This window comes from Cornus florida, unplaced genomic scaffold (assembly GCF_030987335.1).
Source record: "Cornus florida cultivar Cherokee Brave unplaced genomic scaffold, ASM3098733v1 CherokeeBrave_3.0.0_Hap2_Chr09, whole genome shotgun sequence".
Lineage (NCBI taxonomy): Eukaryota > Viridiplantae > Streptophyta > Magnoliopsida > Cornales > Cornaceae > Cornus > Cornus florida.
In genome coordinates this window covers 71,719,560-71,773,727 of record NW_026775579.1, presented here as the reverse complement: position 1 = coordinate 71,773,727, position 54,168 = coordinate 71,719,560, and the positions used below count along the sequence as shown (strand labels likewise).

The window sequence follows — 54,168 nt, the reverse complement described above, 5'->3', positions numbered from 1 at the left end:
TCAAATGGACCACTCGAATTGGGCTTGATTTACTACATACTTTTTTCAATAAAATAAAGCATATATATATTTAACAGGCCTGAGACTTACCCTATGTCGAAGCAACTCTTTTGTAGGGCCGGTCTGGGCTAAGCCCATTACTTACTTGGCAAAACGAAAACTCTGCGAGCTCGGGCTGGACTTCGGGCCTCAGGCTCATTTTTTGTACCCTTAGGTGCATGCCTTCGGCCTATTGATGAGAAACTAATAAAGTGACTTGATTTGCAATGCTACAATTGGACAAATTTTTTTTTTTTTTTTTTTTTTTAAGTGACATCTAACATTAAATAACTACATCATTGTATAAATTTGTGTATAAAATTATAAAATACTCCCTCCATCTTAAAAATAAGTCTCTTTCGAAAATTTAATTTTGTTAAAAAAAACAACTTTTATTATTATTTTTTATCGTACTTATGTTAAATTAGTAATATTACAAAAAAAATAATACATTGACTTTTTAAATGTGACACTTATTTTGAGATAATTAAAAAAAATAGACACTTAATTTGAAATGGAAGGAGTACTTACAAAGTTACAATACATAAGAGTACTAATTTTTAAAATTTAAAAATTCGACCACATGTACATTATTTTTCTCCTCTTATATTTAGTATATTGGCATTTTAATAATATAAAAGATTAAAAATAATAAGTGATTGAACAAGATTTCACTAGGGTAGAAATATATAGATATTTTAGGTGAATGATTTTACACCGAATCTATTAAAGAGAAGATGCTTTTATATATTTATATACAGAATATAAAATAATTTATCTGAGAAAGATTTCAAATATATAGAGTGTTTTTTTTATAAAGAGTACCAGTATTTACACTGAACACTTATAATAAATTGTCTAGCCTTCTCCACTTCTTTATTTATTACATAATTGATTAATTAAAAAAAAAAAAATTTGCATGTAAAAATTATTTTCCTTTTATGAATTATTGAAAAAGAAAATACACATACATTATCCTTATCCATTTTAACATCAATTATAACCAGTATGAGTGCATGATGGACACGTAGCCAAAATAATAAATAAACGTGTTTCCTCATAATAGTGCCATGTGTGAGAATTAACGCGACGTGTGGCATTTTAGAGTAAACAATAGTGATTGAGACTTTTTTTTTTTTTTTTTTTGGAAGACAATAGTGATTGAGACTTGGAGAGGAAACAAAAAGAGTGACAAAGAGGAGGAAATCAATCAATAGCAAAAGATCATGTCAGGAGCACAGGGAGCGTTACCAAAGGAGTCGTTTACAGCAACGACATATGAGTCGGTGAAAGATGGAGAGAACAAGACGAGGACCGATATTCGGTCCGTGGAGGACGAGGGTGGCATCCAGGTTGAGAAACTCCAAGATAAGGTGGAGGATCCTGCTGGTCAAGGCGGACCTGTTTTTGGTGCCGGTGCTGATGCTGGTCAAGATGGTGACAAACCAGACTTGGGTGTCACCGGAACCGCCTAAGCTTAGCTTTAATAATAAATTGGCTTTTATATATATATATATATATATATGGTATGGGTGTGTGTGAATATATGTATATCGCTGGTAGTATGTGTTTCTTTCTATGTATAAGGTGCATCAATATGTGACCAATGTTTCTTTCTATATATGTATAAAAAATTCTAATGTATGTGTTTCTTTTTCAATCTCTTACGTGATGAACCAAATTTATACTTGTGGTGGTTTGTTAGTTCTTACATTTTAGACTTATAAAAATTAAAATTAATAAAGACATCAATTTTAGTCGAGATTATTTCACGAGAAATACAAATTGGCATATAATAATATATGATTTTGTGTGTGTGTTTTTGTCTCAGCAATTCTGAAAAATGAGTTACAAATCACAACATGCAGGGTTCCCAAGCATATTGATTCTTCACAAGAAGAGCCCACTGTAGGTTAAAAATGGTTGGAACTATAAATTATAAGAAGTCTAACCCAATAGATCGAGATAGATATAAAGGTTCAGTCTGGCCCGAAGTTGTGCTTATATGGGCTACGTTAAGACAAAAACACGAATTGGGTCAAGTTGGCAAATCATTAGCTTGTTTAAATTTCTTTAAAGTGCATACACAATTACATTCAATGATAGTTTCAGTAATCAAAGAAGAATATTTGCCCGCAAAAATATAATGACATGTATCCACTTAGGGTCTGTCTGGTTGGACAAACTTACCAAAACTACCCTTACTTAGAATGCAGTTTTGTTACATTTTTCATAACACATTCATGTTCTTTCTGAAAGTAATAAATATAGTATGTTTTACTATATCATTTTTTTCAATTTGTTACAATACTCTTGGTTAAAATTTGTCATACAAAAATAACACATTGTATTCAGGGGCGAAGCCAATTAAGGCCTAGAGAGGGCACGTGCCCCCCCTCACTTTACTCCAACCTACTGTACATAGGTATATATTTTTGGTATATATATAAACTTACATGGTAATTTTAAATAGTGCCCCCCTCAAATTTTCAAATTCTTTTAATTTTCTTTTGAAAAAAAAAATTACATATATCCCTTCTTCAAATATACAATATATTTTTCCTTTTCTAATTTTTGTTTCCTTTGTCAAAAAAATTCTTTTTTTCACTTATGTATAATTATGTATTTTTCTATTTTTTTAAAATTATTTCTTTTTATCGATGACATTTGTGATTGTATTTAATTAAAATATTATTAATTAATATTTTGATTCTTATATTTGTAACTATATTTTTTTTTACGGTATTTATTTAGTATATTATTTTACAACTATTTTTTTCTTATTTGTCTTTTTGATTTAAAAACATTATATTGTCATATTTATTAAAAATAAAAAATAAAAATTTAACAAGTGCATTGTGCCCCTTCTGAAATAAAATCCTGGCTCCACCCCTGATTGTATTGTTCATTCTTAATTTGCCTTTTATATTTTTTAACTTTAAACTATTTGTATGCAAATTTTACTTTGGAATAATCACACTTGGTTCAAGCATAAAAGGGTAGTTGAGCCATTAATGCATCCAGATTGATCTTAGATCAAAATTCTATCTAATTTCAAAGCTATATACAACATACACTCACTTGTTTAGAATAGGAAAGTAAAATATTACTCCCAAGGTTTTTTTTAGAAATTTTTAAAAGTGAAAGTTTGTTTGTTTATTTGTTTTTTTTTTTTTTTTTTTTTTTTTAATTCAAAAGCAACACTTGTCATTCTATCGTTACGTTAGAGATATTAATATATAAAATATTACTTAAAATTATGTTAATATATGCAGTACGGACCTACCACTGAACCTTAATAAAATATATCTATTTAAATAAATAAAAGTGACCACTGTAGGATTTGTATGCCCTCTAAAGCTATCATTGACATTAAATAAAATGTGATTTATTTATCTTCATATAATATTGATGAATTATTGTATTGAGTAGTTCAAATAGTTTTTGATCTAATTGTATATCCTACAAAGCCACACCTCGCACTGCCTGTCAATTTCTTACTCGGAGATAAGAGTGAAGATCTGGAGGCACGTAATATAGTTCTTTGAAAATCAAAGATTATGGACCTCCATCTAGCAATCAAATCAATTATTGGTGACAGAAAATTATTTAATTGTATAATAAGTAAAGTAATCTAACCTTCTATGGTAATTGAAGATTAATAATGATACATTAAAGTTTATTGAGACAATCCTGTTCCATTCTGAAAAAATTATTTTTATCAAATATTATTTTCATTTTATATTTATTTTCGGGCTACCCAACTACCATCTTACCATCTCAATGGTAGAGAATGTTTGACCTCACTCAACTTTTCTGTGCCCCTACAAAATAATAAAAATATGTGGATGTTAAAACTCAGCACAAAGACGATGAGATAGAGAAAGTCAAGGAGAAAGAAACATGTTTACAGAACTTGTGCTTTCAAAACATGAAACCTCAACTAATAGTATTGAATGAAATATTATCCACCAACATTTATATCGTTGTATTTATTATTTTGGTTCAAAAAATTTTAATTTTATTATTATTCCAGGTCTCCCCACTAAAAAAAATTTATGGACCCATCACTGAATCTCAAAAGATTAAATCCATAGTCCAAATTTTCATCATTGAACTAACATTATATTAGGCCTTACAATTGTTTCAGTAACCCAAACGGGATAGTCTTACTGTGATTTTTGGCTTCAACTTGAAAACTTGATTCATTATTTAGACAACACGCAATATGACCATTTGATATTGGTCAGAGATTCAAAAAGGGGCTACACAACTTCTGGTTCCATAATTTTCATTTTCTTGGTATAAAGGAACTGTAAAATTCTTTCCTTTTGCTCTTATGTATGATGGTGTGCGCTATAACTTTTTCTTTTTTTACCAAAGGGTCTTTGGCCCAATAGTATAATCTCCCCATCTTCAAGGGAAGAGTTTCGAGCCCCAGCATAGACAATAAAAGTGTGTGTGTATTTGCTTTACCATCCAAAAAAAAAAAAAACTTTTTCTTTTACTTTTTCTTATTTGAATTTATTACTTAATTTTATAAACTTAATATGTGCATTTTATATTATAAAAATGTTCAGTACGGTATTTTTTTGCGAATAATAAAATATTATAACTTACCTAATTATGCCCAGTATTTCTAGAAAGCGAAGAGGATTAAAGCAGTAAGGTTATGTTTGGTTCAATGAAAAAGAAAATAAACGGTAAGAATAGTTTTAAGAGAAAAGAAATGAAAAGATATTATTAACCATTTATCGTGTTTGGCTTATTGATAAAGTAAAAGAAAAGAAATAATCATGTTTGGAAGAGGAAATGAAATGAAACTATTTTAGTGAATTTACTAACATGCACTTTTCCAATTTTGTCTTTTATAAAAATAAGGACAAATTTGATATTTATAAAGTTTTATTAAACATGCTAACATTTATTACTCTTTCCTTCCATTTCATAATTTGTATCCTTCGAAATTCCGCCACTACCTTTCACTTCCTTCGAAAATTTATACAAACATAAAATATCATTTCCCTCCGTTGTCTTTCTTTTCTTTTCCTTTCATTACCATCCAACCAGACCAGGCAGATCTAGGCTTAGCTTTTGTCCAGTTTTTAGGACACTCAATGTTAATGCACCCTAACAGCTATGGTTTTCTCAACTTGAAAGTTTTACTTTTTATTTATAGTTTGTCAACACAATGCTCTATCAACAGTATAGAGAGATAGAGGGGATAATTAAAAGAACAAGTGGGTATATTTAGAAACAATATTAATGGTGGATAGAACTATAAGGGGAAAAGAATATGCCAGTATATAAGATACATAGTTAGTGTTAATATATATATATATATATATATTTAGAATAATAGGGAGAGAAAGATAAAGGAGAACTGCTTACATTAAAGATGAGTAGGTACTGAAATGCCCATCCATTATTGCCATTTAAAAATGAATAGCCAAATGGCCAAGTTTGGTGAGTGAGGCAACTACTCTCTCTCTCTGAACTTGAGAGGAAATGAGGAATAGATCTGTGATATTTAGGCTAGGAGTACCATTTGGACCTTAGTGACCATTCACATTGATGGAATGTCACATGTGTGTGAAAGAACATGGGCCATTTGAGGGCCACCTCATTTTGATGAAAACATTAGGTTCATTTAATCTTTAAATTGAAGGACAATTGAATGACAAAACATGTCCATGTTAGCTAGTGATGAACATTCAATATGACAGTTTCATATTCTTTCATGGGACAATGCTGGCTTGCCCTACGTGAGAGATTTAATTATTTTTCAATTCCTTTTTATTTTTTGAAGCTCTAGAACAAGACTGTATATTTACGGTAAGTTATCTATTCGTTGATATGATCTAATTACAAATGCACAAATAGTATGTAATTACAAAATTAGGAAAATGATAAATAAGTAAATCTGGAAATGTGTGAATTTATTCTAAAAAAATTATCGTCTTTATTTACCAATTTCCTCATTTAGTAATTACAGACTATTTGTGCATTTGCGATTGGACCATATCAGCGGTGAGTATTCAAGTCTTGTTCATTCCAATAATAATTACCTACTCATCCGTGAGTGAGTAGATACTCCCTATTGATCTTTGATCTCTAATATAGGGAGTACAATTGATCTATAATTTCAAATATATTGTTCAGTCATAAAGGCATACACTTTTTAATTATAAAATTATAAAAGTGATAAATAAGGAAAATGAATGTTATTTTACCTGGTTTCTTTATTTATTTTTTTCAACTTTTTAAACTAATAATTAAAAATGATGGTATAAGATTGGATCACATCAAATGTAAGTAGAAAATGTGAATATAAGAAAGTATTGTTCCAAAATTCATATCACAAACAGAAAATAGCATTGATTGAGATTCTATGCGTTTGTCCAAAGTGTATATATATATATATATATATATATATATATAGCCCTTCATATGGTTATTATATAGGTTATGAATTTGAGAAAATTCAGATATACACTATATAAAATACAAAATAATACTTATGTAAAATTTATTTGAAATCTAATGATTTTGTACCGGGTCAACCATTGATCATCTTTTAACACATTATTTTCTAAATTCAAACTCTCTCTCCCCATAAAGTCAACAACTAACCTAATGCATAAGAATACATCATAGTGGGGTCATCTAACCTTCATAAATAGTACAGAAAATAATTCTAGGAGTTTCATTTCATTATATTTAATCCCTGTCTCAATCTAGTTGGAGGCTTGGAGCATCTACACTTGGCCTGTATTCATTGCAGATCACTTCAAGTTTCTGGCCAAAATTCATTGACTTCCTAGTTGTTTTACACGTTATTCGTCTGAGTACAGTGGTTTTGTAGCAAAACACGATGTTGTTATAAAAAATGATGAGCGACTATAATCGTTTTCGTTGTATGGTACGATGCTCTTAGAGTAGAAAATTTATGCTCTTATTAATATTACCTAATAATTTATTGTATATAATTTGAAAAATATCAGATAAATGGGATGTTAGCCTTTGGATTCTCAAGCACAACATCATTAGTCCTCATTAATTTAAGTTTGCATATAATGGATAAGATCTTCCATATCTAATAGCTTACCTACCAAGAAAAATAAAATAGGAAGTTATAATAAATTAAAAATAATACTAAAAGATCTAGTGTTCTACAAGTTGGGCAGTGAGGATACTAACTAAAGTGAGAAGTACACGAAATTATATATATATATATATATATATATAAAGCTTATGGTGGATCCTCAATTTTTCATTAAAATGGAACATATCAAAACCAAATCATCCCATTTTATTACCTTTTCGTCTTTGATTAATTTGACCAAATTCACCCCTATGAAGAGAGTCATTAATTTCATATTGTCAAATTATAGTTTAATATTCAGTTGTGCTCTCAATATCCCAACTAAGTTACAACATGTGGAATAAAGTGGTATGAGATAAGAAAGCTTTCTTTGAATCAGTCCATCATTAAGCATCAACTAATGTGTAGTAATATAAAATTATATATATATATATATATATATATATATATATATATATATATGTGTGACATCAAGGTTACATGGGTACCTCGATCTGGCCTTGTATTGAAAAATATTAGTGTGTCCAAAAAAAAGTGTCATTATCACCATAGTCTTCCTTAATTTCATACCGTGAAAGGTAAAGTAGTTATATTGAAAAAGAAGTCATCACTTTATTTCTCTTACTACTCAACCAAACAAACTCTTTCCCGGAAGCATACAAGGATGGGAAGAAAATGACCTAACCATCCAGTCCCATCATCTTTGGGATAGTTTTGGGGTGCCTAATAAGGTTTGGGCGGGAATGAGTGGCAAATACAACTACAAATGAATTTAGATAGTTATAAACAGTTACAAATGAATTTAGATAGTTATAAACAGTTTGGAATTTACTAATTTAAGACTCGTTTGTTAAATTCACTCTCAGAATACTTGGCATGGTTAGCTGGAGCATAAAATTTTAGAATACCTTAATTATTTCGAGCATTTTAATTATTGAATGCACTGATAAAACTTACCTAATGAATGATCTAAGAGTAAAAAACTTTAAGAAACAATAGCTCAATTTGCTATAAAACTTGTCGGAACTTAAAATTCTAGAATGCCCATGGGTCCATGTGGAGCTCACCCGTTGTGTAGTGGCCCTATTCTTTATACTGAGCCAATTACAAAGGGCGAAGCAACAAAACAATACGAGGGTAAATCTGTAATTTAATATGGTCTAATTATTTTTTATTTGGAATTTAATTAAACTAATTAATTGTAATTAAAGAAACGACGTAGGACCTTTTCAAATTTGTCCGTGGAACTTACTGCGGAAGTGATTTAATAATACAAGATAGACGACACTGTGAATTGAAAGAGGCGGAAGACTTCAGAACTTAGAGAGAGAGAGAGAGAGAGAGTGCGCGCCTTTAGAGAGAGAAACCGCGTGGTAAAGCGAAGGATCTGACCATAATCTAGAGCCAAAGAGAAGGTGCGCTTACCTCCGATCTCTCTCAAGACCTCTCTCTTTTCCACTGAATTTTTATGCTTACTTTCTGTATATGTATGCGTATATAGGTATATATATATATATATAATTTTTTTTTTTTATTTGTACGTTTTAACGGTTGAATCTCTACGGAGCTTCCCAACATCTTCACTTTATCCCTCTAATTGCCTGAATTCATATTTTGTCCTTAAAATTCTCAACAGCTCACCCAGAAATTTTTAAAAATTAGAGGCTTTTTAGTTCTTTCTTGGTTTCGTTCAGCTGATTTAGAGGGATAGAAGCATTCACATTTAGCTACTATATATGTATATATATATTTTTTCTCATTTGATTTTGTATGGTTTAGTCAAACCTGGTGAAAATAATATGTGTTTCTTTCGTTTTGTCCTCTAAAATTCTCAACAGCTCACCCAGAAATTTTTAAAAAATTACAGGCTTTTTAGTTATTCCTTAGTTTTTTCCAGTTGATTTGTTGGGTTAGAAGCATTCACATTTAGCATTTTTAATTTCATTTGGTTTTATATGGTTTAGTCAAACATGTGAAGAATAATCTGGGTTTCTTTCCTTCTTTCATTTTCTTGTGATTATAGAGAAAAAAGTGACTGTTAATTTTAGCTTGATCATGGATACGCCGTATGGTCTAATTGAGAAAGACATGGACTTTTGGGTTGTTTTATGAGGTTAGACTATGTCTTGTTTTGACAATCCTGTGGAAAGTTTATTATTTGGGTATTCTCTCGTGTTTTTTGTTGTATGGTTTGCTTGTGAATCATGGACATTTGGTTGTTTTGTGAGGTTAGGCTAGTTGTTGTTGATTAATGTTCTTGTGGGAAGTTTCTATATTTTTGTATGTTTCACTGATCTTCAGTCACATACATTTCGCTTTAATTTGGTGCACATGAAACCTCAATTGGGTATCCTTATTATTTGATTTATATAAATCCTAATGTTGTTTTCCTGATCTATCTTTGTCTTGTGGATGTGTTGCTTGCTAGATTTGTAATCTATTTATTTATTTATGTTTCTGTGGATGCTCTTGGCTCTAACAAAATTTGACGCAGTTAGTCTTTTTAGTTTTTACTAGCAGTGATTCATGGTTTGTTCTATCTTTTACTTTTGTTTTGTGTCATGTTAGTTGTCTCTTTTACTTTTGTTTTGTGTCATTTTGGTTGTCTATTTTATTTTTGTTTTGTGTAATGTTAGTTGTCTTTTCCATTTTTAGTATTTTTTGTGAAAGATGAAGTATTATTAAATTAATAGCATTTATGGTTTCAAAATGAAGTTTAAGTGTGTTTTTCTGATTCAAGTCTGGTTTTTCAGGCTGCTTTAAGTCCATGTGAGGCTTCCTAGGAATATTCTTTTCTTGCTTTGTGCTGTCTCTATTATTGTTTTTTCTTTCTTGGTTAATAAGCTTTATAGAAATTCTAAAAAAACATTCATTGCTTTGCAGTTGTATGTGTGCCCAAATGTCGCCGATTTGTGTCTACCATTCAGACTAAGTGGAAACTTTGGAATATAATTTTTCCAACCCTAGTAGGAAAAGATTTACATAGACATTCCGGTGGGTGTCGACATATTGGTGTAAATGTCATTCCGCAGTATAGTTCGCGATGTAAGGGATGGTTTTGGGAGCCTATCAAGACGGAACTTTGAGGTGAGGCTGCCTGGTCATCACAGGGGGAAATCTCATAGTGCAGTCCATGAGTTGCATGACCAGCCTTTGGTCATCCAGAATAGCCCTTGGGCTAGCCTCCCACCGGAGCTACTTTGTGATGTAATTAAGAGGTTGGAGGCAAGTGAGATTACCTGGCCTGCCCGCAAGCATGTTGTTGCATGTGCTTCCGTTTGCAGGTCTTGGAGGGAAATGTGCAAAGAAATTGTCAAAAGTCCAGAGTTTTCGGGGAAGCTTACCTTTCCAGTCTCCCTAAAGCAGGTGGGTCTTTTGGCTCTTCTGTCTTGCGTTAATTATTGCCCAGACTTTACTTCCCATATTCTCCCAACAAATTACAGATCTCAGTGTCATTCTTGCAATTATTTACATCAAATACACAGTTTTCAGCAAAATGAAGTGATTCTTTATGATAGCTGTGGCAGTTGACATTTCTTTGATTTATTTGTCTTCTACAGCCGGGGCCTCGGGATGGAACCATTCAGTGCTACATTAAGAGAGACAAGGCTAATTTAACTTACCGTCTTTTCCTTTGCCTCAGCCCTGGTAAGCATTCTTACAGTTGCAACCACTCTAATTTCTACTAATATTTTTGTCTTTATCAAGTTCTATATGAGCTTCCATGCAGGGATGATAGTGATCATAAATTGAGTGTAACTAGCTACTCCAATGCCTTTTAATTTTACTGATAGTTTTGATTTGGCAAACAGCACAATCGTTTGCTTTAATGATGCTGTTATATTTTCTTTACTTATATAATTATATTGGATCTTTTAAGTAAATTTTCTAATACAATACTGGCACAGTATGTATGTAATGTCATAGTGTCATGCATCTTTATGGCCTCAAGTATTAAATCTAAAACATAGACAAATTTTACCCTCCTTGATTTACCCCAAGACTAGGAGTTCCTTTCTCTAATATGTATGACAAGCTAGGTCTGCTAGGAGACATGATGCTTGCTGAATCTCTAGTGGGACTTGTTCGTGCACTTTTTGCTCCCTGTATTGGACATGATCCCAACATTTTTGTTCTTGTCCACTATAAAGGAATCCTGAAATAACTTGCTCATGCACTCTTCTCTCCCTGTTGTTTTTTTTTTTTTTTTTTGGTCCAGGTATTTACTTTCCAGTTTAGATTATTAATTTACTACACAAATGCTAGCCAAGATCAAAGTTTTGTGGTCTGTATTGAGTATTGACCTTAAAATCACAACTCTTTGTGCTCAATGAGTTGCAATGATCCCATCCGTTTGGCATTTGGTTCAATTTATAGATAGTCTGCAACTCCATCTGAATGCTAGTAAAACCAGTGCCTTTGTAGTAGTACTAAGACGCTGAATACCTACTTCTAATGTGCATGGTTATGATGAAACCTATGTTACATGGCTTGGGTACGTGTGTCGGATGCGGTTATGTATCCACGCGTCGGACATATCAAATCCCCAAATAGAATGATACAAGGACACTGCTAATTATTCATATTATTTATTTTATTTTCTAGAGTAACGTAATGCCTTTTTGTAACATAGTGGTCAATATAGGCATTTCACTCATTTTGAAGTAATAATATAATAAAATTGAATTATAGGATATGATTTGTAGGTGCATGTCCAACCAAAAGTGTGGGACACATATTCCATACCGATGTCCAAGTATTATGTGTCCAACATAGGTACTTCACCTACTTTGAAGAGTCAATGTTACATAGGATAAAACCACATCGCTTCTGGATTTATTTGAAACCTTGTTCCTGGAGGCCAATATCGGTGGCTGTGTGAGAAGTTGGGATTCCAGCTAGCTGGATGTATATACTGAAGACAATTCTGTGGAAATGCTTAGGTGAACATAGACCACTCTATTGTAGTTATTGTTAAGTACGTTCAGCAAACTCCACCTAGTTTGCTTTGCAAAACCAACTTTAGTTGTGTCACCCATGCTGGCCCGCTGGGATTGCGTATATATTGCTCTGTATTAGTTTACGGTTTTCCCAACAGTTCCCTGTGAATTAACTTACTCTTAACATACTTTAGTTGCACCACCAATACTTTAGTTGAGCTATTTTATTAACTGCTTTAATCAGCGAATGTCTCTTCTGCAATCGACCTTTGGGCTGGTTGTAGTATTAATGTGGCTGATATCTTATACAAATGATAATTTCCTTTATTAATTCAATTCATGTAAATTATCTTTAAACAATTGAAAAGCTAGTAAATTGACCAAGTAATCTGAACCCAACCTTCAAATCGACTAAATAAACAGACACTGCAGCTAGGGTGACAGTTTAAAAACCTTGAATCCTCGTTAGTTCAAGCAAAGTGATAAAATTAATCCAATGATTTCAGATCAATATTACAAAAACTCAATAGGTTCAGTATTCTTGCTGTCAATGTGCTACCTTGTTTAACTTACTCTAAACAGATTTTTCTAATATCTGTTGTGGTTTATACTTTTTGCTTTGTGCAGCCTTGCTTGTTGAAAATGGTAAATTTCTTCTTTCTGCAAAACGGATTCGGAGAAGTACTTGCACAGAATATGTGATTTCCATGGATGCAGATAACATATCAAGATCAAGCAGCACTTACATTGGAAAACTGAGGTAGGAGAATGCATTAAGAACTTCACTTTAATATTTTGCTGTGGCCCTATCATTATTTCTGTGAATATCTTTAGTAGTAACAACTTAAGAATACAGAAATTACTCTCTCTCGAAGTCTTCCTTGGATTTGGAGCTGGTATTGGAATTCTTCAGGTCGAAGAATTTGTCACTTGAGATGCCAAGCTCTCTCTATCTATACAGACTGTAAAAGCTATAAAGTTTAGCTCTGATTTTGTAGCTTAGGACATAACCTTAATGATATATCGAGTATAATCTGATTATGCAAACCATTATCATTTACATATTGAATTTGGGGTCTCATGTTTAAATATTTTGAAGAAAGAATTTAATAAAGTTACTGCATTTTATCAAAGAGCATGCAATTTTTTTTAACAATTTTTTTTTTTTTTCATTTTTTTTATATGCTCTTTGATTGTTCTGCATACTATATGATTCAGGAAAACAATTGTATTGAGTACTTATTATATTCTCTAAAAATTATCAAACAGTATTGATCATTATAGATAATATTATATTATAAAAATTTGTCTTGTGGCACAACCGCACAAGGAATCCTCAAAATTATCTTCAGCACGATTTTAATCCTGTTACAACTTATCCAAGGGAAAAACATTGATTTAATTATGTTTTATTGTTCATTGTACATCTGTTTCATATATTGCACTGAGATCCATTCTTCATTCTTTTTTCAGGTCGAATTTCCTTGGTACAAAATTCGTGATTTATGACACACAGCCTCCATACAATCATGCTAATCTTTCCCCACCAGCCTGTACAAGCCGTAGGTTCCACTCGAGAAAAGTTTCACCAAAGGTCCCTACTGGCAGCTACAACGTTGCCCAGGTAACATATGAGCTTAATGTGCTAGGCACTAGGGGACCCCGCAGGATGAACTGTGTCATGCACTCAATCCCTGTCTCTGCCCTTGAGCCAGGTGGCACTGTTCCTGGCCAGCCCGAGTTACTGTCTCGCTCCCTTGAAGATTCATTCAGGAGTATCTCCTTCTCGAAATCAATTGACAACTCTATCGAGTTCAGTAGCTCTCGGTTTTCCGACATTATTGGCCTGCGTGATGAAGATGATGAAGGAAAAAGCAGACCTCTAGTTCTCCGGAATAAGGCGCCAAGATGGCACGAGCAGTTGCAATGCTGGTGCCTTAACTTCCGGGGGAGGGTTACTGTGGCCTCTGTGAAGAATTTCCAGCTGATTGCTGCTACACAGCCTGCTGCCGGTGCACCAACACCACTGCAGCCTGCCCAATCTGACCATGACAAGATCATCTTGCAGTTTGGTAAGGTTGGCAAGGATATGTTTACCATGGACTATCGATATCCTCTTTCTGCATTTCAAGCTTTCGCCATCTGTTTGAGCAGCTTCGACACTAAATTGGCGTGTGAATAGAGGAATCAGGGGGGCAAAAAGATCGGTAGCGAATAGAGATTTCCTTTTTCTAGAGTTGCACAGGCTGGGATTGTATGCGTTTGTGTAGAACTCATTGTGGGCAGTGTATAACAGTTGCCAGTCTGGTAAGTACAGGATGATGTCCATGTTCGGAGGGGGATTGTCTTCTTCTTTCACTTTCCTGCCAACACCAATTGTACCATTTTTTCTGTTGTTGATCTTTAATTGTTGTTCTTTATGCTCTGAAAGGAACAGTTTAAACTTCAGACAAAGGAGGTTGTGTAACAGCTTTATTTGCCTTTAATGTAAACAGTGTAACATAATGAAGATGTGATTTTAAACATATTCTAGCAATAGGGAGGTGAAGAAATAACTTTTCTAGATATGATATAGCATATCCAAGAGTAACTGCAGTTTTTATTTAGAGTAGTGATAGGAGTTCGACAGTCGGACAAATTCGACTAATTGTATGTAAGTAGAGGTTGATATATATATATCATCATGATGTTAGGGATATTAATGGCATTATGACACGTCGACTCCTACTCATATAAATTAGTTGACTCTTACTCATATAAATCAGTCAAAGTTGTCCGACTTTCAGATTCCAAACTTCTATTCATCGTTGATCGTTGCAACAACAAAAAGAAGAGTGAAATCCTAACAATATATTCTCTTGAAACATTAGGAATTTCATGATTTAGATTTTAGAACCTAAATGGCACATTATAAGTTGTTGTAGCTATAAATTGGTAGGGCTGCATATTTATACTAAGATGTTATTACATCTTGAGTCTAGTTACCCACAAATTAATAGCAAACTAACCAGATGCACAGAAATGAGATGGAAGTTGAATATTAGGGTTCCACATTTCCACATAATGCATACCACAATAGACATAATTACTACATACACACATACATATAGACACACACATGGTAGAGAGTGTGTTAATCACAGTGCTTATACGTTATGGATGACCAGAAAAACAGTACAATTGCCCACCAATCACATGACCAAAAAGGGAAAAGAATTCAATACACTTGAGAACCCCTGCATTACATATCTTCATTCTTTGGAAGACAAGGACCTTGAACAAAACTTTATTTGTGGAACACTTCAATCCATGAGCTATAAATGAAAATGACCAAAAAAACTTCACACAAAAAGGTTTCCAAGGTATCTAAATTGTGTTTGCACAATATAGAACAAAAGTAATGCCATGTGAAGTTTCAAATCAAACTTTCCAAAGCAATTCAACACTCCTCCATACGTTTGCTGAAATAAGGACCAACAAAATCAAAGTAATTGCACATATTCGGAATTTACCTTACATCCAACTAAAAATCGTCATCAGGTTGGAACTCCGTTATATTAAAAGAAAAAGGAAGATCGATGAAACCCCAAGCCAACCTTAACCTCAGCAATGCTAGCTACCATTTCGCAGTTGTCTTACGAGCTGCATCAGTGGCAGGTAGAGAAGTGCCAACGGTGGATGCAGGGGGGTTAAAACCGAAATGACAGACTTCGAGAAGTGAGCACAGGTAGCCATCCTCAACTGAAGTGCATGCAAAGCTCCACTTCAGTTGAAAGCTCTTCTTGGATTTTCATGGCGGCATATAGTCATACCAACCCTCTCTCTTTAGGTAGCTAAACATAGGGTAAAATCTGCGAACCCCAATGATATAGTGCACCATAGTAGTATATGATGCAAAATTTACACTTCTCTTCTGTTTTTCAAAGTACTCATCTCAATCCACTAGATGTTGTACTAAATGAAGCATTTATTGTCCATTTTGCTTCTTGATCAACTAGAAAGGCAGGGACGAGAGGGACAAGTAATATATACACACAGTTACACACACATACATATATATATATTTGTTCCAAATATGATTTGTTAATTTAGTTGTTAATTAACATCATTGCTTAGATCATCCATGAATCAACTCTGCATTAATTTATAAACCAATGCTAACCTTCTCTCTACCTAGCTTAACTATGATTGGTGGGCAAATGATAAGAATGGCCAAACTTGATAGGAATTAATTATAAACTAGACTGGCATTTCAAAAATCTTTTACCACTGTTTTCACTTTGAATGCATAAAAAAGAACACACACACACATATAACAATGTGTGTATACATTAAGATTAAACATGGTAAACCATAAAATAAGTGAATATAATAATAAATCCTTAATAAATCTACTTGGTCACTTGTCTCCACATGGGACAACCAAGTGAGCATGAACCCACCTTGTGAGTGGTTGCAAAGTGGCTTTTAGAGACTTAATCTAAGAAGATTTTCCAAAGATAGAGGCAGATGTAAAAACCTGAATGTGGTACATTGAGATACTACTATAGTGGGGCACTAGACATTAAAAAATGATGCTGGAGTAATTAAATAGTTTGTACAAGAATGCTGGAGCAATTGAACTAGCATAGTGGCCACTAAATCAGCTTTTGTGGAGATAACAATAATAATGCTGGAGGATCTGCAGACCTAATCCAAGAAGATTTCCAAAGATGATTCATACCATGGACTGCCAAAGTGGCTTAGGATTTCATGTTTTATATAGAAATCATACATCTGATCAATGCAATCTTGATCAATTTTTCTTTTTAAAATATATGTTTAAGGTTTAGGAAGGATATTGACTTTTGTATATGAATAAATAAATACTTGTTCACATGAAGAACTGAGAATTAAAATGAATAAAATGCTTGTGATGATGGGATCAGTTTTGTTATTATTTCTTTGGATTCCTTTGTTTGATGGTGCATTGGTGGTGTTATCCTATTTTGAGATGTTGAGTCTTATGCTCGGTTTGGTTGGAGGGATAGAAAAATGAATGGAAGCAGATAAAAAAAATGAATTGGAAGGGAGAGAAGGAGAAATTGATCGATAAGGCATCCCTAGAGAAGGAAAGATGTTTCTCTTGCTTTTTGTTTGGTTGAATAGAATGTATAATAGAAAATATGAACTCATGACTCTTTTTTTTCTGTTTGGTTGGAAGCAAGGGAATGATAGTTTTTATATTTTTTTACCAATATATCATCCCCTTTTGTTTGTTGTTAATGTACCAGAGAATCTCAGTAAGATTGAACAAGTATTTTTTAAATAATTGGAGGTTAAAATTGATATTACATATTTATAAAGTAGTTATTTTTTCTTTCCCTTCCTCTCTTCCGCCAAACTTTGGAAGGATAAGAAAACATGGGATAGGAATAGGAATGGCCCGTTTGGCATAGTTTTTGCTTCTGCTGAGCGGTCACATTTATCTAGTTTGTGTGGTATTGTTTGAAAATTGTATTTTGAAAGAGCTTTTAATGCCAGAAGAGTTTTTTTATCTGATAAAATATTTGTGGAAAGCTCTTATACTACTCAAATAATAATTTTGTCCTTGCAGTTGTATTTTTTTCATTTTTTTCCAAATTTAATTCAACACGTGATATATAAAAAACAATATATTATGCTTAGAAAAAAACTCACTAATTTGATCTCATCATTAATACAATAAAAGAAAATGTTTATCAAAGTATCAACTCCGTAGCAATTCTATCCATCAAATAAATTGTTTTCACTGTAGGCTTAAAATTTGAAGTCACAATAGCTTCATGAATGAAATTTGTAATGGAACAAAATTGGACACACATTTATCCTGAATCTCATGCATGAATGATAGACATATAATTTGTGATGAACAAAATCTGTGACACATTTACCACGAATCTCATGATTATTATTATTATTATTATTATTATTATTATTTTTCCACATTGTTAAGGTATATAAAATGAGCTAAATAACAAACTGAATTCTATTATAAAGAAAGAAGCCATTCCTACTATCAATTATTTCTTTTGGTTGTATGATAATTTAAGATGTTGGAGGAAATTAAATACAAATGTTTAAATACAACTGCTTTTATATACAAGTTTACTATCGCTGGAGAAAATAGAAATCTTGTATAGGGTTTGGTTTGATTAAATAAAGGAGAAAACAATCTGAGATGATAGATGATTTTTTTAGTCTAGCTCTGAATCTCTGATACTAAACTCCTCTTGCTTGGATTATGCCTATTAAATGATTTTTATATATATACCCAATTATTACACGTGAAATATGCCTATTAAATAATGTAATGACTTGGGGTATGCCTATTAAAATAAATGTGTACTTTTATGCTTTGACAATACAAAAATCAAACTATTCATATAACTAAACCCTTAATTAATAAAAAAAATTGTTTTTTTAAAACATATATTTTTTTCCACCAAATAATTCACACAATTACTTTGTGTTTGGGGACACTTGAACCCTATATGCCGTGGCAGAATCTTTTCACTTTTCCCTATAAAGAAAATCACTTTTATGAGACAAATTGAAAACAACAATTAGAATACATTCGGCAAATTAACAATAACAGTAATTCTTTAATTGAAATCTTCAGACAAAATGAATAGCAAACTGAATTTTTTTATGTTTTTTGTAGGGAAAATTTATGAGAAAGTTAAGTGGATATGAAAAATAAATTTCTCTAAAAAATTTTCTTTTTCCTACTAACCCATTAACCAAACATCCAAAATTTGAAAAAAAATAAAAAATAAAAAATTATTTTTTGTTTGTTTTTAGAGGCCCATGATCGTAAAATGTTTTCATGGACCTTGGCCCAACAAAAGCCCAACACATTATCATCTCAACATATACTCCTCTCATCTTCGTTGCCATTGCCCTAGTTACTCTCTCTCACACATCTGCCGAAGTGTCGATCTGTGAACTGTGACGTCACTCATCGTCTAATTCTACTAGCTGTTCTCATCACTCAGAGAGTCAGAGCTCTTCCAATCACATTATGTATCCTCCTAAACTTCATTCTATGCATTTACACACACACTCACACACACACATATATAAATAAACACATGTATATGAGATCTGTAATCGCCCGATGATGGAAAATTTCAATATTGAGCGGTTTCATGGTTTATTTGTCACTTGCCTTTATGCATCACCAGAGAAATATCTAACATCCACGACCACCATCTGTTTTTTTCCCTCTTTCTCTCTCTCTCTATATATATACACACGCACACACACATACGGGTATTTCTTTATGGTGATGTGTAAAGGCTTTTGATTTATGCCACTAGTTTACCGTCAATGATTTGTATGAAGCTATGAGATCTGAGGGCTTCTTTTTATTTATTTATTATTTATTTGTGTTTATATCTTTATATTGTAATTGTATTTCTCCATGTGAAGTTCAAATGTTAGTGTTTAATGTGTAGGCATATGAAAATTTTGTATTGTGACTAGCGGTATTAGTCTCTTACTTCCCAGAGGGGTCAGGTTTAAGTCTCATAAGAGATCAGAAGAGACAAATGTGCGTGAGTACCAACTATGAAAAAAAAAAAAAAAAAAAAAAAAAAAAAAATTCTTGTATGGTTTATGCTTTGGTTGTTTTGCAAGAATTTGGGTGCTAGTGTATTCATTCCACATCAAATACATAAATCTGAAAAAAGAAGGTTGTTATTGAAATTTTGGTACTGTTAAAAAATACATGTTTGAAGTTCCGCAATTGCATGAAGTTTTTGGAGCAAGTTTGTTACTTTATTGATTATAAGTGGCTCAAATTTTCAAAATGTGCTCTTTGTAATCCTTGATGAGTATGAGTGCAAAATGGACAGGACCAACCCGGCCCGAAATTTTTCAGGCTTGGGTATTGTTAGGGGTGCAATACAAGATTCATACATTTGATCTCAAATAATAGGGAGAAGGTTCAATTGAGTTGTTGAATTGCGTTAATGATAGGTTTAAACTAGAAATTTGTATCTAGCAATTGAATTCATCCGACTGGTTATAAATCTCAAACCCTGTAATTATAATTCCACTTTGTTTATTTTTCTTTTGTTTTGGTTCAGTTTACTTGACTATTTCATCTTTATGCAATTCTCTTTAGAGAATTATCAAATTATCACATTTTAATATCTGTTGTGTTAGAATCTCATATGATCTACCTAATTTTTTAATGTTAATGGATGCGTTCTTGCTCTGAATTCAGTTGCAAGTTCGGACAACTAGACCATGTATAACTACATTGTGGTGGATGTACCTTACCTTGAGTAATCACTCTGTGTTTGTTGGTGCATGTATTTGCGTGTTTAGGCTTTGTTCATTGCCTAGTGATTTTTAGTTTTGGATATGTTGTTCTATTAATGTTTTATTTGAACATTCCTTCATTGTGAATCTGTAACTGAAGATTCTTGCTTAATATTTATTTTGCAATCATCCCAACCTTCAATAATTTTGAATACTTTAATATTTTGAATGGTCCCTCTTTTTGCAGCTCTGGTTGTTGCCGCCATCAGAAGCCAATTTATGAGTTCATTTACGTGTATTTAGCTTTTGTACTTTTGCTCTATTTTAATATATATTTTTTAATCTTTACATTGATTATATATTTGATACTCCATATAATAAATCCTATAGCATGTGTCATCTATAGGTTGCTTGCTGTGAAATAATTGAGCTATTGTTTGAGCTCGGCTCTATATGAGCTTGTAACGAGCTGTGTTCGAGAAACTCATAAGTCTGCTTGTTGTACTCATAAACATGTTGATGGACAAGTATTTATTAACAGGCTCATGAAGATGACTTGTTTGCTAGGCCTTTTTTGGATTTATAATCAATTTTTATGCGATCAAAATTTATTTCAAAGTCAAGTTTGATCTAGAGTACAATATTGGACTTGAGCTTGAAATTTACTGAATGAGCCAAACAAGTTGACCTTGAAAGCTTAAATCTGGGCTAGGCTTGGCTCAATTAGACCCTTAAGGATGCCCAATGATGGAAAATCTTATAATGTTGAGCGGTTTGATGGTTTTTATTCATCATTAGCCTTACTTACCACCACATCTTCTCTAGTGATTTTGATGATGATGATGATGATGATATTGTTATTATTATTATTATTTTGTGTGTGTGTGTGTGCGTGTGTCAATTCCACTTCCCCCATTTAATTATTTGTGGTGGTGGGTCAAGGCTTTTGATGAATGCCATTAGATTTAAACCGTATATGAATTGTTTGAAGCTATGAGATCTGAGGGCTTGCCAACTGTTTTCATTTCGATTTAAATCCTAATACCACAACCTGAAGTCCAAATGCGGGTTAGTTAAAGAAAAACAAAAAGAATTAAGACTTTCGCTATATTTTTTTCTAATATAAGGATGTTGCTCATGGTTAAGCTTTTGTGATGAAAATACAGTTGAAGGCAAATCACATTTTGTAGAATGCATTTTATTACCAATACTTGTATTCTTAGTTCACATGACGACTGATCCTAGTTTGGGAGCTCTTTGAATTTGTTTGTGTTTCTGACTATAGTATGACATTACCTCGACAACATATTTTGAATTCAATCGCTGTCCTGCAGATTTTTATTCAGCCAATGCTCTTGAGATCTAAACCTTGTTTTATGTTGTGATTTGGTCTTTTTTTTTTTTTTTTTTTTTTTTTTTTTTTTTTTTTACCTGATCCTGTACATTTGCGTGTTACTCTTACAGTGACACAAGAAAGCCCTAGGGTGGTTTTGGTTGCTACTTGCCTGCTTCTCAACTGTAGAATTCTCAATATTCATATCTGTCATGTTAAATGTTATCAAATAGGCATATTGCTTTTTATGTTAACGAGTTTTTCTTTCTGAGTCAACTTTCCTGGTATTGTGAGATGAATTTTCTAGCGATGGAACATAAGAACCCATGTATGTAATCTCATTGTTCTAGTGATTGTTGTTAATGACTCAAACTTTTTAATGTCTCTATTTATATATTTATGTGTTGGTATTTGTTTTGAGTATTTGATTTATATATTTTATCCGTCGGTATGTATTTTGAGTATTAGATTTATTGTGTCTTTGAATTCAAGGACACCCATCATACTACTTCTGAATAATCTTCATTTATTTTCTAAAAGTCAAAATAAAATGGTTCTTTTGACTGTCTATCATTCGGCCACTATCACTAAGATGGCATCTCTCATTATAGCCTTTTCCTTTGTGTAATTCTGAGATAGTGGACTACCATCTTCTAGTTTTTCTTTTCTCAAGTTATATTTCCTTGACAAACCCTACATTTAAAGTTAGGGTGCCCATAACCCAAGAAATTAGTTCACACTAAACTGTGTTTTGTTTGCTTAAGTTTGGTAGTTGCAGCACAGGTCTCAGTAACAATTCACAATCAGTGTAGCGAATCCTAAGGTGCAGAAGCTATGAGAAAACTCATCCACAAATATGTTGGCTTGCTTCATTCAGATTTATATGACAGAAAAGAATAGATATAAACAGTTCTTAAAAAACCATTTTACAAAAATTGACCTAAAAATTTTCAACTTCATAGGACTGTTCTCAAATTGTTGTGCAGGCGCACTTTTTTAAAACTCTTCAAAGCTATTTTTATATACTGGCTCAGTGATATCTCCTTTCGGTTCCTTTCAAAGTGAAATGGTTCGAATTCTCAATAGTATTGTGAGAGTTCTTTGTCAGTACTATTTATGTGTATATGTATAAATATTGTACCAAACATTTCGTTGTTTCTGCTAATATGTACTCCTATTACCAACTTTGTTAGGACGTTCAATTTTCTGGTTCCAAATGACCGTACGCAACCAGAGAAAGCGAATACAGGCTCATGGTAGTAAAATGTTTTCATGGACCTTGGCCCAACGAAAACTAATAAGTTTTGATGTCAATATATACTCTTTGCATCTACTTACCAAAATATATATATATACACTCTTTGCATCTCCATTGCCCTAGTAGCTATCTTTGCCAATCTCTTTCAGCTTCCGAATTGTTAATCTTTGAATTGTGAAGTCACTCATCACCTACTTCTTCTAGTTGTTCACATCACTCAAAGCTCTTCCAATAGTATTATGTCTTCTACTAAGCTTTAATCTCTGCGTGCAAACACACATAAATATCTATGTATCAAAACTCACACACACACACACATATGATGATATATGATCTCTAATTGCCCGATGATGAAATTCTATATATTGAGTGGTTTCATGGTTAATTTGTCAGTTGCCTTTATGCATCACCTGAGAAATGGTTAAAGTGCAAAAAACCCCCTGCCAGCGCCACTGCCATCACCTCTTCCTCCTGTTTCCTATATTTATGTTCACATTCACACACACACATACATCTATTTCTTCACGGTGATGTGTAAAGGCTTTTGATTTATGCCATTAGTTTATCATCAATGATTTGTATGAAGCTATGAGATCTGAGGGCTTTAAATTTTTTTTTTTAAATTTGTTTTTATATCTTTATATTGTCGTTAATGTCGTTGAAATGTTGGTATTCAATGTGTAGGCATATGTATAGTGTCGATTGTACTAATGTAATCTTGTATGGTCTATGTGCTGGCTGTTTTGCAAGAATTTGGATGGTAGTAGCTTTATTCCACATCAAATACATAAAGTCTGAAAATGATGGTTAAAGAATCTTGTTAGTGTAAACTAGGTAAAATTAAAGAATGCAGTTTTCATGCTTGTGGATTCGAGATTCACGTACTGTAAATAGTTGTAGGAGTGATCCAGATTTAACGTTTGTAATGATGTTGGGAGTTAAATGAGGTTTTTGTTTTTAGTACAGATTTGATATAATATGATATATTATCTGTTTTAGTATGGTGAGTTTTAGAAGAGAAGTCAATAAATTATATATTACCCGTGTATAGTACATGTGTACTTTATAATGACGTTGTTGCTTAATTCAGAGTAATTTTAAGAGAATCAATTGAACTTTTAGTTATTGTTTGTTTATTTCTAGGATTAGCATTAAGAAATTGCTTCGGTGAATGTATTCGTGTGTTTAGGGCTTAGTTTGTCACATTTTTATTGTCGGTTTTGGATATTTTGTTCTAACAATGTTTTAGTTGAGCATTCCAGTGTGAATCTGTGATTGAAGAAACTAGCTTCATGTTTATTGTGCAATTATCCCAACCTAAAATAATGAATGCGTGGATATTTTTAGTGATTCACCCTGTCTACAAGTTGAAACCACTATTTTAAAATAACTTGGTTTCTCTTTTCACAAGAGTGGTTGCTCCACTTGCCTTCTTCGTGTTGCTGTTATCAAAAGCCAATTTATAAATTCATTTATGTGTATGAGGTTTGCTAGCCACACTTGCTATTGCGACTCTGGCTATATTGTTGCCCTGTTTGAGACCCTTTTTTTCTCCTTTCCTATCAATGTGTTACCATTGTAAAACTAAGGGATATTACAATGGCACTAATTGTAAAGTATTTTTAAAGGGTAACCCTCACTTTTGTTAAATTTTACAATTAGTTTCATTATAATACATTATAATACTCTCTATGGCACCAATTGTAAATTTTACAAAGAGTAATGCTCCTAAGAGGTCCCTTATATACCCTCACTTTTGTAAAATTTTACAATTAGTGCCATTATAATAGCCTCAGTTCAATGGCACTAATTGTAAATTATAGAGAGAGTAATTCTTCTAACAGGCCCCCCTCATGGGAAGAGCCATGAGTTCTCCTATGTGCATTAAATAATTGATTTGACTTTTCAGTCATCTCAAAAAATTGTTTCATCCAATGGTTAAATAGGGAGAGCTCATGGTTCTTCCCCTTAGGAGCATTACTCTTATACAAAAGTGAGTGTAAACAACACGTGATAGGAATGAAAAAAAAGTGTCTACACCTGATTGGTTTAATAATAAAACTAACCACAAGGTGATTGTTTGCAACTCTCTTAGTAATAATTGTTGTGCTAGCGATTGTTGCTAGCAAACCTCTACGTTTATTTTGCTTCACAATTTCCGCTCTCTATTGCTATTTTAGTTTTGTTTTAGATCTATTTGATATAGCAAATGCTATAGCTCATGCCATATATAGGTTGCCTGGTGGTAAATAATGGGGCTATTGTTAAAGCTCTCAAGGCTCTATTAGAGCTTTGTTTGTTCGTTTGCCAAGTAAATGAACCAAGCTCAAACAACATTTCTTGTGCTCATCACTCATATCTCTTCCAATCGTATTATGCATCCTACTAAGCTTCAGTCAATTCACACACACATTTGTATTGTCTCTAATTGCCCAATGATGGAAGATTTTGATATATTGAGCGGTTTCATGGTTTGTTTGTCACTTGCCTTTATGCATCACCAGAGAAATTGGGTAAAGTGCGGAAAACACCCCTGCCACTGCCATCTCTACCACCTCTTCCTCCTCTTTCCTACACACACATTCACACACACACATCTTTTTCTTCATGGTGATGTGTAAAGGCTTTTTGATTTACGCCATTAGTTTACCGTAAATGATTTGTATGAAGCTATGAGATCTGAGGGCTTCTGTTTTTTCTTTTTATTTGTGTTTATATCTTTATATTGACATTAATTTTGTTGAAATGTTGGTATTCAATGTATAGGCGCATGAATAGTATCTATTGTATCATATAATATCTTGTATGGTCTATGTGGAAGCTAGTATGTTAGTTCAAAGTTAAATATGTAACTTTGAAAATGATGGTTAAAGTACATTGTTATTAAAAAAATCCCCTTGCATGCTTGAAGTTTTAGAATTGCATGAAGTTTTGGGAGCAAGCTTGTTACTCCATTCAAGTTTTATTGATTTTTAGGGACACTTTGATTATCAAAATGTTCTTATTAAAATACTTAATGAGTGGTAAGCTATAGAAATTGGGAGATTCAAATTTGTGAAAAGTGGTATGTTATTGTTATATTAATGAATCATACCATATACATAAGTGTGATCAAGCATTAATGTTTAGAATGATGTTGGGAGATAAATAAAGATCAGATTGTATTTACTACAGATTTGAAGAAATTTTATGGAAGAATCCTAAATATTTAGTATGCGGAGTTTTATAGAAGAAAGAAGTCAGAAAAAGATACTTTATCATTAAAGTACATGAACAATGAAGTTACTCAATTCCGAATTAAGAGAAATAAATCACCCTTTAGTTAGTGTAGGTTTATATTGTTGGTTAGGATGAAGCACGTGTTCTAGATAAATATGTGGATGTAGTACCGAGTATAGTTTGTTCATATGCAACAAAGACTAATAATTTTGAAGTGGACGCTTGTGTTTTGATCAGCATTGTTTATTGTTTGAAGAAGTTGTTGTTCTGTATGAATATGAGTGGAGAAAGTAAGAAGAGAAATGATGTCTGGTTCAACTAAAGTTGTGGAACTAGTTAGAGTAGAATGACGAAACAAGATTCAGAGTTGACTTCAATTAATTAGGGTGAGGTTTTATTGAGTTGTTTAATTTGAGTTAATGATGGGTTTAAACTTGAAATTTGTATCATGCATTGAATTCATCCTACTGGTTTTAGTGAACTGCTTATTTTTTATTCCTTCATACAGCTTTTATTCCTTCATTGTGATTCTGTAATTGAAGATACTGCTTAATGTTTATTTTACAATCATCCCACCCAACAATTATTTTGAATACATGAATATTTTGGGTGATTCACCATGTCTTAAAGTAGGCACAGCTGTTTTAAATAAACTTATTCTCTCTTTTTACATGTCTGTTTGCTGTACTTGCTTTCTTGTTGTTGCTGCCATCGAAAGCCAATGTATGAGTTCATTTACCTGTATTTAGCTTCTGTATTTTTGCTCCATACTGCTATTTTAATTTTGTTTTTGATCTTTAAGGTTCACCCGTTTGTCCTTGGACATTAATAATAAATTTGATATAATAAATCCTATTGTATGTGTCATATATAGGTTGCTATCTGTGAAATAATTGAGCTATTGAACAACTCATAACTTTGCTTCTTGCTCTCACAAGCATTAACAGGCTCATGAACACGACTTGTTTTCCAGGCCTTTGGATTTATAATCAGTTTTTACCTTATCAAAATCTATTTCAAAATCAAGTTTGTGCTGGAGAAAAATCTTGAAGCTCGAAATTTGCTGAATGAGCCAAACAAGATGACCTTGAAGGCTCAAATTTGGGCTAGACATTTGCTCAAGTAGTCAGATTCCCTGGCTCAATTGAACCTTTAAGGATGCCCAGTGATGGAAAATCTTATAATGTTGAGCGGTTTGATGGTTTTTATTCATCATTAGCCTTTCTCACCACCACATCTTCGGCAATGATGATGAAGATGACGGTGATGATGTTGTTGTTGTTGTTGTTGTTGTTGTTATTATTATTATTATTATCTTTGTGTGTGTGTGTTTGTGTCAATTCCACTTGCCCCCTTCAGTTATTTGTGGTGGTGGGTCAAGGCTTTTGATGAATGCCATTAGATTTAAACCGAATATGAATTATTTGAAGCTATGAGATCTGAGGGCTTGCCAATTGTGAAAGAAACAAAAAGAATTTAGTCTTTCACTAATTTTTGTTTTTTTCAAATTAAGATATTTTTTATTCAGCAAATGCTCTTGTGATCTAATCCTTGTTTTATGTTTTGTTTTGGTTTTTTTTCCCCTGATCCCCAACATTTGCATATTACCCTCATAGTGACACAAGAAAGCTCCGTGGTGGTTTTGGTTGCTTCTCATGTCAGCACTTTCTCTGTAGAATTCTCAATATTCATATCTGTAATGTTAAATGCTATCAAATGTGCATATGCCTTTCTATGTTAATGTGTTTAGTTTTATGAGTTAACATTCCTGGTTGTGTGAGATCTTTCTAGTAATGGAGCTCAAGAACTTTGAAAACATAATTTCACTGTGCTAGTGATTGTTGTTAAGAACTCAAACTTTTTAATATCTCTGTCTATCTATATATTTAATGTGTGTTTTTTGAGTATTTGATTTATATATTTTATTTGTTGGTTTGTATTTTGCATATTAGATTTATTGTGAGTTTGAATTCAAGGACACCCATCATACTACTTTTGAATAATCTTCATTTAATTTCTAATACCCAAAATAAAATTGTTCTTGCGGCTCTTGTCCAGCATTTTGGCGATATCACTAAGCTTGCATTCCTCATTATAGCTTTTTCCTTTGTGTAATCATGAGCTAGTGGACTGTCACCTTCTAGATTTCTTCTCTCTACTTATATTTCCATGACAAACACTATATTTAAAGTTAGGGCACCCATAACCAAAGAATTAGTTCACACTGTTTCCACCTTTGATAGGGCGTTCACTTTTGAGGTTCCAAATGACCATAGGTTGACCAACACACATCCAGAGCATGTTAATACTGATAGTAAAATATCTTCATGGTAATGTCTTAAGGCTTTTAAAAAACAGCCCTGTCATTGCCACCGCCTCTTCCTCTTTCCTATATTTATGTTCACATTCACACACATACATCTATTTCTTCATGGTAATGTCTAAGGGCTTTTAATTTATGCGATTAGTTTACCGTCATGATTTAGATTTATAATCAATTTTCTTCTTGTCAAAATTAATTTCCAGTCAAGTTTGAGCTAGAGAACAAGTTCAAAATTTGTTGAATGTATCAAACAAGTTGATGATGAATTCTCAAATCTCGGCTCAACTTGAGCTCAAGCAGGAAGATTCTAGTTTGGATGAGGACAGATTCTAGTTTGGGAGCTTATGAAATTCAGGAATCTCGTTGGAGAGGTTGTGAAAGAAAAACAATTAAATAGTTGCATTGGCTGTTCTTTTGGTTAGGGTTAGTTAAGTTAGGGAGGGTTTTGTGGTTGATTCCTCAAGTTGGACTGTCCCGGGTCCCATCATTTGCATTTTTTTTTGGCGAACAATATTGTATTACAATGATAGTGTATGTCCTGTTGGTTGCAATAATTTGGATTTTACTGAATGATTGTTTATGCATTAGACTAATCATTTTATTTTCTGCATGTGCAGATGAAAATCCAGTTTGTAAGTCGGACGCCTACAAGTTATCATCAATGTTCAAGTGTATACTAATCATATGTTTCAAGTGTTTAGCTTTTCATTGTTTTTAAAAAAAATATAGGGATGTCTTACATGGTGACCTTTTTGTGACAAAAGTATATAGTAGGAAGGCAAATCATATTTTGTAGATTGCATTTTATCACTACTGTCGATGTGATAACTTGGTTTGCATGAGGACTGATTCTAGTTTGGGAGCTCTATGAAATTTCACTAAAAAATACGTGTTTTTCTGATATTAGATGGGTGTAACTCGTCGACAAGTTTTGACTTTATTGGCCGTCTTGCAAATTTTAATTCATTAAAATGTTCATCAGATATAATCCTTGTTTCCATGTTGTGTTTTAGTCCCTCTTTTTTCGATCCTTAGCATTTACATATTAAAATGTTGTGTTTTGTGTTCTATAGAATTCTCAATATTCATGTATGTTAAATGTTATCAAATTCTTGTTAATGTGTATTGCTTAAATATGGGACTTCATATTATATTGTGATTATTGTTTTCATTGCATGAGTGATTGCTTTTAAGGACTTGACCTCTTCATGTCTCCCTCTTTATGTTTGTGTGTTGCAACCACTTGTTTAATTGTGCATAGGGATAGGTTTCACCACCTTGTCTTCTTTTTCTATATATATTTTTTCTTTGGTACTATCATTTACGTTTTATGGTTGGGTATATTGATTTTAGGTATGGTTTTGACTATTATTATTGGTTTTTTTGAACTTAAAATTGTGAAAAGGATAGTCTTTATAGTCATAATTCTTTTTTTTTTTTGTTTAATCTTTGGATAATTTTGATTGTGCTTGTGATTGCTTTTAAGGACTCAGTTTATAATGTCTCTATCTATATATTTTGTGTGTTGGTACTTGTTTTGAGAATAGGATTTACACTTTTTTTATTTTTATTTTTTTTTTTATTTCAGTTACCCTTCTTACCAGGAAAAAAGTTGTTTGAAATATTGGATTTATTGGGTCTTTGAATTCAAGGGCACGCCAACATGCTTGGTTGTTCTGAATATTTTTCTTTTATTTTCCAAGTTCAATATAAAATTGTTCTTGTCTATCTATCATTAGCGCACCATTACTAATCCTGTATTTCTCATTATTGCTTTTGTGTTTGTGTAATTCTTAGCTTGTAAACTGCCAACTTCTAGTTGTTATTTTCTATAGTTATAATACCATCATAAACTCTATATTTAAATTTAGCAATGTACCCAAGGAATTATTGCATGCTTGACTTGTTTTGTTTGCTTTAGTTTGGTGGTTGAACTACAGGTCCTATTGTTGCCGAACGGAGACGCTCAAGGAAAGGAAAAGTAGCGCATTGATATTATTTATATGAACTTACCATCAATGTTACAATGAACATTTTATTATGATGGTGTTTGTTGATCTTTAGGACAGTAGAATGTGTTTTTGTGGTCAATTATTTCCAGTTTTCTTGTATGAAATACTTGGCTTCACTGGTCAGATAAACAGAGTTATTTTTGTAACGGATACAAATTTATTATTTTTTCTTATAATCGATGATTGACAATGAAACTTTGATATGAAAAGTAAGCTTGTGATAATTCGGGTTATGGTTGGTTGTCATATTTACAAAGAAAAAAAATATTCAAATGTAACAAAAATAATATATTTATAAATTTTTTTACATGTTTTCAATGGACGACTTTAATTTCACAAATTAAAAGAATATTTTACAAGAAAAAAAATATATATTTTTTAAGAGATGCACGTGTTTTGAGATGATAATTGGTGGATGATTATATAAAAGAATTCTAAAAAAGTACAATAGCAGTGTCGTTCAATGTTGTTTGCATCATGGATTGACTTCAAGGGTCTTAGTTATAACTTTACATATAATAATGATGAGTGAATTGCAAGAAAATCTCCCTTTGACTTTCACCCATTAACAAAAGACCCTTTTATGAATTTGTTTAGCAAAAAAGCCCCTCTTGAGGGGGTGTTTTCAACTTAACTCCGTTAGAGAGACAATTTTTGGGACGAAATTGCCCTTAAACAGTTAAGGTGACTTTTCCATCTTTTCGTCCACTGGTCCCGCAGAGGGAAAAATAGGGGAACCAACCATCAAGTTGTCGTCGTTGGCTTCAAGGTCGTCGCCGGAAGAGAGTGAATCGGAGAGAGATGATAGAGTGAATGAGAGAGATTAAATGGGATTAAATTAATGACAAAAAGAGAGAATGGAAGGCTTAATCAGAAGGCATACCCTCGAAGGACCCAAAACTTCGCGATTGAAGACGATGAAAGACGGCGCTAGCTATGCTGTTGGCAAAAAGCTGTGGAATCGTTCCAATCGGCGAATTCCGTTGCATGAACTTTGCTACGCCACCAATTTCTATGCAGCAGCACCGCCTTCTAAGACGGTGTTCCAATGGCCCGAAGTTAGAGGTGGGTCGCCGGTCTTACCGGAGAAAAGCTCGCTGGACATAACCTCACTGGACTGCTATTGAAGGAGAAAAGTCAGGGAGAAGAAAAAGATTCAGCCACCAAATCAGAATCCATGAACTCCGGCGTCCAAAGTAGCAGCGGCGTCATAGTCCGGCGAACCCAAAGCTTCAACCGCTAAGCTCAGCAAGCTTCTTGAACCAGGTCGCCGGAACTGCGACCTTGTTCAACCCTCCATGGTGACCTTGTGGTCGCCGTACCACGACTCCCGAAAAAGGAAAAATTATTCTTTGGACACCTTCCAGAATATTCAATGTTCCCCATATTCATTATTGTATGCTCATTATGTCATAGAGTTGAAGCAATGTTTTGTTAATATATCTAATGGTTAAAATAATTTGTAGATTTTCTTTTTTTAAGATATAACTCTTACATCCATTTTCAATAAACACGGATATTGGGACACAGCGGAAGCAAAATAAAAAAAAAAACAATAGATATATACCTAAGATATATACCTGGTTCACTTAAAATCAGGGTAACATCGTGGATGGGAAGAGATTTACTATATATGTAGACAGATTACAATAATAGAGAATTCTAACACTGGACCATGCACACAAACTCTTGACCGAGTTCTCCATGTACTCCACGAGACTCCCTCTCGCCATCAGTGTTCACTCTACCAAGCCCGTAACTCACCCCTACCATCAACGTACTCCCTCATGAGACTACATCTCTCTCAATTCATAACTCTTAACAATAGCCTAAGTGTCTATTTATAAAGTCACATACCCAATTCTTTTGTAGACAAGGATTACAATTTCTTATAACTCAATTCATGTCTCTATAAGAAATTATCATAAAAATACACTCTAAAATATAAGCTAATAATAATGAAAATTTGAGACATAATTACTAACAATCTCCACCTTGGCTCAAATTCCATTACGTCAATCAATCGCTTCTCATGGCAATTGAATCTGGACAATTCTCTGCAACTTCAATCTTCTCGATCTTATTGCAGAACTCAAATTAATCCCACTATACGTTGCTCAATGAGTCAAAACCCCAAGGCTCCACCTTGACTACTCAAGCTCTATGCCATGTAACCAAACCGATTGACTCCACTTACAACTGAAGCCCGTTGTAGCACATGTTGAGCCTTCTTATGTTTTCTGGATCTCCTTCACCTTTGCCTCTGATACTAGTTATAGGGGCACAACCATAACACAAGATATATACGTGGTTTACCCAAAATCAGGATTACATCGACGGATAAGAAGAGATTCACTATATATGTAGAGATATTACAATAGTAGAGAATTTTAACACCGGACCATGCACACAAACTCTTGACCGAGTTCTCCGTGTACTCCACAAAACTCCCTCTCGCCATCAGTGTTCACTCTACCAAACCCGTAACTCACCCTTACCATCAAGGTACTCCACAAGACTCCCTCTCGCCATTAGTGTTCATTCTACCAAACCCGTAACTCACCCCTACAATCAACATACTCCCTCATGAAGTTACATCTCTCTCAAACTCATAACTTTCAACAATACCCTAAGTATCTATTTATAGAGTCACATACTCAATTCCTTTGTGGACAAGGATTACAATTTCTTAGAACCCAATTCACGTCTCTATAAGAAATTACCATAAAAATACTCTAAAATATAAACTAATAATAATGGTAATTTGAAACATAATTACTAACAAGGGATATGTTTTGTTAATATATCTAATGGTTAAAATAATGGATCTATATCTCATTTGCGGCAGGGATATGAATGGGAACGTGTGTAATATTAAGGGTAATTTCGTCTAAAGATTTTTCTCAGAAAATACCTGAAACAGAGGTCAGTTAAAATACCCCCTTCATAATAGTTGAGGGGATTTTTTTGCTAAACAAATTTATAAAGGGAGTTTTTTGCTAACCGGTGAAAGTTGAGGGTTTTTTTTTTGCAATTCACCCGTTTTTGGAATGAGATGCTCTTGATCAAGTAGGACATTTCCATCACTGTTGGAGTAATTGGAGATGATGCTTCTGAGCTTATTTTTCTAATGTTTGAAAGATATTATCTAATATAAGATGGTTGCTGAAAGATATTATCTAATATAAGATGGTTGCTAGATCATTCATGGAGTCATTGTTCATGGAATTTTTTCCAATGTTTGAAAGGTATTATCTATATTCTATAAGATGGTTACTATTCATGGAGTCATGGTTGATGGAATCAATTGCTGTGTGTTATTTTCACTAATGCACATGTCTACGTCAAAATTTTGATGGTAATAAAATATAAAATTGTTTGTGATTTAGTGAGATTATATATTAGCATGATGTTTACAAATTGAGTTTGGAAAATATATTTGCTAAATTGAAAATTCGATAAAAGTATTAATATGTTAAGACACCTTTATAATTTTATTAAATTTAAGTTGTGTTTGCAGTGGACAATTTGCGAACTGAATTGATGTTGTGGAACAATATTAAATATATCCAATCATGTCAGAATACTTAAATCATATATATTATTTATAAAAGCCTATTTTATTTTCCTGATTCCTTGGACTCTCATTTTCTAATTCTCCGCCTCCCATTCATCCTCTCTATCTCACTCTTGTGCGCGCACTCAATTATGAGATCAATCCACACTCAATTATGAGATCAATTATGTATAATAAAATTGATAATAGACAAATCCATATCTTTATTTATAGTGATTCAATATTTTACAATAAAGTTGCTTTTAAATCCAATTGTTTATTGAAATTTCTATTAAATTTGTTTTATTTTTTGTTATTCAGAGAAATTTGGATCAATTGGGAAACTAAATATTATCTTATTGCAATTCAAGCTCCTCCACCCATCTCCCTCGAATTGTTTTTCGACTCCATCACTAATAAGTTGAGCGTGACATGAAATTTCAGTTAGTTCAAAAGAATGATAATATTAATTATAAGATAAAAGAAAAGAAAGAAACGAGAGAATTATGTGAACCATTTATTGTATTTGATTAATTAATAAAAGAAAGGAATCTCGAAAAAGAAAAATTAAACGAAACGAAAGGTTAGTAATCATATTTAGAAAATGAAACTATTTTAATAAATTTACTTTATACTCTTTTTCATAAATTTTATTTTTTATAGAAATAAAGACAAATTTAGTACTAATAAAATTTCATTAAACATGTTAATTATTCATTTTCTTTCCTTCTATTTCTTCCTCCTCAAAAAAAAAAAAAAAAAAAAAAAAAAATTAATTAATTAAAAAAAACAATAAAAATAAAAATAAAAATATATATATATATATTATATCCCTTCCGTTCTTTCTTTTTCTTGTTCTATCTTTCCAACCAAACAGCACCTTAATGTCACATACTAAACTTTGATATATACATTTACACTAATACTGTAATAAATACATATTTAATAGTCAAAAAATAAATAAATACATATTTATATTCCCAATTTGACATTATTGGCTATCTCAACTCTTCTAGAAGAGGTATCGGACCAAGTCTTGTACATATGTGCCAAGTAGTCCGGTTTGGCTCGGCCCACATGTGACTGCGTCCAACAACTGCCGCCCTCCACCAATAGACTTTCCACACGTGGTCAACGCACCCCCTCCCTCCAATGTGCTCACATTATTTTAATTTGTCCCCACTCACACTCACACTACAACCACGTAAACCTAAATTAATTTGTTCAATTGTTTATCTTTGATTTGGTTTTAGTGGTCTAGTAAAAGTTTGAACTCAATTCAAATGATTAAATCACCTTTTTATTGAATTAAATTCAAACTATATAAGAACCATTTTAATTTATTTGATTTTACAAATTACACAACCAATAATGGATAGGCCTAACCTAATTCAATTTTGGACCCCAAGCATGTGAGACTATTTAATGGCAAACCACCAATTATAATTAATAAGATGAATTGAAAAAAATAAAATAATAAGTAGCTTTTATTACTATTTAGGGCTTGAATCAAATATATGTAAAGTAAATGCATTCACTTTTTTGAGATATGGCATAACTATATTTTAACGAATTTCTCTCCTACTTTAAAACTGCGTCAAATAATAAAATTGCTTATGTTAATAAATTAAATTTAACAAGGTTATAAATTATAATCAATAGTGCATGATCTAAGTGAATGTGTATGATTTTTGCTAAAAGTAGATCTTTTCTTAAAAATTCAAAGTATAATCCTTTGCATATCTCTAACAATAAATTATTTAATAATTCTAAATAAATTACATAGTAATTGTAACGAATGAGGTGTTTATCCTTTAACTCACTCGGATTCGACTACTTTATTTAAGCGTTTGGCGCGACATCGAATTATGAACTAGGTCGTCCTCTAATACTACTACAACGAATCAAACACTTGATATTCTACTTAAAAATTTAAACCGTTGAATAATGTTACATACCTCAAGTCAAATAAAGAAGTAGCGAGAGCAAATTTGAGAATGGAAGCTAAACAGTCAGGATTTGAACAAAAATGCGTATAAATCGTGAGAGAAAAAAGGGTAAAAAAATTGTGTGACTTAATGCATTCCACGTGCATTGGACATTAGCCCGGTCCAATCAAAATCTATATTTAGAATTTTTTACTAATTGAACCACATGGTGGAGGACTCTAAACACTTGTAGGAACTACTACGTAGTGTATATCAATACTAAACAAATAACAGCTTCTCAAAAAACGAGTACTACGTGTGACTGTGTGAGATGAAAAGGTATTAGTACTACTTAGTACCCCTGCGTGTCCACTACGTGTGCTGTGCGTGTCCCAGTTAATAATTGATTAACTCTTCGATCCAAAAAAAGCTTCATTAGTTTTCTAATTATGGTTAGCTTTTTTCACGTAATACCTTCTTTAGCCTACGCTTTTCGAATTTTCTATTTCAACGACCCTATTTTACGCGGTCCAAATCATTCCCAATATAAGCGCCTCTCTCTCCTTTAGGGTTTCAACATTCTCACCACCACCATATCCTCTTTATACTCTCTCTCTCTCTAAAATTGATTTCTGGGTTTGCCTTGTTCGTCTCCATCCCCTCCAAATCTCTGTGGGTTTTACTTGAAACCTAATGTGTGTTTGTTGATTTGTCACAAAAATATACGAAACCATTTGGTCATTTGTGTTCTAGTGTTATTACTGTTTTCAATTGGGTCTCTTCATTTTCAGCGATTTTGGGATCCAATTGTGTTATTCTCTCCTGGTTGAGTTTTGATTTTGATGATTGTGTGAGAAATTTACAATCTTTTGAGGCGATTTTTTGTTCGTGTGAGAAATGCCATTAACAGATTATCAAGGGCCATCAGCTTCTTTGACTAATTTTGGCCGTTCGATCCTGAGTATTCGTCGTGATCAAGTTCATTCCATGGAGAATACCCGAGAACCCACGGCCCAGGAGGTCGAGCTCGATGCTTTCCAGAGGCTTGTCGCCGACCGGTTTCACGATTTATCGGCGGTGGGCTCCAACGAGCTTCTCTCTCTATCCTGGGTTCGGAAACTCCTCGATGTCTTCCTCTGTTGCCAGGAAGAATTTAGGGTTTTGTTGCTGAACAACAAAGGGTACATGGTCAGAGCTCCAATGGACAGATTGATTTCGGAGTTCTTCGAGAGGAGTGTGAAGGCTCTCGATGTGTGTAATGCGATTCGAGACGGGATTGAGCAGATCAGGCAGTGGCAGAAGCAGTTGGAGATTGTGTTGTGTGCATTGGACAATCAGAGGAGTCTCGGAGAGGGCCAATTTCGTCGAGCCAAGAAGGCATTGATTGATTTGGCAATTGGGATGCTTGATGAGAAGGAGTCAAACACAGCTATTTCGCATAGAAATCGGTCTTTTGGGCGTAACAATGCTCAGAAGGATCATAAGTCCATCGGGCATTTTCGATCTCTGTCATGGAGTGTTTCGAGGTCATGGTCAGCCGCTAAGCAGCTCCAAGCAATTGGGAATAACTTGGCAGCTCCAAAAGGAAATGAAATTGTGGCCACAAATGGACTCTCATTGGCACTCTTCACTATGAGCTCTGTGTTATTGTTTGTAATGTGGGCACTTGTGGCCGCGATCCCTTGCCAGGACCGTGGCCTTCAAACCCATTTCTCCATTCCCCGGCATTACATCTGGGCAGTTCCGATTCTCTCCCTCCATGAAAGGATCTTGGAGGAGTCGAAGAAACGGGAACGTAGAAATGCCTGTGGATTGATGAAGGAGATTCATCAGATTGAGAAATGTGCGCGTCACATGAATGAATTGACTGATTTTCAGTTTCCTTTGACGGAGGAAAAGCAAGGAGATGTGAAGCAGAGGGTGGAGGAGCTAAGAGGAGTGTTTGAAGCAGTAAAGGATGGATTGGATCCATTGGAACGCCAGGTGAGGGAGGTGTTCCATAGAATTGTTCGAAGCAGAACTGAGGGTCTTGACTCCTTTGGAAGGGCAATGCAACACGATTGATACATCTATCAAGTCCATTTCCTATGGACTCCAAATGTAGAGCTTGCGAGTTTGTTCCGAGTCTTGACTTCAAAAGAACCAATGATTGAAGGCAACTTGCCAATAAATTTAGTGGTTTGAAGAGGTAAAGTTCTTGTAGTTATGATCATATATTGTGTAAAGAAATTAGGATATGCAATTGGACCTTCATTGTCCATATGCTTTTTGTCTGGCTTGTGTTGCTAGTGTACAATCGAAATTTTGAGTAATTTTCCTTCTTGCTGATGCAGCTATACTTGTTTCGTAGTTGTGAATAAAGTTTCCACCCATGGTACATATTACTTTTGTCGAGAGTGAATTGCTGTTGTACGTTTCGTATTTGTATTTGGGTTCTTAATTCTGTAGAAAAAAAATTTCCCCTTCTTATGATGTAACATGAGTGCTCTGCTCTGTCTATGGTTTCATATTTGTATTTTGGTTCTTAATTGGGTAACATTTTTTTTTCTTATGATGTAACATGAGTGTTCTGTCTATTGATCTATATGGATGAAGTAACAATTGCAGAATGAAACCCAATGAGGATGTGGATGTTTATGGTCTCTTCCTCTTTCTTTCCACATGATGCTTTCCTTTCTTTATTGAGGTTTACTTGATTCTAGTCCATTCCAATAGTTTGCATGAACTTCATTGTCATTTGCCTCTATTCTAACAAAATTTTTAGGTAGTTACTTTTTTGTGTTTTTTATTTTTCCCCGAAATTTCAAGCAAACTTACACTACCTCAATATTACCCCTAGCAGGGCTCGCACTCAACTTCCCCTGTGGGGAGGAGAGATCGTACCGTCTGGGCTAATGCCCATTGATATTTGGGGCAGTTCCCATATTCGATGTGCAGGTAATTGTCTAAACTAGGAAATTGTGTCTGCTGCGTCTTCAAATATTTGGTCAAGCTCAAACTGTCATAAGAGAGTCCATTTGACCATCTGATGCAACCCCAGGTAGTTTTTGCTCCAACTTCATCTGTTTTGACCATAGGAAGTAGTTTAATATTTCAGAAAGATTTTAATATCTGCTTGCAAAATTACAGGGGAATTAGGTCTTTAGTCTTTAGTCTTTAGTCAAGCTCAAACTTCCTTGTTTTTTGACCCAGATATTTTTTTTATTTTGTGACCATGGACTTTATTCTATTGAAGAAAGATTACTTGAGGCAATTTGGTCAATGACTTGATGCCATGCTTATGTGCTGGAATGACAATGAAAATATTTGCAGGTGTTGACAGCCCAAGTTGTTGAACATGTCAAACTCCATCACATGGTCTTAAGGAGGTTCTGTAACTGAGTTATTTATTTTTATTCATTATAATGTCAGGATGGTATTGACAGGCTAAATGTTGAATATGTCAAACTCCGGAGAACCTGCAATTGAGTGTGTGTGTGTGTGTGTGTTTTCTCGTTCCGGTGACAATCCGTCACAGCTAACCTGTGCAACCTGATTTGCCCACCATGGATGTGAGCTAAAAGTCCTGACAGCTTCCCTAATTCTGTTTAATGAAGCATTAATTTTATTTTGTTCTCTCCTCCCTTTCAATATATATGGTATGTATTCTGCTGCTTCTCTCAATCGGAACATCTTCATCACAATTTTACAGTATTCAAGTCCATAGATTCAATTAATTTGTTGAAGTAGCAACCTATATTCTCTGAAAAAGCTTGTTAAATTCTTTCTAAAGAGAGCTTTATGCATTATCCACATCCAATATTTCATCAAAATTTGCCTTTCCTCACCAGAAAATACTTATAATGATGGTTCACAAGATATCATTATAGGGGCCACTAGAATTCCAAGTCAAAGCTACTTCTTACTGTAACCATACCCTGCGTGGATTACAATTGGAATGCTAAATTGTGTTGGGTACAAATCAATAAAGGAAAGAAAAAAATTAAAATTAAAATTAAAATAAATTAAAATAAAAATTTGGGGGATTTGGAGAGATACAAATTAAGCATGATGGACTCAAGGGCATGAAAGGAAAGGGTCATAAAGTTTAATATAAACTTTTTTTTAATACCGATTTTGTCCTTATTTTTTATATTTTTATAAAAGGCCGAATCTATAAAATAAAAAAATAAAAAAATAAAGGGTACAATAGTAAATTCATTAAATAGTATCATTTTATTTCTTTCCCCAAATATGATTATTATCTTCTTCTTTTTCTTTCATAAATTAACCAAACACAATACATGGTTAACATTATCCTCTCCTGTTCATTTCTCTCCTAATTAATGTTATCATTTCTTTTTTTTTCCATTGCACCAAATATAGCCCTAAGATTTCATTGTTTTGAAAATCATATTACTCCCGAATTTAAAATTTCAAAAAAAAAAAAATTTTGATCTATTTTCATAAATAAAATTAAAAAATATATATTTTATAGTATTCTGAAAACAGTTTTTTTATTAATAAGATGTCGACAACTCAGGGACGGCTCAATACAATATGAGGCCTTAAGCAAAAAAAAAAAAAAAAAAGTGGGCCTTTTAATTAAATCTATTCATATATTTATGCCAGCTAATTATATGATAACAAAAATTAATAAAACTATAAACTAATTTAAGTTATAGAATAATAAAAACTAATTTCAAATAATTTGGTTTAATGCTCCAATAAATTCTTTAATAGAATATAAGTATATTCAAAATCTTCTTCTGGAGTGAGATTGTAAATTGTAACTGTGAAAAAAATATATATATATATTATAATGATAGAGGAGAAAAAATATGTGAGGAATAAAATAAAATAAAAATTAATAGGATTCTTAGAAAAATATAGAAAGTTTCACCAATTTTCACTTAAATATATATTTAATTTTAATGTGTGTGTATATATGCTAATGTAATGAGGATGAGAGAGAGAGAGAGAGGAAAAAAAAAAAAAAAACGAAAAGAAGATGATACAAGGATAGAAATATTTTGTGCACACTATTAAATTTTGTATTTGTTAAGGTTTAATGATATAAGAAAATAAAATTTTTAGGTAAGTTAAAAATTTTGGGAGCCCGCAAAAAAAAAAAATAATAAAAATCTTTTTGGTAAACTGTCAAAATTCTCTATACGTTGAAGTTTAATAATTAAATAATTAAATAAAATACTATAATTGTTTTAGAAAAGTTATAATATATATAGAAATAAAAAATTATAAAGCCTTCTTATTGGCTGAAGCCTTAAGCAACCGCCTAACTCGCCTAAGACTCGAGCCGACCCTGCGACAACTGGTTTCTCAGTGGCAAAACAAGTCGGCCCTAACCATCTTCCTTCTCGACCATGTTGTTTCTCATTGATTCGATCCTCGTGTTGGATCAGATGATCTGTTTGGATATGATTCCAGTTAAGCTTCCCCCACAAGTACCATCTTTGTCACTGCTGGTTTAATCTCAGCCCCATTCTTGATTTGGCACGAGCAGTGGCAAATCTGGCACAAGTACATTCATCAATAATATTATTCATAGCAACCATAAAAAACTTGAGAGGTCATGAAAGCAGTGACCTCCATTGTAACCACCACTTGCCAGTAGTTAAGCCATCTAATAATGCATTTAATTGGTAAAAAGTTATTGTTCGTTGGAAAGTCACATCTCTTCGCAATTTGCATTATAGACATCTGCGTTTGGGACACGCTCTGTGTCGACCCACGTCTATGTTTTAGCCACATCATCTGATTTGAACTTTGTTGGGATAATCCTTCCTAGCTCTATATGTTTTAAGCCCTAATTTTTGGGAATTTGTCGCAAGACATGTGAATGGTCAATCTCATATGGAGGACCTAATGTCACACACACACACACATTTTTTTGGTCGGCGGTGGTGTGAGACCCACACACACATATTTTTGGTTGATGGTGTCAAATCTCTTAAAACACTTCATAATTCACCATTAAATATATTTAACCTCTTAAAACACTTCATAATTCACCATTAAATATATTTAGTGACACCAAATAATTACCCAAAAAAACTCTTCATTTGATTTAACAATACTAAAAAACCCTTTACTATATGCATTTATTTACAACTCTACATAATTTACTACTTAGTATACAAAGTTTTAGGTACGTATAACGTGTATTGAGTGGAGCATTCCATAATCTATCACCGGATACATTCAATCCCTCCATCCTACATGCACCGAATTTTTATCAAAAAAACACTTCATTTGATTTAGCATTACTTGGAAAACCCTTCATATGTAATTTATTATGGCTGCATTCAACTGGGTGGAATTGAAGTTTTGGAATCGGAGAAAAATAATTAGAAAAATTGAATTAAATTTTTTTATAATTTTATAAATTCTAATTTTAAGACTCCAATTTCATACGATCGAATGCAACTTATATGCATTTTTATTTGTAAACATACATAATCTACTCTAAGTTTATTTAAAGTGTTTCTAGAGATATTCCAACTTCTATTTGTCGTTGACTCTGATCAACACCGTTAAGTTGCTTTTAACACTAGTTTTATAAACGTAATTGTCAGAGTAACTTTGAATTATGAAAAAAGCTAGGCCTTGGTAGCGACACTCCTTCCCATGACCAAAGTTTTAATATATTCTATGGTGTCACACCTTTTTTATTATTATTATATTCTATATTTCGGTCATCTTGTCCTACATAATTTAATCAAATTCTTATGAAAATATGGCTATGTGTCAGTATATAACACATTAAACTTCTAGTCAAGGTGACACTTAGCCTTATTATATTGCAAATTATATAACAAAAGAAAGATGAGACCTTAAGACCACCAAACACTCATTTCTTAAGGAGGTCTCTCTCTGTTCATCTGTCTTTCTTTTCTTCTTCTCTGGTACTATTTTATATCCCATAACTTTATTCTTTAATGTAATTGTCAGTTCTGCTGCTCTTTTGTTTGAGTAATTACTTGACGGTCGATTTTTTGCACGACTCCAAACACTCTTAGTAAGTATTTAAATCAATAATGAACACATCAATTAATAATAATATCAACCCATATTTTATCATTTGTTGATCTTTGTTTTGTTCCTTTTGCTTTTTTGACTGGTAAATCCCATTCTCAGTTTCAAATTTAGTGTGTTCCAAGTTTCCAACTTCCAAGTTTTGGTCAATTTGCTGGAAAGAGGAAAAAAGATGTACTTAAGAGTCAAGTGAAGCATAAATGCATTCCTTCATAATTTGGTATTCTCAAACAGTTTTTTCTTTTTTTTCTTTTTTTTTTTCTTTTTTTTTTCTGTAAATTAAACTTTGTGTTGTTAAACAGGCACAAAATTTGAATTTTTTTTTCTTATTGAATGATGTGTGGTGATTCCATTCTGCGTTCTTCTACCAACAACTCAAAATAAATAAATAAATAAATAAAAGTTTAAAAAATCACATCGCTAAGTCCTTGTATACGAAAGTGAGTGTGAGATATATAGATATATACAAAAGTGAGTTGAGATATAAATAAATAAATAAATTTTTAAGTTGTTTTTATCATTAAATCCATCCCTTATTTTATTTATGAGATTTATTAAATATTTATAAAGGGTGATGTAGTATTTTAAAACTTTTATAATCGGTAGGCTCACTTATTTTTCTCCTATTTTTCGCCCATATTTGGGCGGATGAAAATTTGTGAAGGAGGAATGATGAGTTATCTTTCCTATTATATTTTATTTCCTTATATCATCTCTATCGAATAAAGAAAATTTATTCCTTCCTATCTATTTTCCTTCCACCCCTCTTCTTTCCTTCCTACCGAACATAGCACAAGCGTCAAAAACATGGAAGTTCATTCTGTGTCACATTTTGCCATTAAAAAATCTGACAAATCTCTTCCCTCCAAGGCAAACCAACACAAACATAAACAAGATAACAGACTATTTCAACTGTTTTTAACGCCTCTAACGATACTCTGTTAGGAAGCAATGCATATATGCTTTACCCTAATATGAAGTCGGAAACAAGTACATATATATATATATATATATATATATATATATATTTCTTCTATTGAAACTAAGGCATTCAAAAAAGCAAACCAAGAAGACCCACAAATGGAACTTGAAAAGGGACTCAAAATCAAACTAGATGATTTTGCAGCTGCAGACGGTCCTTTCTTTTCATCTAGAGAAACACACACCATGTTCATCCTCACTTCTCCTCTCAAAGGTTCACTTTTTTTCCATGTGTATCTATACATATTATATGCTATTCAAATATTTGTATATTCATTTTGATTTGCTTTAGTTATTGAAATTCAAACAAATGCAGGTTATAGGAGAGGAAATATAAAGATTGAGATCAATGAGGACGGGACTCGGATTGAAATCAGCGGTGAGATGCCAGTTCAGGAGATGATGAAAGAGAGAGAGATGAGGGGTTTCAGGAAGGCTTTCAGAATTCCATCTGGGGTGGATTTGGATAAAATCAAAGCTAGGCTTAATGAAGAAGAATCAATTTTGATAATTTCAATGCCAAAGTTGGTTAAAGGGGTTATTGTTGGGGGTGGGATAGAGGAAGTGAAAGAAGAGGGGTTTGCCAGAGGGGTGTCTGAAACCGTGAAAGCTGTTGCCGATGAGGTTGCTGAAAGAAAGACATTGCAGAAGCAAGAATATGGAGAATCGAGTACTGAAGATCGCGAAAAAAGTGATAGGAATGTGGAAAAATTGTCCGAAGCTTCTGAATTTGGACGCGGGAAAAAATATGAAGACTCGGCTCATGAGAAAGTAGAATCTGCTGGATCAAAAGTGGCGATCCCAAAAGAAACTCAAGGTGAAGAACAGAAAAAGAAAGGAGTTCCAGAAGCAGAGACTACTGTAGTGGAAAATCAGTTAAAAGATGATGATTGTGGCACGAAGACCACCGAATCAACAAAATCCGTTCCTGATCAAGCAATTCAGCAGCCAGCATTATCAAGTCCACCATCAGTTGAAAAAGGTCAAGCTGTTGAAGTACGCGCTGATGATAAAATTCCGGGAGTGGAAAGCAAAATGCAAATACAAGAATCAGAAAAACAGAAAACCAGTCGAGCTATTCAAGAATCAAAGGAATCCAAAGGCAAACAAGAAGTTGATCGTAATGAAACTTCAGACATGGAACAGCATAAAGATCAATGTCAGTATGATAAAAATCAAGAAGTTGCCAAAACAGAAGAAAATCATGGAACAGAAAATGATATTCAAGAAGAAGAAGAATCAGAATCAGAATCAGAATCAGAAAAGATAAGGGCTCTTGAAAAACCTCCTCAAGAGGCTAAAGTGGATGAATCTGCAAAACCTCCTCCGAAAAAGTCCAAGCTTCCTATCATGGCAGGATCAGCCTTTCTCGTCTCTCTGATAGTGATCGTCATTCATTTGATAAAAGCAAAAAACCAGCCAAGCAATATCAAAGCCAAAAAGCATTGAATAAGAGGTGCTTCAACCATTTATTTTCTTTGCTGCTACTGATTGATCATAGTGTAGTAGAATGAATGGTAGTCAATGGCTTTACCAAAGCCAACATGTTATATTCCTACAAGACAGGGCACTGTGTAAGAACTTGTTCAGACACTGGGCTATATTAGCTACCATGTCCTGTGTGAATTGATCGAGACTATTGCATCTTCTAAAGATCATAAAGAGCAATGGCTGTTGTCATTACTCAATATTTGGTTGCCTTCATTTTCCTCGTTTAATTTCAAATTAAAGCTATTTTTTGGCAGGCTTCGTTTTTGTATATGTATGTAACCAAACAAGTCTTGGACAAATAACAAGAAGAATTGAACTCCAACAGTTGATTTCCATTTTTGACCAACACATACATCTTCTCCAGTAAGATAATCACAAAACAAGGTCCACCAAAATATAGACAAGACACTAATCTCCAATCCAAAATAATTATCAAGAGGAACTCCCATAAACTGTTAAACACATAAATACAGTATCCCGACCTAGGATCTCCTCTCCCCTTTACTTAAGCACTTTGGGGAAAAGAAGCTTGTATTGCAACACATATCAACTACAAGAAGCAACAACTAAATCCCGCTCCATTGATCTCTTTTAATGGAAGTCCTCCTTTCTCCCTTAATAATGAATTTCATGACACACGTTGTGATCTATACCCTTTTTCTATGTGGTAGGAACCATAAGTACTATCGGACAGTGACCACAGTGGAAGCATCTGATTCAACAAAAGAAGGTTTCACAGAAACCTTGCCCTCTTTTATTGCCCCCCGGTATGTCAGAATAATTAGTTTAGTGTCCATCTCATGCCTCATCCATAAATATACAACTACCAGTCCATGGAACGAACTCTCCTGAGGACACGTGGTGGTCTTCGCTGCTCCACAACCGGGACCACTGTCTCCATGAGCTGCACAGAAAACCAATTACATAGTCATCAATACAGTATACTATGGAACCGAACTCTTGTTCTCACTTCTAAAGCAACGCCCAACATTTTGTTTTTTACTACTATGTTCCTTTCATACCTCACCTTCATCTGTTCACAAGAATAATTTCATATATTTGTAAGAAAGCTGGCGTTCTATGTTTACACTATGAATCAGTTAAACTTGTCAATTGGTTAAGTAAATTGGCATCATTTGATGTGCTAACTCGGTTGAGTCATTGGCAACTCGAGCAAGACTTGATCGATTCCCTAGAGACTATACTGAGACACTACCAATTCCGATTATCGTACTCAGCCAGGCCTATTAAGACTTGCACAATATGGAGAACTATGATTACACCAGAGTTCATTTTAATGACAATGTTCATTAAACTGGAACCCAGTAGAATCATTAAACAATCTACCAATATTGAGAAGGGTATCTTAATTTGGTTAACTAATCTATAAAACAAAAATAACACAAAAGATTTGCAGATGTAATTTCAACGATTTGCATAATTAGTGAAGTATTAGTAATGAAGATGATTTATATTGCAAGTTTTGAATAACAATGCATTTTGGTGATATTTGTCGTCATTAGAGAACAATAGACAAATCTTTTGTCATAGACAGTAAAGGTAGGTCCTACTTGATAGTTAATAGCCAAATTTTGAGACCAAAGCTTTAAGCACATAGTATGACTTGTTCTGTCCACTTAAAGCTTTTTAATTCATTATAAACAGCCACCAAATACTTTAAGATCATCTCAACATTAAACTACACTTTTTAATTCATTATAAACGGCCATCCAATACTTTAAGATCTTCTCAACTTTAAAGTTTAAACTATGCTCGTATTCAACGAAGCCCGACAAATTTATAATATTACTTTCATAACTTCTTTCTTTTGATTCATTAGCAATCCAAAGAAGAGGCAAATGCCAATGAAGTTATGAAACAGTGCTGGGAGGGGAGTGCTGATTGACACACTAAACATTACTAAATGAAAGATGTGGAAAATAATTGATACACACAACTGTTCTCTATAACTTCCATAAATCCTAGCTCTAAACCAAAGATATGAGCAAACATCACATGCATTACCGCAGAAGGTACACCTAAACTATATCATCAACTAAAATAGTTTCTTACGACAAGTCCAAAAGATGGGATTTTTAATAGTAAAAGAGCAATGTTCTCCTCCTCTCACTCTTGTCTGAATTCAACTTAACAATCCATAAAATCACAGCTTAAAAGAATCCTTCTTCTCCAGCCTGTCACTTCTGGTACATTCTTAAAATTCATAGCTATTAAGTGTATCTTTAGACCTTCCAGCATCTAAGATATAAATCTTAGTAAATCTATCTTAATCCAAATTCATGTTACATTAATACAGAAATAAATAAATAAAACTGACTCAGCACCAAGATTTATGATTTACTGGACTAGCACATATTGTTTTTGTTCACTATTGGAGTATGGTACTACTAGCAGCTAGATTAAAATGAATCAAGCTATTCATGAACACTTTGGGCTCGATCCAGTAAGAGATCGGTTTGTATTCATTTGCCAAGTAAACCAGGCAAGCTCAAACATTTTCCTTGTTGAGTAAATGAAAGGAGGCTGGAAAACCCATGGCTTTGTTCATTAGGTTTGCAAACTACTTCATTGATAAGTTTTCCTGAGTAGACTCGATAAGATTTATGAACATAACTCGTTCATTAAAGCATATTTGGGTTTATTACTACTTTTTCTCCAATCTTATCAGACTCAAGAATGATGTCAAGATCGAACTCAAAAGGCCAAACAAGTTGAACCCGAACTTGAAGGTCATTGTTTGAGTAGAGCTTGAGCACTCGTATCTGGTCTTGCATTGAGCTAGAGCTAGAAGGGCTGTTTGATTGATCGATCAGATTTTGAACAACCAAATGCTCAACTCGGCTTGACTTCATTGCATCCCTACTAACAGCCAAACAAATAGAATATAGCATATGGCAAAATGTATTTGGTGGGGACGGGAGAGAGATTTGTCCTTTTAGACATGGCTGAACACTAAAGTTTTACATTGCCCGCTATGTTCCTAAATTTTTATAGCATACCACCTCCGAGCAAAGGAATTAAAATAAATAAAATAAAACAATAAGTTATGTTTGTGCAAAATACCTAATTAACATATTAATAGAAATCCAGCCAAGAATCGAAGCTTCTACTAAGTTGAGCTGATGCGCTTCTTTGAATGGTCGTTTTCTTTTATCTAAACTACCAAACTTCTAAGACAATCTCGTTAATATTAATGTGAAGTAATAGGGCCAAAGCTCTGAATAAAATCCATACCTGCTTGTACCTTTCCTTAGTCCTCTGTTCCTGCAACAACAATCAATTTTTAACTCAAAGAATTTAATCGATAAATAAAAATAAACAATATAATTAAAGTGACTGGTAGATAAGTATTTAAAATAAATATAACGGTACACTCCTGATTATCAGTTTTCAAGGATGGATGACAATGTTCTTGAGCTTCAAAATACAATAAACAATGTATGAGGTGGCAAAAACAGAATGCAAGACAAGATTTAAGTATTTCCACACTTCCTCACAGACCCAATCATACAGTCCACATCGAATGAAAAGAGAGTTAAAAAAAACCACAATGGAGTAACCAAAGTTCTTCTTGGAAAATGTACATCCTAATGAAGTAACCATCATCCTTGTCTTAAACAACAGATGAGAAAAGATGAATAGAATTTCATGTTCAACCCAGCAATTTCTTGTTATTCCAGAATACTACACGGCAAGTATTCAGTAAGATTACTTTGTTATTGATGCTAAGTTTCTTCACATTAGTGATCTAAGGTTGCAATTATTGGCACAGCCATATGAGAACCATAATTAGTGTGAACAGTTAGTTAGACTAACCTCTCTACATGCATACTGTGTGACAGTTCAGTTAGACTACTTGGCAAAATCATAATTATTAATGAATATCTCTTAACTTTAGCAACCTGAGTATTCACATAACCATGTCGACCCGAATATTCACCACTGCGCGATCTCCAGACAAGCACTAAGTAACAATGTCTGGCAATTTTAAGTCTTTTTCTACATGGTATGTGTAGATGAAATAAAAACAACTTAAATTTGACAAATAAATTCCAGATATATAACATACTAAGCAATACGATTCAATAGAATAAAACATCAATTATTTAAAAAAAAGCTAAGCAACAATAGTAACAGGCAAGGCAATTACATGCCGTCAACTTCATGAAATTAAACACGGCAGCAAAATTTGGGGATCAAGCAAAAATACAGTACCTTCTCTTTCAACAGCCGTTCATTCTCCTCCTCCAGTTTCACTGCCAAGGATTCTAGTTCCACTAGGTATGCCTGAAATTCAATTAAAATACCAAATTCAACAAAATACAGTGAGAAGAAGGAAAAAGAAAAATTGTTTTAGAAGGACAAATTGTTTTCAAAAAAAGAAAAAAAAAAAACCTGCTTTCGCTCCCTTGACCTCGCTGCAGACTCTCTGTTCTTAATCATTCTCCTCTGTCTCTGCTGAGCAGCCTTGTCCAAGGGCTCCAAAAGAGCTCTTTTCCGCCCTCTTCCTCCAATCACCTCCACTCCATTTCCAAACCCTATCACACCATCAACACTATGAGTTGGAAACGGACTCGCCGGAATCGAATCAAACGAAAATAATCCTCCACTCAACCTCTCCGATGGGAGCATCAACGGCTCAACCTTCACGTCCTGTTCCTCCACCGCCCCGGCCTTCGCCAGAAAATCCTCCAGCGTCATCATCTCGTCATCCGGCACCTCCTGTTTACCCTCCCTCCTGTCACTCCGCCCGGCCACGATCTCCCTCCACACTTCATCAACCGTCTTCCCACCGGCACTCGAAGCACTCTCCTGCCGCCGAATCGTCGGCGTTCCGCTCGCTTCATTGTCGCTGATGGCGGTCACGGCACCGGCGGCATCTAACAAGGTGATTTCAGCGTCAAGTAGCGTGCTGTCGGAGGCTTGATTGTCGCCGTAGACATTTCGCAAGAGCCCGTCGACGGTCATCGATCCTGGATTGTTGTCGCTGTTGTTAGACTGTTGACGATGTTGATTATTACTGTGGTGGTTGATGTTGTAGAGCTCGGAGATGGATGATTTTGTAGATGAAGTTGATGATCTTCGTCTTAGATCCGAATTTCTCGAAGTCGAAGACGGCATCACCTTCGACGACGCCATCTCTGCGGATTTCTAGGGCTCCAAACAGATTTTCACTATCTCTCTATCTATCTACTGTCTTTCTCTCTCTCTCTCTACATTTATCCAAGTTTCTCTCTAGTGATTTTGTTGTTCTTCTCCTAGGGTTTTGGATTTTGACTTTGTTGTTCTGTTGGGATTCAGTGAGTGGAATTAGGGATTTTCACTCGCTGCAGCTGCGTGCTGCGCGTAAGTGTCGACTAATTACAACTGGGAGGGGGGGTTGAAAACGTACGGAGTTAGGGGCAAGGTGAAGTGAAACCGGAGACCGGAAGAGAATCCTGGAAGAGTTTACTATAAATGGAAAAGCAGTTGCCGGTAACCGGTTACTATAAGAGTATTGTTGCCTCGGTTTTCAGAAATTATTAGGGAGTACTTAATCATATAATGGAAAAGCAGTTGCCGGTAGACGGCTAATTTATTAATACTAGTGACCTTTTTTTCGGAAATTAGTACTAGTAGATTTATTTAGTTTGTGCACAATGCCCTCTCCCTTTCAAGAGTCAGCACTGTGAGCCTTAATTTTTTTTTTAAAGTGCATTTCAGTCATTATTTTTCAAAAAAAGTGCAAATACCTCCCCATTTTGAAAAAATAAATTAAAAATCCGATTTTACCCTTTTTCTTTCCCATTTTGCCCTTCTCACTTTATAAAATTAATACTAAAAATTAGTAGCCCACCCACTATGTTGCTGCCAGCCACCACCACTTCTTTCATCTCTCCAATCTTATATATATACAAGTGATATTCTACCAAACCGATGTCGAGCTTCAATAAACAAACCAGCATGCTTCAGTTCAAGCGACATTCCAGAGTGCTCCAATACCGGAGATGAAATTAACTGAAATGAAACACGCCGGAACTGAAATCGAGCTAACTCGGAGGCTCGCCAGTGAGAACTGGGTTTCGCTGAAGTGGGGTGAGGTCACTTGTAGCGTTGCCTTTAGGTGTGAGCTTCTTGGTTAGGTCGCCGGTGAAAGCTCGTGCCAGACTTCTAAGCTCATTGAAAGGGATTTCGATGTTGCTTGGGGGCTCGCCGAATTGTGTAAGCTTCACCGGTGGTTCTGTAAACTTCACAGATCGAGCTTGGGTCCGTGACCTTCAGTTTTTGTCGCTAATGTAGTACGTATAAAATTCTATACCTTTTGTCAGAACTGTCACCTTTTGAAGCTCCGCTGGAACTAATTTAAGCTCTTTAACTCGCTGCAATTGGGTTCGCCGAAAGTAAATGAAACGGAAAGCTCGCCAGACTGAACTTGATTAGTTGATTCTCAATGTTTCTCACTAGTGGTTGTCGTAGTTAAGACGTCGTAGTTCTGTACTCGCTAGCATGGTATGATTTTCTATGAATCTTGCTGCTTGGTGCTTGATGGAACACAGTGAATGGAAGAGTAACCTTCATAGACGGTGACGAATGGTCATCGTCTTCCCTTTACCATTGGATCGCTGTTAGCGATCCAACACATCACCAAAGCAACCATTAGGTCGCTGTCCTCTCTGCAGCGGTAACCAGGTCACTGGCGCATGACATGACTTCTAAAACTCTGGCGACCTAATGGTGGCCGTTATAGAATCAACATGGGTCTTCGCCATTAATGATCTGGGTTATTAATGGATTTTTCGGCAGTGACCCAGGTTATTAATGGCTTCTAATACTCGACGAGGGAACGAGTTGCGACAATGACGTTTGGATCTGGTGCAGACATGGATTATTGCCAGAGATATATGGATATTGCTTATAATAAAATGACTCGATTAGCCCTTAAATTAAAAGACATAAGAGCATATTCAAGGGTATATTTGTTACAAAAATGTTAGCTTTCCCATGTATGTGGTTGAGTTTGTGAATTGTCTAGAGTAACTTTACATTACCTACTTTTAATATTATTTTATTTTATTGACAAGAGAGTGTTATAGTCGTTGTATGCCAATACGAGAGTATTTGCACAAAATTGATAGTATAGGAGCTTAATACCACACAGGAATTTTTTGCACTATTTTTATAATATAGGGGATTTTATGCACTTTACCTATTTATTTATTTTTAGTTTGTATTTGTTGCCTCTAGTTTTCAGAAATTATTAGTAATTACTTAATCATTTTTTAAATTTTCTATTAATATATAAAAAAATATATGATTTTTAACAGGTCATGGATATACCGAACCAATAAACATTTCAATTAGGAGTGCAATTTAGGCTAGTCAATCCGAACCCAACTCGAACCCAAATTAACTTTTTGCAAGTTTGGACAATTATTTTTACAATTAAGGTTGGACTTGAGTTGAAAATTTGCAATCCTAATTTAGTTTAAATAGTGCTTGGATTGAAATACTAGCAATCCGAGCCTTAAGGTTAACTTTCATATATATTTTTTATCTAAAAAAATTGTATATAGTATTCAAATTATGATCACCTTTTTTTTCTTTTCAATTTTCTATGTTTAAATCTTAATTTATTATAAGATTTTTTAGACTTAAATGTCACCATTTTGTATGAGTTTTGATGTTAATCCTTTTTAAAAATAGATTAGATATTGGTCCTATTTTTAGACTTATTTGTTAGTCAACAAACGTGTACTAATTAAGGTTAACTTTAATAATGTCTTTTTAATCAAATTCCAAAACTATCCTCAATTTATTTTCTAGCAAATAACCCTAATCACAATCACAACCCATTTTTGTTCTTTCTCTAATTTGTATTGTCTTACAAAGTGAAGAATTCATGTAAGCCTTTTAATCATTCTCTCTCTCAAAACCAATCATGTGGGCTAGTATCGTGGTCAGGTCGGATTCGATCGACTGTTGGTGGCCAGGTCGGATCGAGGTTCAAGGCCTGTCGATCGACAATTCGTGGCCAGGTCAGATCGAGATTCAAGGTCCGTCGATAGACTGTTTGGTTTGGCCAGGGTTCGAGGCCCCCTGGTCGATTATTGCTTTTTTGCTGAGCTGGATTGTCTCATCCAAGTGTTGATTATTTTTGTCACTTAAAGATAGTACTGTCGTAGGATCAGTTTGACTTGACATTTGGTGACGTGGCTTAACCACATCCACACCGTGTATGTGGTTGAGTTTGGGAATTGTCTAAAATGGTAATTTTACATTGCCTATTTTAACATTTTTTTTTTACTGACAAGAGGGTGTTATAGTCCTTTTATGTGAACATGGGGTATTTGCACAAAATTGATAGTATAGGGGGGTTTTATACCACACAGAAACTTTTTTGCACTATGTTTATAGTATAGGTGGGTTTTTTGCACTTTCACCTATTTATTTATATTTAGTTTGTATTTGTTGCCTTAATTACTTAATCATTTTTTAATTTTCTATTTAAATAAAAAATATATATGATTTTTAACCGGTCATGGATATAAAGACCCAATAAACATTTCAATTAGAGTTGCAATTTGGGCTAGTCAATCAGAACTCAACTCGAATCGAGATTAACCTTTTGCAAGTTTGGAAAATTATTCTTACAATTAAG

At 33.7% G+C, this 54,168-nt stretch overlaps 5 protein-coding genes across 7 annotated transcripts; 4 read left to right on the top strand and 1 right to left on the bottom strand.

Annotated features, from left to right (window-relative positions):
• Window positions 1-1,183: 1,183 nt before the first annotated feature.
• Window positions 1,184-1,699, top strand: LOC132273342 (uncharacterized). Its single transcript, XM_059774309.1, has one exon. It carries the CDS (start codon window positions 1,266-1,268, stop codon window positions 1,512-1,514), a length of 249 nt encoding a protein of 82 aa, XP_059630292.1. The 5' UTR covers window positions 1,184-1,265; the 3' UTR covers window positions 1,515-1,699.
• Window positions 1,700-8,438: 6,739 nt separating this feature from the next.
• On the top strand, window positions 8,439-14,609 carry LOC132274354 (tubby-like F-box protein 8). 2 transcript variants are annotated; one of them, XM_059775615.1, is made up of 6 exons: window positions 8,439-8,559; window positions 9,168-9,257; window positions 10,028-10,510; window positions 10,705-10,792; window positions 12,712-12,844; window positions 13,558-14,609. In XM_059775615.1, the coding sequence occupies exons 3-6, from the start codon at window positions 10,163-10,165 to the stop codon at window positions 14,264-14,266; spliced, it is 1,278 nt and encodes a 425-aa protein (XP_059631598.1). In that variant the 5' UTR covers window positions 8,439-8,559; window positions 9,168-9,257; window positions 10,028-10,162; the 3' UTR covers window positions 14,267-14,609. The 2 variants fall into 2 exon arrangements, with proteins under 2 accessions (XP_059631598.1, XP_059631597.1); XM_059775614.1 differs by lacking the exon at window positions 9,168-9,257.
• Window positions 14,610-36,502: 21,893 nt separating this feature from the next.
• Window positions 36,503-38,538, top strand: LOC132274353 (protein BYPASS1-LIKE-like). The gene has a single exon (XM_059775613.1). The coding sequence runs from the start codon at window positions 36,900-36,902 to the stop codon at window positions 38,064-38,066; it is 1,167 nt and encodes a 388-aa protein (XP_059631596.1). The 5' UTR covers window positions 36,503-36,899; the 3' UTR covers window positions 38,067-38,538.
• Window positions 38,539-44,084: 5,546 nt separating this feature from the next.
• Window positions 44,085-45,703, top strand: LOC132274351 (uncharacterized). Its single transcript, XM_059775609.1, has 2 exons — window positions 44,085-44,232; window positions 44,335-45,703. Exons 1-2 carry the CDS (start codon window positions 44,118-44,120, stop codon window positions 45,465-45,467), a joined length of 1,248 nt encoding a protein of 415 aa, XP_059631592.1. The 5' UTR covers window positions 44,085-44,117; the 3' UTR covers window positions 45,468-45,703.
• Window positions 45,704-45,808: 105 nt separating this feature from the next.
• Window positions 45,809-50,967, bottom strand: LOC132274352 (G-box-binding factor 4). Of its 2 annotated transcripts, none has more exons than XM_059775611.1 (4): window positions 49,926-50,967; window positions 49,746-49,817; window positions 48,765-48,788; window positions 45,809-46,413 (listed from the first exon to the last, which is right to left on the bottom strand). In XM_059775611.1, the coding sequence occupies exons 1-4, from the start codon at window positions 50,667-50,669 to the stop codon at window positions 46,333-46,335; spliced, it is 921 nt and encodes a 306-aa protein (XP_059631594.1). In that variant the 5' UTR covers window positions 50,670-50,967; the 3' UTR covers window positions 45,809-46,332. The 2 variants fall into 2 exon arrangements, with proteins under 2 accessions (XP_059631594.1, XP_059631593.1); XM_059775610.1 differs by having other exon boundaries at window positions 48,765-48,794; window positions 49,926-50,965.
• Window positions 50,968-54,168: the final 3,201 nt, after the last annotated feature.

Coding starts and splice junctions, on each gene's coding strand:
- LOC132273342 (XM_059774309.1), top strand. CDS start 1,266: ATGTCAGGAGCACAGGGAGCGTTACCAAAGGAGTCGTTTACAGCAACG.
- LOC132274354 (XM_059775614.1), top strand. CDS start 10,163: ATGTCATTCCGCAGTATAGTTCGCGATGTAAGGGATGGTTTTGGGAGC. Junction 10,511..10,704: donor TTCCAGTCTCCCTAAAGCAG/GTGGGTCTTTTG, acceptor TGTCTTCTACAG/CCGGGGCCTCGGGATGGAAC. Junction 10,793..12,711: donor TTTCCTTTGCCTCAGCCCTG/GTAAGCATTCTT, acceptor TGCTTTGTGCAG/CCTTGCTTGTTGAAAATGGT.
- LOC132274353 (XM_059775613.1), top strand. CDS start 36,900: ATGCCATTAACAGATTATCAAGGGCCATCAGCTTCTTTGACTAATTTT.
- LOC132274351 (XM_059775609.1), top strand. CDS start 44,118: ATGGAACTTGAAAAGGGACTCAAAATCAAACTAGATGATTTTGCAGCT. Junction 44,233..44,334: donor CCTCACTTCTCCTCTCAAAG/GTTCACTTTTTT, acceptor AAACAAATGCAG/GTTATAGGAGAGGAAATATA.
- LOC132274352 (XM_059775610.1), bottom strand. CDS start 50,669: ATGGCGTCGTCGAAGGTGATGCCGTCTTCGACTTCGAGAAATTCGGAT. Junction 49,818..49,925: donor GGTCAAGGGAGCGAAAGCAG/GTTTTTTTTTTT, acceptor ATTGAATTTCAG/GCATACCTAGTGGAACTAGA. Junction 46,414..48,764: donor CTAAGGAAAGGTACAAGCAG/GTATGGATTTTA, acceptor TTTTCTGTGCAG/CTCATGGAGACAGTGGTCCC.